We start from the raw sequence: 70,458 nt of genomic DNA on the forward strand, positions 1-70,458 counted from the left end.
TACAACAGACCGGACGAGAGCTTTGCGGCGTGCATTATATTCATTCGAGTACTCTGCTCCGCATGAGCTGTCACCGAAGGGACACACGACGACACGCGGGGCGTCCCAAAATACGATTTACGGCGGAGCGAATCAACGGCAGATTACTGGTAGGGATTTTATTCGAAACTCCACCAAACGGGTCACCGCAAAACTCAGCGCCACACAGAGCGCGAACAATTAGGATACGGTCCTCGATTTAAAGTTGGGAGTTTGGGAAAAAAGATACGTCCCCCAAAAAAAAAAGGAGTTCTAATTCCTTCGAATTCAGCAACAAAAACAGCGGGTGACCGCCTCACACCGAAAGACTCATCCGATGGGTAACCATCATATATCTCTTCGGTAGAAAGTTAGTTAATAAAGTTCAAAATTAATAACCCTTTGCCCGGCGTGCGGTTGCCCGGGCCCCTGCGGAAGCTAGGCATGGAGCAGTGGAGCTCCCCCAGCGCCCCAAAGGTTTATTTAATTTCTCCGAGGCCCGCCTGTGGTTAAAATGAAATTCTGTCCGCCCAAAGCATAAAAAACGTAGTACGAAACTCACAGAGGACGGGTGTGGCGTCACAAGAAACCACAAAAATCGGAAAGACGGCGTGACGGGGACGGTGTTAGACGCTAAGCTCCGCACCGCCAAAAGTAACCTTGGCAGCGGCAGCAACCGGAGCGTAGCGAAACATCGTATGCCGCCCCGCAAAAATGGGCGGTTGGTGGTTTTTCGGGTGAACAGAAAGTTTGCTTTCCAACATCTTCACGGCGCGCGGTATGGCGACGACCGTAGAACGGGCAGTAGACAGCCAGCCAGACATAAGTTTAGAATTTTTGCGGACCACACAACGAAAATAAAAGACTGGGGCGTAAAACAAAGTGGAAAACTGGGAAGGATAGCACCCGCTAGCCTCAGCCTGGGTGGGTCCACCAGCCACAGGAGAAAGTTTTCATACTTTCCTTTTGGGGTGAACGAAATAAAAAAGCAAACCCACCCGGGAGGAGATCTTTCGGCGAAAGCTCTCCACGTTTCAACTCTCTCTCTCTCTCTCTGTCTTCCTCTTTTTATCATGTCTCCAGTGTGCGTATGTGTGCGAAAGTAGAATAAAATTCGAGTTCTGGCTCCGAACTCCAGCCCAGGCCACCGGTGGGGCGGGCCTAAATCCTTACGAGAAGCAACCGCAATTCCCACGAATCACTCACCCACAGCTGTCAGCCACCGCCAATTGAGAACTAGGAAGTGTCCATAAGTTTCCCCGTGCCCTTTCGCTATGACGAGGCCTCGGCAAAAAAGTTCAGCATTTGCCACCGAAACCGATTGACCCTTTTTGCGCCGACGGACCACGACCGGGACCGGGTGGTCGCTGGGCGTCGAATGACATTTTCCGGCTAAACCTGTTCGCCTTCGACGAAGGAGGTTAAGGTTCAGCTTAACCAAGCCATAAGGTCAAACGCTGACCTTCATTGCCACAGTAAGTAGTGCCCTGCATTTGCATTGCCGTTTTTCCTTCCTTTTTTTTGCTTCGAGGTCCTTTTTCCGCTAGAAAGCAATCCATGCGGAAAATGTAGGTTCCCTTTGCCGATAACAGCCGGGATAATGCGGTCAAATGGTTTTTGGTTTGTGTGTCTTTTGCTTTGGGGAAAATGCGTTCCAGGAACGGCACCCCAGCCAAGGATGACTGATGACAAGCGATAATCCGTAAGCGACCAATTAAAAGCAACCTTTTAACACTTAACGCCAAACACACACTCTCGGAATTCGTGTGGATGTGGCGGAATGAAGTTTCTTGAAAGAAGGCGCAACTGGCTCGCCCTGTCACTTATCGTTCTCCATCCGGGACATGGGCACAGTTTCATAACGAGACCTGCCGCGCCATTAGAGGGCGAGCGTTTTGGTGTGTACATAAGCAAAGCGGCGAGAGCTTCTCGGCGTTTATTAAGAGGGCTCTTCTTCGCCGAAACCCACTTGCGGTCGTCTTTCGGCCGAAAGCACAACAAAAAGTTTATCTGTTATTTTTTGGTCCATTTCCTTTTTTTGGGCTGTGCACTACCACACATTTAGCGGCCACGGCAAACACGCAAGGACACGTTGCTGGTGTCTCCAAAGATCCACCACCGACTGTTGCTGTACGCCATCCAACTCTGCGTGCCGTCGTGCCCGAGGAAGCGAACGGAACTAATTTCCGGTTCGCATAGTGCCGGTTTCGTTAAATCCTTCACCGGAACCAACAGCCCGGGCTACTGATGGTGTGCTGTGCTACCTCACCCATGCCGCTTTTGGTGTTCTTTCAATAAGTCACCCTACGAAGAGGGGAAAAAATACTGCAACACTGTGTGGATACAATACTCCAACAATGCACCAGGACAGCGACAAAAGATTGAAGGCCAAACATCCAAACACGCGGATGGGGCACCCCGTGGCGGCTTTCGGTCCGGAGTTTCGATTGTTTCACCCGTGCCCAGCGGCGCCCGATTTTGTGATATAACATCCGTTCTATCGTGGTGACTTTGAATCCTTTTTGGGGAAAACCTCAAATCAATAAAACATTTATGGTAACCAGCGAAAAAGAGATTTGTTAGTAACAATAGTAAACGAGTACCAATTCTTTGAGTGATAGACGAACGAGAACCCAAAACTAGGGGGCCTCGTAACAGCTGTCCAACGTTAAGCCAGGCTCTGGCATAAAGAACCGCAAAGTCGATTTGAAGCGCGCCCAAATTATCACATTAACTCTGAAGGGTCTATGCTTCGAAAAGTGTTGAACGGGCCAAGAAGGCCGACGGACACGATATGTGGGTCCCAAATAAGGACACTAAATCCTTGCGCTATAGTACGTTATCGGCATGAGTTCTTATTTTCAGCTTTACGATCTTTCTCTCTCTCTCTTTCTCTCTCTCACTGTTTTCCGCGCTCTCTCTCATACGCACACACAGGCACGCATGCACATGGTTCGATTTTGACAGGTCACACGGCACCACACCCCAACCACACACCACACGAGGGGAACCAGAGCGCAGAGTAGAGCAGAGCACGCGAGGCGCTGCTGCAGAGAGGCTGCAGCAAAAACGGCCGCGAAAATTCGCCTTCTTCGTCCTTTCGTTTTCGTGTGCCTTCACCCACAAACACACTAACAAGTCACGCTCTCACGTTCTCTTCCTTTCTCGCTCTCTGTCTCGGTCTCTTTCCGTTTCCCCGTGCCCGGACACACGCGTGAACACCCGTTTTCCCGGGACCGTGCGTAACTCGTGCGGAATTCCCGGACCAAACACTACGCACCGACCGAACGGACCGAACCGAGGCGCCAGCAGTCCTTCTCACGGCATATCGGGCACTAGGGGGCACTTGCTGGTTCCCGAAACTGCGGCACATCCCATACACAGCCCATCTGGGGGGGCCACTTTGATTGTTTTTCCGCAGCCAAGCAGCGGAACGGTGGCGGCTTTTGGGGAACGTTTTGACAGCACTCGCCACTGTGGGAAGATGACCAAAGCTGAGTTTGAGGCGAGAAGCCAAAAACGCCACCGTGGTAGACACACAAACTCACACCACTACGCAGATTGTCACGTACCAGCACGCGGTTTGAAATGGAAATCACATTTTCACCTACCGCCGCCGCGATGGAGAATTGGAGTGGGCTTTGGGCCGCGTGAGCTGGAAGATACCGACGGGAAGCGCAATGTGGGACCAAGGAAGAAGATGACGGATATCGGTGGTGCAGGCTGCTGGCTTGGGACCTGTATTCTTCGTCTGGCTGACTGGCTGACTGACTGAGGATCCACGGTATTGACAACTGCCCCGAGACTGTGTCGCTGAGAGACTGACTGCCTGAAGCTTTTTCTGGACTTCACGCGACCGCACGCACCGCACACATACGCTCTGAGCAGCGTTGCGAACACACTGTTATTGGTGAGCGAGCTGTGAGTGTGTTTGTAAGTGAGTGAGTTAGCCCTGTGTAAGCTTCAAATCCTTTTCACCCCGAGAGCAAGAGAGCGAGAAAGTGAAATCCACGCAACACACCGGGAAAGGATATATGAGAACCGATGCGATGCTTAGTTACAGCACCGGCCACCGTTCGGCAGCACCGGCGATATTCTCTCGATTGCCTCGCTGAGCGAAGGAGAGCTCTGCGCAGTAGCAGGAGTATAGAGTTAATTGAAAGCTTTTCTAGCTCTCCCAAAAGCAACTCGATCGCTTACTCTCTCGCTCCATTTCGCTCTCTCGCTCTGACACCCTGCCAACTTTGACAACACAGCTGTCCACACAGCGCAAACCACGGTGTGCCGCTTGCCAACTGTCACTTTGGAGCGTAACTGCAAACTACGTCACATGCCTTGGCTGGTGGTGTTAGTGTAAATGGGCACCCCCGACGGGTGCACCACTGCGACAACACAGAGCTACCATCGAAATGTATGATCTCACACAGCGGGAGCTTCCGAATGACAGCACACGACTAATGCCGATGCCAAGGAGCGCCCACCCAAACGCAGGGTAAGCTTTACACTTTACGCACGATGACAATGAGGCTCAAGTGGTTGATTTCCGGGACCAACCGTGGGCACACTGCGAGCAACCTTTAAAAGAGCTTTATTTTAACGAGTGAAACTCAGAGAAAACCAAATAATAAAATAGGAAACAATTTTAACGATAGTGAAATAATGGAAGCATATAATAATTTAAAAAAATGGTAACAAAACAATTGTTGAAAGATAGAAGACAGTGAAATAATTAGAGTAAAGATATAGTAGCGTCATAATAGGACAAGGGCATGGCTGAACCCACACATAAACAACAGTAATTCTTCGAACATTTGTTTTGAATTGTAAGAAAGATAAAGGAGAAAATATTACTGTTTTTTTATGAAACTATTAGCAAGTTTGTACAGATTTTGCTTGAGCACAGACAAACAGACTACTAAAGTACATACTTTAGCACAGACTTTACTGAAGCTTTATGTAAAAAGAAGTCACTTAACAAACATTTGCTCGCGACAGGAGTCATTACAACCAACGAACCGTTACAAGTTGATACAATTCCGAGATACATTGTTTCACACTGTCAAGTGCCGCCAGGCCCCGCTACACATTCCACAAGGGACGATGTAATGACGAAGGGTGGAGCAAAAAAAGAAGCACATTTAATTTATTACCTCAAGTTTTGTGCCATCAAAATTACCATCTCTCAACGAGCCACCACCAGCCACTCATCGCCCTTGGAAGGTAGGAAGACGGGCACATTTAATGATCATTATATTTTTGTGAACAGCGCCAAGAATGTGTGTCATGCTCTTAAGCTCGTAATTTGTGTGGAATGTGGACCACATATGTGCCGGCGGCATGTGCATCAAGAACCTTGAGACAGACACGCACGGCACGCCTGCCTGCTGGCAATAAATCAAACAATCGTGCGCCGTGTCTTCGTTGCTCCGGTCGGAAGAAACGAGCTCGTCTTCTTCGCTAAACCACAGACCATATTTTACCCCTCCCGAGTCGGCCTGCGGTTTACTCCCAAGGGTAGACTTATAATCTGATTTAAATGAACCGAGACGCACATCGTTTGTCTCCGTCTGGTTGCTGGCTCGACTCCCGTAGTGATACAACTGCATACATAGTGGAAGCCCCACCAGGACCCCACCATAATAGAGACTCGATCACATTTTCTCACGTGCATTGGCGCTCCTGCACCGAGAATTATCGTTAAAGTAAACTAAATCCAGATACTGTGAACGAAATAGAGTCCAGCGTAAGCCGGCTCCCGAAGGATTCGGAAAGCACGGATCAGCAGCGCTAAACAAACCGCAATAAAAGTTTCCTCTTTTTTTTGGCACAAGAACCAAGGACGGCGACGACTCTGGTCGCTTCACAGGGCAGACGCCCGGGGAAAAGGCGGTTCGATAATTGTTCTGTCAATACCTTTGAGATCCAATCAAATATCGCACGCCGTTCGATTCCGCATCGCGTCTAAAGTCTCGGAACCGACTTGGCGTTCCTTCTTTATCCCCCTGGTTTGACGTTGAATCTCAATCTGGAGCTAAGAAAGAGAGAGATGGCGACCGCTGGCCGTGGTCAAAATCTGGCGTAACATTTAGACGTTTTGGCTCACCGTAACGGAGTCGGAGTGCGCCAAGTTTTTTAATCAAATGGCTTTATAGCAAAACTTTCGCTGCCATCGGCGCCGCTACTCCGGTTGAACCTCGGCGCAGTGGCCAGAGCAATTGTTTCAATCGCCAAAAATCCCCGGACGCACTTGGAGCAGGCCCGGGGAATGCTACACAATTTTTGGGCTAGAATCGGGGCTTTCGTTGTTCCGTCTTCTGTTTTTCCTTTCTTGGCTGCAACTTGTTATCTTGAAAGGAAAGAATGTAACTGTCATGAACCTTCTCCGACGCCGCCGCTGCCGCCGTGGACAAAGCCAAACAGGGAAGCACTTGGAAAAGTGCCGGACAAACTATTTTACCCATCCAGCGATTTGCGTCCCCGCACAACTGCCAGTTGAACTTTTAATTTCTCGCTTCCGTTGCTTTCTTGCTGTGTTCCCGATTTTTCGCAACTATGCTGCAGAGGATTGCACGCAGGACCGAGGGAAACGTCCACTTCCGCTCCCCAGATGAAATTGTTTGCAAGGACGACGGACAGTTTGCGAGTTTCAACTGTCTCAACGTTTCGTGCACGCACAGGTACTAACCAGAAGTTACCCGACAGAGTCAGAGTTGCCGCCCTCCGGCTAAAGAGAGCGAATGACATTATTCACGTGCCGGAAAGAAAGTAATCTTTCTGTCCCTCATCCTTCCCGCCGGTGCCACGGATGTCACCCACTTGCAAAACATTAATCTTAATTTGCTACAATTAGTCAAATTATGCAGCAGTTGCATTCGAGCAACATTTGACGAAGAAGTTAACAGTCTGTCCCACTAAAGCACAACTAATAAATAGACGTTCAACGAGAACCCATACAAAGAGAGAGAGAGAGAGAGAGTAAGAGACAGCAGAATGATCACAGTACGTGCAGGAACTCTTCCTGTAGAATTCTTCCGAACGTTGGAAACCAAAATTATTAACTTTCATTTCACGTCAACTACCAGGCGCCTCCATCGGACAAAGAAAATTCCACCAGCTACTAGGCGCCTCCATTGAAACGCTTGGTCGGTTGCGGACCATTTGTTAAATCTCATTTGCAGCCATTGTAACGCGCAGCGGGAGGTCCGGCATAATGAAGCTTGAAAGTGGCCCTTTTACGGCGGCGAAGATACTTACAAACTAGCGCGCTACTGGATAATAAGGTGATACCGAGCGTACGATTTAATCATTCGTAACCTGTAGCCTGTGCACTTACCTGTAACGAAAGCATAGAAAAAAGAAAGAGACAAGCATTAGCACTGATGGAGCTGTAACGAACCAAGGTAAGCTTTGTTTCATTTATCTGACCGGAGGAGGGCCATAAAGTTCGAAGCCCGAATGACGATATAATTTCATTGGTTCGCCTGTGAATCATTCTTCTGGCGCCTTCGCGGAAAACTCGTAAAATCACACGAACGTTATCTTCAACAATAAAACGGATTCTTATTTTATGAGCCAGATTACGCTGTGAAGTTTTGATAAGATATTGTTGTGCGTTTCATCAAACACAACGTTCCATTTGTATCACCCATCTTTTCAACAACTTGGGTTGATTGAATTAGATAAAAGGCCCGAAATAAGTAAATATTTCTTTTTGTCATCCAAAAAAGTATGTCAAACATAAATGGATGCCTAATTTCAGCTACTGGTCGGTTGTGTCCTCCAACTTGACCATACTCACATCGTACAAACCCTCCACAGTCAAGTCCGGCTCGCATTAAAAGGCACAGCCATCAAATCAAAGCTAAACCCCTGTTTCGCAAAGGTGTTACGCCACTGAAAGAAGCAAATCCACCTGCGAACTCACACGCGGTAGAAGTTCATAAAAATATCCATATTTTGCGTGGGCCAGAAACCCGCTACTTCGCAACACCAACACCAAAATCGCACCGGACAGATTATGTCATGTATTCCGATCATAAATTACCGTTTATGGCGCGTACGTGGTCATTTCAGGTTGTCGACTGTCTCTCGAACCGAATGGAACCACGCGCCGGATCGAAAAGCCCAAAGTAAAGGAACCCTTGCCCATGCCTATCGGCCGCGTGCGTAAGGTCGAATATCTCAAAGGCCCCCTTTCGATGGTAATGCTGATGATGATGACGGTCGGTTACGGTTGCCTTAACCTGTGGCGAAAAAAGCCACCGGCCGGTGGGGATGGCTAGCGTCTACGTCCTTGAACGGACAAATGTAAATCGAACGAAGGACACGCCACCACCTCACCACCGCACGGGAACGCAAATTCTACTCCTAAAAGGCGCTCAATTCGCAAAGCATGACGAAGTCACGCCGAGGGCGTGCGCACGTTGAAATTAAGGAATTTGACTTTCAACTCTCTTTCTCGGTCCCGGGGTCCCGGCATTGCAGTGGGCAACCAACGGCGGACACGGAATGGGCTTCCTGCTGTGAAACACGAAAAAATGTATATAATCGAAAGGCCGCCGACCGCGGCCACGGAAGGAAGTCCGGTTGTTCAATAAATTCTTCCTCGGCACTCGGCACTTAGCTCTACGTTTTGTGGAAAGCCGACCACCCGCGGGGCTTGGTTCCGTTGGCCATAAGAAATGTTGAAGACAACATTAGTGAGCATCCAGGTCGCCCACCACAGGATCAGTGGGATCGGTCGGGCAGTTTGCTGTCGCTTTTTGGCACGTTCGTTCGGCTCACCGTCTCGTGTCGTGCGACAAACTATTTAACACGCCACCGACATCCTCTCAGAGTGTTGACTTGATTTTTGGTGCATCACGTACACGCTGATGGAATCCAGCCAGCCGAAGGGTTGTCCAAATAGTGAGTGCCACTAAAACGAGCCATCATCATCGCGGGTTGCACCTCTACACAGCTCGACTAACGACTCTCGATGAAAGCGAAGAAAAGCGAAACTAAGCTCCTCCCGTGCTCGACGTGGTCCTAGAGGTGCGCCAGAGAAAAAACAACGAAGCAGAGAGGCGGCCGTAGAAAAATCAAAGGACCCAAGGAACGTGTGGCATGACGATAAGCACTTTGGTTTGGACTCACGCAACGGGACACACCCACGGTCGTTGTTAAAAGAGGAACGAGATTTACGTTTTATGTTGATTAGAACGGACGAACAAATAACAGGTAATTAGCGTGGATTTCTGTAGAATGAATAACGATGCCCAAAATGAAGAAATCATCTCCATCAGTCCAGTTAGTAAGTTTCCATTTAAGATAAAATGTAGAACCCTCTTGAAGTAAATCTAATCCATGTTAAGTTTATCATGGATGGACCGAAATCCCCAAAAGCTTAAAATAACTAACGGAAGCTTCCTTTTCTATTATCACCGTACCAATTTATCGCCTCGCTAAACTGTCCCGTAGAGAAAAACTTGCAAAGCCGAAGGCGAATTAAGCGTAAAACAGCATTAATTCACTTGTGATACATCAACCGGCGGCCGGGGCCTAAATAATTCCCCATTTTCATCGGCAACCTGCGCAACGGACAACGGCGCGCGTTTCACTGCGGCGGGCACCCATCGAGACTTCCGGCGGCAACCGGCGGCCACCATAAAGTGAAGCAAAGGCAAAGGAGAAACTGGAGAAAAATCGAAGAAAAAATCTCCATAAGCCTTCCGCAGCGGCAGCGCGGCTGTGGAAGCGGAAATTCAAACACGCTCACGAATACTAATATTTGTGCGGAAAATTAAGTCCCTAGCGAGGCCCCCCTCCGACCGACCCGACCGACGACGGCGTCTAGGGTCGACCTCTTTCTTCCTGCACGGTGGCGCTGTTGCCACACAGTTGCAGTAGGAGCCGCGCCGACGGCCGGGTTGACTCGGGACTCGGGCAACCGGAGCTCGGAAAATGCAGCACACACAGGAAAAAGCCGGGGACGGTAAAATGATAAATTTATTTTCCTTATGCCTTGCGGGACACTGCACTGCAAAGGAAGGCCCTGGCAGATAAGCGACCCTGAAGCGGAGAACCTGCGGCAAAGGATGACTTTCTGGATCTCCCGTTTTTTGCCCTTTTTTCCCCCAACACGCGCGGTGCTGCGCAGAGATATCTCTCGCTGGCCGCTGGCTATCCGTTTCCGTTAAAGCAAATAAATAAATCGAAGAATGGGTTTTCCGACCGAGGCCGAGGTGAAAATCCGGTGCCTTTCACGCGAGAGCGTTTTTGCTGGCTGCAGCTTAAATTGAAAAAAAACGAACCAAATACAGCGAAGCCATCTCTAAAGAAAGGGATTCATTGGTGCCCAACAAAACAGAGCCCAACCCGGGAGGAGCCCCAATCATATTCGATCGAGTGCAATATTTTCCAACAATTTGTGTCTGTGCTTCCATTTTTGATTTCGCATTTCCGGCTGCCTCTGCTGCTGCTGCTGCTGCTGCTGCTGTTCCTGCGTTGTCGGTTCCCGGAAACGGGAACACTTTACAACGCCCACGGGATCGCTGGTGGCCACCTGTCCACTGCCACTGGTTCTGGTCGGGCAATTTGGGAGAGGCAAGTGATTCATTTTTATTTTCCCATTTTCACTTCGGAAAAATATTCGTGCAAAGTGTTTGCTGCTGCCATGTTTCACAAAACGATTTCCCACCAGTCGCGGGGATTGGGGAGGGTATTTTCCCGTAGCTTTCCCTCGATCGCATGGCTTCGTTTGTTTGCCCGTGCCAAGCTTCGAACGCTCGGCCACATCTGCTACGTCTGTTCCCACCGTAACTCTCTCGCATCTGGAAGCGAGCGACGATTCCGGGCCGCTTTTGTTTTTTTTGTTCCACTTTACACTCTGCTTACCGGTTGTGGGAAAGTTGAAAATCTCTGAAAATCCCTGCCGGGAAAGGCAATCATGGGATGGCAGCAGGACACCTAACAAAGGAACCGCATCCGCAGGAGAGATGCTATCGGAGGGGGAAACCGATCCCAAAAGCGAGGGTCAACACAAGAACAGAGTGGAGAGCGGAACCTAAAATTTTGACCGACCGGATGTGTAGCATTTGCGTTTCCGGTGCAATCGACGTTGACCTTGTGGGCTTCCGGTCTCGGGAACGGCAAAAAAAACCTAGGCCAATACGAAAAGCCCGTTTTAGCTTTCCGTGGCCGCATATTTGGCAAATCGAACGGGTCGGTCGATCGACGTTCGTTTTGGGTGCATTATTGTTGTTTTTGGCCAAACAATTCGAAGTGAGAACTATAGCATCAGCCCCTGAGGATATTTCTCTACGTGTCACCGCTTACCGAGGAGCACGCTCCAGAACAAATAGACGGCGGGCTCCTTTCGTACACCACAAGCGACAGGGTGCAAACGGCCAACTTTTGAAGCTGAGGGACGTCGGTGCGAAAAGTACTCTGAATCCGGCAGGATAAGCAACAGAGACCCTGGAACTGTTGTCACCCTTCGAAGTCAAGGGAAGAAAATGATTGCGAAAAACCTGCATACCCTCCGGGCGTGCACAACTTTCGAAACATTATTCGTACTATTCGTGCTCGAATCCCAATGGATTACGGATTGTTTCACAATATTATTTTTTTCTATCTGCTTCCCGGTGGATCTGCCATTCATAGATGCCGAAAAGGCCTGTAACTATTCTCCCACGAGAAGAACCTGTGATAAGTCTGTCTCTCTACCTCGTTATTCTACAAGTTAATTTTATTATTATATACCGTTGTTATGCATTGTATACTGTACTTGTTATGTTAAAAACAGGAAGTATTAATTACTTTAAGTACTGATAAATTTGCAAATAACTCTGCAAGCAAATGGATATGGATAATAGAACCGATAAGAACCATTCAACCGGTTCACGTTCCCAGACAGCCTTAGCCAGAAAATTTAAGTAAGTTACGGTTAGAACTTTACCGTGAGCTCAGGAGAAAAAATGAAAATGAGTAAGAACACTCATCCCACGGTGGATGAATATAATTTGGTTAAACTTCATCAAATAAGTTGACTTTCCGCGCATATTTTTGGCCAGAAACCTCCCAACAAATTCATGGATACCACCGGAAATTCAAATTCACGGACCCAGAAATTCACTCATTCATGAAATTTTATTTTGTAAAACAGAAAATGCAGAACGAAAAAGGCAATCATCGGTGAGTCACACACAAAAACATGTAACATGGCAATGCCTGTAACATGGCTAGCCAGGAACCGCAAGAATGAAAAAATGAAACAAAAGGTGAAGAAAAAACCGAGTTCTGCTCGATGTTATCTCGCCTCGACTCGAAGAAAACCCCTCCGTTGGATCCGCAGTGACCGGAACCGAGGAACTCCTTCGTCCGCACAGCCCGACTCGCACCCGAAAATGGACAGCATCCCCCTTAAGCCGGAACGCTGTTCGGACGTCACGAAAACGAAACGAACCAAGAAATTACCAAATGAATTATTTATTTACTTAAGTCCGAAAAGGAACCGTCGAGAAGCCGCACACAGCTACTGTAGCTGATGGGAATGGCGGGAAGTGTTCGACACCAGTCCGGGTGTCCGAGACTTCGAGACTCCCGGAGTCCAGGAGCGTCCGGCGAAAATTACAGGACGGTTCTTTTGCTAGGGCAGCTCTGCTACCGACTGCCATTGTTTTTATCGATTCAAGCATCGAAAAATTGGAGTAATCACTTGCTGTCGGAGTGCTATTGCCGGCAGGCAGGCTCCGATTCTCATGGATGGACGAAAGCTCTTGTGGACAGCCCAACCGGCCGACAGGCCGTGTTGCGCTAGCAATCATCACATAGCAAACACACCAGGCTGGAGCCGGATTGCCCCACGAGAGGGTAAACCAAGGATACAAGGATAAAAGAAGAGAGAGAGAGAGAGAGAGAGACATTTGAATTCAATCTAAGGCATCAGAATTCAGTTTACCGGCTATCGTCGCTTCATTGGGGCATACACGCGCCACAGCTGCCCCGGCTATCTTTTCTTGTAGGTCTGTCTCAACAACTTCCCGGTTCCCAGAGGCCAGGGTATCCGTGGAGAGAGAGACCGTGGCGCGGCTCTTCATCAGCATGCACATGTAAACCGGGGGCAACGGTAAGATAAGCGAAATGAAGGCATCCAATATTTATCAGCCGTAGTCGGTCGAGCTGCCCACCCTTCCTTCCGCGGCAAAGGCAGATTCCTGTTCCCACCCTTTATCGACGAGCACCAACCGGCCGCAGCAGGGCTGGGCCTCCCCCGGTCTCTATTTTAGTATGGGTGCCTTCCAGAAAACAGCTTTCGTTCCCCGACAATTTTCCAACGGATTAGGTGACGACGACAGTGACGATGTCGGAGAGGCTCACCCAAGTGGAGTGTATCCTTGTGTGTGTATTATTGAGCTATTTTTCTTCCTTCTTCTCCTTCAAAAGTCTCGAACTCGGACTCGAAGATGGTGCCCCGCCGGTCGTAGCGGCATCTATCTCCGTGTCCGATTCGCGGAAGGAGGTAGTGACTCTTGTCGAACGAGCTAATACGGTGCAAGGCAATCGAATAGAAAATGCCATGTTTCCGCAATGAGCAAACCCAAGACGGCAGCTGAGAAGCGCCTGCTGCTGCTGCCACCGAGACGGACACCCCCCAGGGGGATGGTTGGCACTTTCGATCGAACCCTGGTGATGGTGACGACGCCGATGATGGTGATGATGATGATGATGAGATGATAATGTAAAGCAAACTATTCTTCCGGCCGGAGAATGGTAGCAGGTAATCGGTGCACACAGGTGCGTTCGATAGTTGCCGGTTGGCGCTGATCGAACGAATCCCGATGAATTCACCCCAGTGCCAGGGCACACAATATGGCAAAGGATGACGGCAGCAGAATTTTATGCTGCCGCCAGCGGAGGGCCGGTCTGTTCAATCACAGTGTGTCACGTTAGAGAAAATGTATTACTATTATTCATCGCCTTCGGCAGCAGCCAACGCTAACCTGAGGCGGTTCCCGGAACGATTCGTAAGTAGTAAGATTATCAAGAAATTCCATTCGGATCCCGAGTGCAATGCAATGCTGTCTACTTTCTTGGAAGCGAAGATACATTTATTGGGAGCTCCAGGAAGAAGCGAAAGGTCCCGCATTTTAATTGGAAAATGAACCTTGAATAAGATACCGACGCCAGGCTATATTTACCTGTCAAATTGGGGCAGGATTCCCGGCGACCTGGCATTAAGTTGCAGCTGCCAACTGAACCGCTCAGTTTGTGCGCTTATCGCGCGCTTAACAACGCTACAACTTTCCACCACCTCTCCGGGCTGGCTTGCAGCTGATGAATTTATCTCCCTTTTTGGTCCGGCCCGCGTTCCCAGTAGCGATCCCCTGCTGTAGTGTTTCGAAAGAGCAACAGTTAAACAGTCCCAAAGGGCGGCGTTCGTGCCTCTGTCGCTTTCATTCAACTTATTCCTCGAGGAAGAAATTTGAATACCACACCGATCTGCTGCTGAAATGCGAAACTTTTCTCGCAACCGAAATGCAGCCCTCGCCAGTCCGCCGTTCGGCACAACAGCAGTGGCAGCCATAATGATAATGGCGCAAAAGCAGTGCCCGCGACTGTCAGTAATTGGTTTAGAAGTATTAACTATTCGCTTACAAACTAATGAATGATTCCAGCTTCCATTCCATCCATTCCAGCTTGTGATTTGATTTAAACCTACGAAGCCAGGGATCGAATTAATTTTAGTTCCTTCGGCATCCCATTGCGAAGCAATTGACCGCCACTGTGTTGCCTGTGCGCAACCAATCCGCTCTAATCCGTTTGCCACCATATCTTGGGGGTCCCGTTTCAGGTGAATGAATCGAGTTAGTGCTTTTCCTCGCCTCGCCGTTTTTGGGGTTCGGAATCGAGAGAAGGAAAACTTTCCACGACTCGGAGACAGTGTAAGAACACCTTGGCATTGATTGTAACCACCCTGGCGGGAAATGTTAACCAGCCAATCAGCTCGAGATATTCGCAAATATCGGATGATCGGCGATGAGTGTTCCTAGGAGCGGCGACTAATGATAGAAAAGGTTGGTTTAATCATTTCCTACCCTGACTCGGTTACTCGGAGACGACCAGAAACCCGTTCCATGATAAGACTTCCCCGAGAAAAATAGAACAAAAATCAAAGTGTAAGCAAACTGCACTCGGCCAAGCCAAAGAAAACGATGCACTTTGTGTTGATTTGTGTTTGCCAAATATTGAAGGTTACACGCTGACCACACGCTGCAGCGTAGTTTTGTGATTTCCGCAACCGCATCCAAAAGAACCGACATTTACATCGTCGTCATGTGGCTGGCCACGTTTTCGTGTCTTTCCCCTTTTTTGAGCGGAAGACCTCATGCTTCCTGCCGCCTGGACGGTGAAACACGTGCCAGCGAAAGCCAACAACAGGCTATCAGCACTGCTGCCTGCTGCCTGGCAAGCAGTGGTTGCGGTTGCACCAGTGAACGTCCCGCTGAAAGTTTAAGCACTTTGAAGCACATCGTCAAGAACGGTAAACGAGGCAAGACATTCGAGTCCTCTCCCCCGCGCAAGGTTCCAAAAACTTCCTGGACATCCACCGATCCTTACTGCCTTACTTTCCACCACCCTCTTTCAACGCCAGCATACGACGCGCGGTCTAGATGCGAATTTGGATATCGCGGCGATAATAACGACGGTGTGGCGAAGTTTACTACTTCCTACGTTACCACCGACGCTGCCGGTCCAGTGTCGGTCTAAGTGTCCTTCCTCCTCCCGACCGAAAGTTGCCTGTTTTGTAAGCGCACCTGCTGGGATGCTGCACACGTGCGCCAACCACAAGAATGGCGATGCAGTAAAGTTCAGTTGTAGGGACGCACAGAACCCGACGATGGGTAATAGCCGGAACCGGCGCTAAAGCCGCTGCCCAAAAAACCACTATCTTCATGGGGTGTCATTAGAGATTTGGGTCGTTAACGTCGTATGGTGAGACTGCGGACCATTGGTCGTGGGCTCCGATACAGGCAGCACGGTACAGTCAATGCGTCTATCCTTCGGTCTGGAACCGTTTGTACGGCATGTAGTCCAGGATAGCCCACCCTATAAGTTCGTAAAACATCGTTAACGTTAGGCTTAAATTAAATCGGCCTAATAAAATCGGAATGGGTATTGATATTTACGATATGGTAATTGATACTTTCGAATTTGAATTTGAATTTGAATTTGAATCTTACCAAAAAAAACATAAAAATAATATTATGTAACACTTCCCCGTGGGCTAAAAAGCACTTTCTTTAAAGAGGAAACCACAACTCAATTGATAAACTGATGCCGCTTCAAACTGAATTGTTATTCTCCAAGCACCGTCGCAACCAGCGTTGCCAAGAAGTGTCACGACATTCGGGAAGCTTGTCTATCGTGACGACTCGTGGGTCGTGATAAGCGAGACAGAGAGTGAGGGGAAAATAAAGTTCAGCTCCCAGTGCAAATGTTACACACCGCAACATTTCGGATCGAAGCGGAAATTCGGTCTACTGTTCAATTCGTCTTCGGGTTCGGGTTGGCTTTTACCCAAACCGAAACTGTCCGCTCAAAGAAGAAAATAAAAGCCAGACATCGGTGAGTGGGTTTGTACACCGGTGGGAAATTATGTAACATCGCATGGCACATGGCACCGATACACCGTTCCTAGGGACCCCACACTCCCACCAACTATCCGCTATCGGCGAAGAACATCTCTTCATCATCACCTCCCACAATGCAATGCGATCCACGGCCACGGCGACTGCAGGTGTGTGCGGGCGCGGGTTTGGAGACATTTGCATACAGAGTGAATTTTTACAGTTCGATGCCGGGATTGGGCCGTGAAGCAAGGCAGCACCTCGAATGCCAAGAACCGACCAGAACCAGAAACGGGGGCACGTCTCGGGAGAAATGTCGTTGTCGCAATGGCAGGTGGGAAAGCGCTCACACAATCCGCCACTGCTGCTGCTGTCGCTGACAGTTCGATGACAGCCTCGAAGAGAGCAAACCGACGACGGCCAACTCCCAGCTGGCCACCAGGTCTCGTAAGACGATTCTCGGCCAACTATGTGCGCGCCCCCGTCGTCCGACCAGCGACAGGACCGAGAACATTTACAATATTAGCTTTGTGGATTTTATCGAAAAGCTTCACCTCGTTTTTGGCTTCTTTTTGGGGGCCGTTCGACGCCATCGAGGCACGCTGCACCACGCCATCGGGCTGGGAATGCATTCCACAGGACTCGGGAAAAGTGGGGGTTCGACATCGTTGCCAAGTTCGAGAGTGTTCGGGGACCTGTAAGACACTGCCGAGAATTCGTAAGAATGTCCCGCAAATGATGTGGAAACTTTGCTAGGCCAGCGTAAGCCCTGCCGATGGTATTAAGGGCGCCGGTAGTCGTTTAAATACCGCCATATTAGCCACAAGAGTCGGTCGGTTAGGTCGGCTGCCAACGCTCTTCACAATTCTGATCGGCTTCCGTTGCGCGGTGCCTTTGTTTCGCTTTAACTAACTTAAATAAAAGTAACCTTCCTAGCGTTGCAACACCAACCAGAACGGTTTATTGGTTGTAACTATCTACCCTTTTTCTGTTTGTCGTTCAAAATTAATGATTTCATCACCACTGTGGAGGGGGCTTTGCTTTTTCCATGAAAAATGCACGTGAACGATCTCGCATTCGGTTCACGTCCTGTCAGCTTTTCTTTTTTTGGCCTTTCCCATAATGTTCCTTCCTTGCCATTAAACACAACTCTGCTGGCGCGGGCATACGTCAACCTTTGCCACCACCAGCGCCTCGACGACGACGACGATGCCCATCATAATGACGTCATTAAACGTCGGTGCGCAATAAAGAGGTGCAGCAGCAGCAGGCAGAGGCCGCCAGGGTCCCGCCCGCGCGAATATGGTTTTCCCACTTGCAAGAAAATCTTCCATCCGAACATAATGATGGCGCTTGGCAAAGTTTGGCGTTTATTTTTATATACTCCACCCGGCGGAAGGTGTCGTTCGTGAAAAAAACCAAACGTTTCGCGTGTTTGAAGTGGTAAAAATGGAACGCGACGAACCGATGTATGCATTAGGCGGAAGGAAAACTGTCCTCAATGCCCGGATAAAACACTATGGCCGGCAACAGCTGCAGGCGGACACGAATGAATCGAATCCATCCAAAACGGGATACTTCACAACCTTATGAAAAATTTCAACTCAAATTGCGAAAATGTCGCTTAACTTAATGCAGTAAGGCATTTATAGTGAATGCCGGTTATATTGAATTTCGTCAAAAGCAGTGAAAAATAAATTAATAAGAGAAAACAATTGGTCGGAACGAAGGTAAAATCCACGGAAAATAAATTTTCATAAAAACTGAAAACTACGCAAAAGAAACCCACCAAACAGTAGCTCCCCGGTTGAGCAATAATAAATCCACCGGCGCCGTCCGGTTTGTGCTATGACATAAGACACAAAATGCTTTGCCAAAGCACCAGAATGATCGGGCGAATGCCACACAAAAACGGTAGGCTTCCGTTGTGGTTGCGCGATCCGCGAACCGCAGGAGAATAATCCGGAAGATAAAATCCTTAAATTATCATCCAAATGGAAAAGAAATCAACAGCTCAACATCCACCGGAAAGCGTGGCTCCCACGAAGCCGGCTGAGTGTGGTTTTTGCGTATCGTCACGACGCCGGACATGGACCCAGTGAAACGAAAGACGGCAAAAAAATTGTGGAATAATTGTGCCATAATCCGTCGTCTGTGGCAACGATTTTTTAAGCAATTCTCGTCACTCTTTCGAAACCAACGACAGCACGGTCGGTTTCATAACTGTACCTCGATAAGTCCACGATCAACTGGCTCCTATTTTCTAATCCATAACCTTTTGTACAAACTCTGCAAGCCTATTTATATTTGTAGAAAGGTTTTTATGCTTTGTATTTTGACACAATTTGTTTAAATAACAACTCATCTGTCCGCTGTTAATTGGCCCTCTCTCTCTCTCTCTCGGCGTTTTACCTTCGGCTTGGCCATCCATCGCCAAACGCTGCTCCGATTGCTTCTGGCCACCATTTTTCCTCCACATTTAAGGTTTGATTTAATTTTATCACATTGCACAAACTGGTCTACGCGTCGGGCCTTATCTAGCTTACTGACACTGATTATTATCACAAATCTTAAACAGGCTAAAGCACACCACAATGAGTATCACTAGAAAGCTTTCCGAAGCGACTATAATTTGTGGTCACTCTATACGCCAACAATTGACACGACCCGTTGTCATATCGACAAGGAACTGCACCGCCGTCAACAACCCGTTCTGCGTTTAACACACCCCAACGCTAATTCCTTCTTCCGCACGCGGTCGAATGCACCGTGTGCTGCACTCCGCAGTGGCCAGTTGTGTCTGAGAAGGCACGGCCACACGTAATCTAACGCATCTCGTAACCTTCGGGGCCGGCTCATCCTCTCCAGTGTTACGAGAAACCTAAATCCGGGTCAGCTTATCGGGTAAAGGCGAATATTTCTTTAACCCACATCGTACCTGACCGGCTGGCTATGGCGACGGTATCGTGAGTTGAAAAGTTAACAGACACCACCGGGTCTTATCAACGGAACCTGGGCCTCGCCAAAACGTGATAAACAGTGTGTTTCTTATCATGGGCGGCCGCCGGAAGAGGAAGCGACCAGATTGAGAGCAGATTTGCCATCGCATACTCGCAACGGACTAGGAGCAAATAAATTATTGGATTTGAGCAGAAAAGAGTCCCCGGACGTGATCGTGTGTAGGTACGGTAAAAACTGAATTGAAATGTTGGGATCATAAAACAAAACTAATAAGGATATTGGTTTACGTGCTCATCTGGCTGCAAAAACTTAGCTACCTCTGAAAAAGTCAGCCCCCGGAGCACCGATCGTTTATGAATTTTGCAAATGTCAACAAAAGCCACCTCGACAAAAGGACAACACTAATCTGGCGAAGCCACGCTTTTTTAAGGGACGAAACAGAAACGATGACTAACGATCGTTTCCCGGGACCTGCGCGGGACGACACAAACCTGCCCAGGACTAGGAAAAAGACGAGGGCACATCTAATCCTCCCCGGAGGTGGACACACCGGATGCCCGGGTGCTCTAGCCGGACGTCGATGTTTTAATGAGTGCCACACGAACCATGGGGAAGCGCGAACGCAACACGAACCCTCCCCGTGCGATGGCGCGGCACTTAATTTGCGTAACCCAAGCACCGGATCCCACCGGGCGGTACCGTTAAGAGTTCCACCGTTTTAGGTTATAATCATGTTGTTATGGCGCTTCATCCGGTGCCCGGGTGACACAGGGAAGGGAGAACGAAAGCTTAAAATTATTTTCCACCCACTAGAGGCCACGCGGTGTGCGGTGGCCGGACCCGAAAACCATCCCTCAAGCTCAGCCAGCTCAGGTTCCGCGGGTCAACGTGGCGACCCTAAACCAAACGGTTCGGTTGGCTCGGACCTAGAAAACCGGATGTGTCTTCCGCTTCCGCTCTCTCTCTCGCTCGTGCGTCCATTGTCATCTTTTTTGTTTCGCCCGCATTATAAATGCTTCCACCATCAGTCTTCCTATGGCTGGTCGTTGGGCCCGTGTACCGTCCCCCACGGATTAGCTCCAGTTTCGCAAACGGTCCACGTGGAAAAATATGTAAATTGGATCATATTCCAGAGCGGGGCGAAGCCACTTTTTTATGCCATTTTTGCCCAGCCCTTTGGCTGCTGCTACTCACGCCGGATCACGTCGCCCGGTGAGTTCGTTGTGCAACTGAAAAAAACAACAGACCATAATAGCACGAGCGCTGGTGTTTAAAAAATGCATTCCCCACCGTAACCGTGGGTCTTCTTCATGACGGCGCAACCCGGGCCCCAAAACACTCTGCACCATCCAGCATGATGGTGTCCACCCGAAAGGACACGGAAAATATGTGCATCCCGGATGAGAAAAAAAGCAGCGCTAAAAAAGGATCAACACGATTATGAATGTGTGACTTCGGAGCGAGTCCCCAGAGAAAGGCGGGCGAAAAGTGGACCAAGAGGACCTACATATGTATGTACGCGAGCATGTCGCACAAGCATTGTCGTTGCCCTCGCGCCACTACCAGACACCGAAAAAGATACCGCCCGAAAAGTGGCCATTTCTGTACGCGAAACATAATCGGAACGGAGCGAACGAAATAAAAAAAGGGGGGCATTGAAAACGCTGCGAACGGACGGCGGAAAGAAAGATATCCTTAGAGTTCCGGTGGGGGTCCCGTCGGATGTTTTCGTTGCCCAATGAAGGCTTGCCTATGGGTCGTTTGTTCCGCGGGTAAGCATGTCCATGTTTAATGTTCTCAAGACCATTTGACTACTAAGCCCGCGCGCTCTCTCCCTCTCTCTCTTTTTCCTGTCACCTGGCACACTTTGGCACAGCGATGGTCCCTGGTCTATCTTACCGTATCGTCATACACATTTATTCATGGCCTATGCATGGTGCCCCTGCACGACCTGTCCACCATTCACAACCCAGCGGAACAACAATGGCGTGGCGGCGTGTATCGTGCGAACATCCTCGTCGTTCGGGTCGTCGTCGGATGCTTTTCCTCGCAAATAAACGAGCAATTTTCCAGTTCGTTTTCCTTTTTGTTTTCAGGCCATTGTTTCGGCGCTGGCGGGGCTCCCCTTGCCACCTTCGTCACCGCCACAGAGTAAAAGGACACCGAGATTGCGACGACGGCGACGGAGAGCCGGTTGAAATGGAGCCAGTTTTCAGTTCTGTTTTTAAACACCCGCGCCGAGCAGCGCATTTGTCGTGCATTTTGGGCCAGTGTTGTGTAAGCGATTTTTGATTGTTGTGCAATACACTGCACCAACCTGTACACACAGGCACATGAACCAGGCCGCACAGTGTAGGACAGTTTATTAGCACAACTACGTTCTCACGACTCGAGCCGCTTAATATAGAAGTATTTTTTGAGAAATAAAGTAAATTAACACAGTTTGAAATGTTGTTTGGAAGAGAATTGATTTGAAAAAACCTGAATTAATAAAATTGTAGCATGGATTAAGCTTAAGAAAATCATAATATTCAAACCGCGAAACGAAGAATAAAACAAGGGCTGACTTCAAAAACTATAGGAAATAATTGTGCACCATTCCGCGATTCGTAACAATCAACCAGTTTGGTAGAAACAGTATGAAAACGTGCATATAACCCTAATAACCAGAAGTGCACTCACCATGAATGACCAGTTCCGAGTCACGGTTCACTTCGTACAGGCGGATTGCTTCGTCGAGCTCGATGTCCGACTGGATGGTGCACGGGTCGTTCTCCTCGTCCACCCATTTCATCGTGAACACCTGCAACGTTAGGGGGGTCCGATTAAAATACGGTCGAAACATTAGAATCAAATCATAAACGCATTTCACGAAATTGCACCTTATTGCTCCCGGTCATTCTATTCTACGGAGGGCCTTCCAATTCCCTTTGCGTCCATACGACCGACCGTGGGAGCACGATGGGAAGGTACCGGCAACTACAGGCATTTCCACCGGAACCGGGTGAAAATTAATAAAGCAGTGGGTTGCCGAGCTAGCTTTATTAGCCCGTGGCATTATTATGAGCTCTCGAAATTAATTTTTCGAGAATGATTTTTGGTTTGCTGTCCGTGAGCTATTGCATCTTTTTTTCATTTGGCCCTTACAACCCTCTTTTTGGTCAACCCAACACACCTCCGGCTTGACGACTTACCTGATCGGGGGAGAAGCGACAAATTTCGCGTATCTCGCGGCAAAGTCCCTCGTACGAGATGCCCTCGTCGATGTAGGTGATCATTACCTCGCCACTGTACGCGATTTTCACCTTAATCTCGTGGCCTCCACCGCCACTGTTGTTGGTCTCGTTAGCGATCTGAATCGGCATCGTGATGGTTTGGACACTGCTGTCCACACGTTTCACTAGTGCACCGGTTTACACACTCCACCAGGACTTTGCGTAACTTCTCGAGGGACGTACTAATTGAACCGAAGTGATATGCACTGCAACCCGGTACCGGTGCACGTGAGAGAAAGGCGGCTGATGGACACTGAATCCGCTTCCCTCGATAAACGTGTCGGTTCGAATACACTCTTTCTGCCGGTCGTGATGCGTGCCGTCGGATGATGACTTAAAACTGCATTCAGTTACGTTACAGGAACCGCGTAGATTACGTAACAGGGTTCCGCTTTTCGTGTTAAGGCTTCGACGGGAAGAAAAGTAAAAGAGATGCGGTGTTAATATGGCGTTAAACACAACCAATATACTTTCGACGCACCACGAGCCACTCAACACTTAAATGATAATTATTTGACCATGGTTTACTTTGTTGCCAAAGAGTCGCCGGGGGCTTGCTTTACATGCAAGACGAGTAAGCTTTTCTAGGAGGGCTACTTCGTTTTAAGAAAGAAGATAAGCAAAAATGGCCTTAAGATTTCCTTAATGGCTATCCGTTTGTAATGTAGTTGTCATATAAAAAATTATTAGAAAATCGACAGAGAAAAGTTGGCAACTCCCAGATTGTATTCCCCGTTTAGGCACCCCCACTTTTCGGATGTTTTGCAAGCATCAAACTGCAACCCACACTGCACCAACCAGCTGAGTCTTCGCCGGCCTATGTCTACATACGTTCCGTACGGTGATGAAGTGTAAAAAAGCTTTCCAAACTATCCGACACTGTGACACATTTGTGGCGCAACAAACTAACGAATCCCCCAGAAGGGTGTGCCCGGTCCGGTGCGTTTAGAAATGGCAGTAAAAATGGAAAAGCAAAACGAAAATGGGACATAAACACTTTCACAGACCACGGTATTTTACATTCGTGCGGTGCAGACGAAATGCAGATGTGTAGCAATGGATTTTTATGGTACGGAGACGACGACGCGACCAGCGTCTGCTCGTTGGCCGATAAGCGCAAAGCAGACGTCTCCGCGGCGTGACGCGACGACACAAAAATTAGTTGAGAAATGAAACAAACAGATGACGACGGAATATGAATACTGCTTCGCACCCATTTTAGAGGGTGGCATTGAAAAGCAAACAGTCACACGAAAAATAATTAGCAACTTCAACGTCTATCTTGAAGAATGTGTTGAAGGAAAAGTCACCAATTAAACTAACGTTTTGCACAATAGTGGAATCACAGATAATTAAAATTTCTCTAACGAAGAGTTTATTAGCGAGATCATCTGTATTAATTCTTATCACGAATATCTTTCTTTTTCTTGGAAAGATGGACAATTTAGGCTTCACGCTTCGTAGTGTTCAGGTAATCGAGACCAAGTCAGTCACTCCATGATAGAGCCATTATGTAACGGAAAGACAAATTGGATCTAATACGTCATAGAACAGTCATAGAACATACATTCATAATCGACGAATATTGAATAAATTACAATGCGCATCATTTTTAATTTGTGAGCATATGAATTTGCACATATTTCTCTCATTGGCCCGTTGTGTTTATGTTATTAAACCATATGTTGTGCATCTTAAAGTACGGCTACAGCAGTAAAAGAATGTTTGCTTTTTGATTTACTTTCCTCTCTACCTTCTATAAGCCATCTTACTAACGAACGGTCAAACTAACAAACCCGAGAACTAATTACGAGCATTTGCCACCTTCTCATGTTCGATTCTCGCCAAAGGCCTCAGCGAGAACTGCCAAACGAAGTAAAAGCAGAGAGCGGGCGGAACGAACCAGAAAAGAACCCATCATTTCTGCCAGCGTTGCGTCGGGCAGCGGTACTTTGGTTTGGTTCGCGTAGTTGGCTTCTGGTACTTTTTCACGCAACCACCGTCCGTAGGTTGGCTTGGATCGTCCGGGGCGGCCATCATCAATACGGTACACAGCAGCGCTGAGAGTGCAAGAAGAATAAATTACATTGCTTGGCCGTCGCCCACGGTGGCCCGCCGGAAAACGAGGAACGCGGGGCGTCGGCGGGAAGGGTGTTGACCACATAACCCGTCACCAAGCACGCCATTGATTTTCTAGCCGGATGGGCCAGCTGCCATCAAATTGTGTAAAAACTTTTATTATATTCATGTTGTAAATTTTAGCGACACAACGAGATGCCAGCGAACTGATCATTATCAGCGTCGTCGGACCGTGCTCAGAATGAGTCATCGGTGGCGATCGACAGAATTGCGATAGCGGGGAGCTGGTATGCACAGCAAGATTGAAACAAAGATCTATGAAACGATCGCTGCAACGCACTAAGAATGGTTGGTTCATTTTTCCACTTTAGCCTGCCCAACCCAGCATTACTTACCACTTTCAGTTCTGACGGCACGAAACTAAGCTCTCTCGTAGTGGGCCGATCGATCGTCGTCCTACAGGTGGTTTGAATTGCGATCGCTGTGATCACTGAGATCGACTCGAATCGTATTGAGGCCAGGTCTCCAGCCAAGCTGCAGTTGTTTTATTTGCTGTTTTCACTCGACCAAATAGGCACGTAAGGTTGACCATCCGCTTGGCAGTGTGCGGAGAGCCAGCGATCGCGGAACGAAAACAACGGCACGGGTCCACGGGATCGCCAACAGTATCAAGCGGCTCATCCAGCACTCGGAAACCGAAATTTTCACACAATTTAACACCGCAACACCACTTTTGGCCACCTCTGCTCGGGTCACCTCGCGACGGACGCCGATGTAAACAAAAGGTTTCACCGGAACACCGAACGTCACCTCTTCCGATGCAAGCGCACCACACGATCAACAACCGTCGGCGTCGTCCGGGCAACGTAGCGGGCCCCAACCAAAAACGAAATCTAGCAACGCAATAAAAACCGGAAGCTACGCCGACAGGCCGGAACTGTAAATGGACACCACTGCTGCTGCTCCGTAGGCTGGTTCCGAGCACCGTTCCGCGGGTTCGCTTCACGGATCGAGCGCGCACCCGTACGCAAAACAATCGCGGTGAAAGCCCAAACAAAAACAGGACACTACGAAAAAGCGTAAAAAAAGCCGAATGTTCGCAAATGAAAAAACCAAAAAGACCGAAAAACAGCACCAACTCTCGCTCTCTCGCTCGCCAAAAATCACTAGAAATTCGTCGTCGTTCGTTGTTGCTGCCTTTGCGAAGACGGTCGAGAACGAGAATTTGACAGCTGCGTTCCGGAACGGCGGTTCTGCGGCGGAATTCGGGACGGAACGGAACACACCCGAAAGGGGATATTTTCAGCTGTCAAACGACCGGAGCAAAATATCCCTCACAGAGCGTATCGAGTTGGCTGTGTTTGGGAGCCGTGCGTGCCGGTTGATAAAGAAAATCATACTTCTTTCGTCCTTTTAAAATAGTTTTGTTTGTAAATGCGATAATTAACCGACATCTAGAAAGGCGGCTTTAGTGCGTTCGTCTTGGAACTGTTGTACTTGAGCAATTATGGAGGTAGTCTTTACGTAACTCGGATCGCCAAAACAGAACTATGTGAGTGCATTTAAATTTACGGTCATTGGCTTCTACTATTAACAAAGGCGACAGAAGTTTGTAGGATAAATTCAAGAACATTTATCAAGTTTAAATGAGATTGGCGAAAGATGGCTCACAAAACATGGTTGATGTGCTGCTACAAAAATAACCCAAAACAAAGCGACCACAGGGTGACCAGCATCGGTCGCGGCCTCACCCCTTGCTGCACTGTTTTTCTGAATGATAATCTCTTTTCTGCCGGTTTATCTCGTTTTCAGCACTCGGTCCGTCATGACTTCTATGACATTCGGGCAGAAAAAATTCATACCCACCGCACCGGAGAAGGGCAGCTTTCCGCTCGATCACGGCGGCCAGTGCCGTAAGCTGATGCTGTTCTACATGCGCTGTTTGCGCGAAAACGGGGACGATAATTCTGCCTGCCGCCAGGAGTCGAAGGCATATTTGCAGTGCCGCATGGATAACGAACTGATGGCACGGGAAGATTTTACCAAGCTTGGATACAGCGACGCTGCGCCGAAGAAAAACCCCGACAGTTCCTAAATATGTGTGCAGTATTTGAACCCATAGTTGATTGATGAACTAGAACACCCCGTTAACGCAGAGAGAACTGAAGAACGTTATGAAGGCGAAGCGAAATGTCTTGATCGGCTGTACGGGCAGTGTGGCCACGATCAAGCTGCCGGTGTTGGTGGAAAAGCTTTACCAACTGAGTGATATCGACGTCGATATACAGATTGTGGCCACGGAACATGCGCAACACTTTTTCACCCGGAGCGAGCTACCGGAAACGGTCCTGCTACACACGGATCGCGACGAATGGAGTGCCTGGCAACGGCGTGGTGACCCGGTGCTTCATATCGAACTCGGCAAGTGGGCCGATTTGCTCGTCATTGCACCGCTAGATGCCAATAGTCTCGCGAAGATGGCCGGCGGATTGTGTGATAATCTGTTGCTGTGCACAACGCGCGCCTGGGACCCTCAAAAACCGTTACTGTTCTGCCCGGCCATGAACACCCGTATGTGGGAACATCCGATCACGGCGTCACAGATTGAAACACTGAAATCGTGGGGTCACCGGGAGGTTCCTTGCATCGCAAAAACACTCATGTGCGGCGATACAGGGCTCGGGGCGATGGCCGAAGTCGACACGATCGTTGCCACCGTACGCGAAACTCTGCTGGCTCAGAAACGATGATTTGGTTATCCCATAAACCTTTTTTGTGAATAAAAAGATCTAAATGTAGCAAACTGTTTCTTTCGCCCTACTTTCAACATAAAACGTTAATCGCCTTGATTTACATACCGCTGCTGGGTGAACCGGATCATAGATCGTCCCCGACAGGTTTTCTTTCATATTTGCTCTCCAAACATTTACATACATTTTGTTATATACAAACACATTCCAATACTTCAAATAATGATTAAAATAATAGTAATCATACAAGAGCAACAATAGCAATAGATAATTCAATAGAAAGAAACTGATCCTGCTGCTGACGACAATTGTCTGTCTTTTCCAACACCTACTGGAGCCGTGCAACACAAGCACGTCATTTTAACATTCTTTCAATAAAACACTTCCCCCCAGAGTTCTGAACATGTTCGACGAACAAAGGGGGGGCGATTGGAACATGCTTGTCTCAAAATACAGCAGATGTTTGCGAATGAAAAGCTAGAAGAGAAAACACGTCTCAAACCCAGTGTGCCCAAAAAAAGTCTCACTCACGGACCTTATCAAATAACATCGTCTGTTTTACCTTGAACACACTGTTATGAGCCTTAATTTCTTTGTTAACATATTTCTTTATGAATGCTCCTTGGTTTCTGTCTCTCGCTCGCAATTCCCGCCTGTGTCACGGTTTCAGCTACGTTTCAACTTCAGTTCGCGGCGTTTGTATTTTCATTTGCCATATTTATTATCCATTTCATTCTTACAGTTCCATTCCATTTCATTCCATTCCATTGCTTTTTGTCTGTGCACTATGTGAGAGAGTTGCTGTTATTGGATTTGCGATGTTTGCGCATAGTTCTATCACACTTACATCGTACAGTGTGTGATTTTTTCATACTTGCTTTTAATTCAACGTTTTGATCTGGCTTCCGATGCTTTCTTGCAACTTTTTGCAATCAGTACCCCACTCTTAACTTTCATACTTTAAATACTTTAGTCTATCCGCACACTGTGTCTGTAACCATCTTATTTCGTTTACTTGTCTTATATTCGCTCTCTCTCCCACATATTCCAACTGTCGTTATTCCCCCACGAATCTCCTTGATTCTGCTCACACTCGCACTCTTTCTAACTTTCTCTCTCTCTCTCTCTCTAATGATGAATTATGAAAATTTACAGCTGTTAATGAATAATTTACAATTGGAAACACAATTTTCCTACTATTTTACACGGCGAAAAACGACTAACCAGATGAGAACGTAAAAGGGGGGCCCCTATCGAAATCGATTGACTCATCAATCTCCAACAATATATCAATACATTCTGCTGCGGGCTGCGCATCGTAACAAACAATAAATAGTCGACAATTACAAGCACTAATTCGGGTTCGGATTCAATAGACGACTTTGGAAACTGAAAACAGGGGATATCGCTTCTGGGAATGTTGATTATTAGGACTGCTGATGGAAGAGCGTGTCTCTCCTACTCATCATCTAGCGTTGACCACCCCCGTTTATCTTGTCTTACCACTCCGTTTATCGTGATGCACTCTACACTCCTCCCGTCGTGAGTTACAGTTTAAAAAGTGCCACAACTCGCAAGTGGCGCACGATTGCGAGTTTCTGCTGCGGAACACTTCAACAGTGTACGAGGGAAGGAAGATGGCGAGGAGTAAAATAGCACCACCATTATCGACTCCCGTTGCCCTGTACTAAATGTAAACACATACCCGCCACATTGAACCCAATCCCACTCTCGCTTGCGCTCTACATTCGATACCGAACCCGGTCCGGTACACACTTTGGAGTTTTCTACTTTGCCTACCTTCTCGCGATCGTCGGAGGCGACAAATACTTCAGTAAGAAATAAAGCGTCCAATGTCAAACAAAGATAGGTAAGCCTTCGAAAGACGAATTAAAAAAAGTACAATAAATAAACAACAAGGAACTTCCACACGGAGCGTATAATAGGCGTGCGCGATAGGAAGCGGTTAAGAACGAAATTGCCCCTTCTCGCTCGAAATAAGTCCAAAAGTACATCCCGATTCTATCGTATCACGCACGATACGCACAGCTTCGATCCAGTGATGCAGTCGTCGCGACAGAAGGCACCACACTGCTGACATGCTACCATCGAGTTGAGCGAGCAGGAACAATCGATTCCGTTGCTAACATTACTGCAGTCACCACTGTCCCCGGAACACGGGGGAGCGGCTCGCACCGTCTCACAAGCTTTCTGATCTTCACCGCTTCCGCCGGGTTCGTTTTCGTGACAAACCTGCGCAGTGCCTAGATCATTTTCCATTATAATCAGTTGCTGCTGGGGTTGTGGCTGCTGCTGGGGCTGCGACGGCTGCTGCGGCTGCTGCAGCTGCTGGTAATGAAGAGTGGTTCCACCAGCATTAAGACTGCCGACCACGATGTTGATTCCAGCGAGATTTATGCTGTGGCCACTGGTACTGTCACCGCCGTTTAGCTGGTGGTTCAGTTGTTGGGAATGTTGTTGCAAGAAAGCGGGCACTACCGTTTGACCCGATTGAAACTGTCGCTGCGGTGAAATGATGGCGGTCGAAGGGGAGACCAGATTGACCAAGTTCGTTTGGGGCAGAAGCCCGCTGCTGCCTGGGTTGCCAGAAGATGCACCACCATTCGATACAACCACGGTAGGGTTGCTCGTTGCTCCCCGGGAACGATCTAACAGTGTTTGATGATTGTACTGATAGGACGCGGCAGTTCCACCAATGATAACGACATTGCCCCGCGTAGCATTTGCACCACCCGTACCACTGATAAGTGCATTCGGCGAACTACTGGCTCCGTTGCCGCCAATCCCTCCACTTGGTGCCATCGGTTCAAGGGAAGCGGTAGGCAGATTCTGACCGTAGGAGATCACTGTGCGGGATTAAAGGAACACCGGTCCAGATATGGTAGGATCAACGGGAAACACGGTACACGACGGCCGGAGAGCACTGGCGTTGTTCCCTGTCCTGCCTCTATCACGCACCACATACATACTCACACGCGCGCCATGCATACATACACCACCAGCCCCCGGCGCTCACCGCTCACCGTAGTACACCCCCCGGCGGGAAATACTCACCGTGGGTGGACGGTATTCGGCGGGTGATGGTCGCCTGCATGCTGGGCGCTAGCTGTTGCGGTTGGCCCTGCTGTTGCTGTTGCTGATGCAACTGCTGTTGTTGCTGTATATGGTGCTGAACCTGCTGCTGAGTCAGTTGTTGCTGCTGGTGTGTGGTGATTTGTTGTTGGATTTGCTGCTGCTGCGTTTGCGGTGGTGCAGGCACGTGATGGATGTGTATCTACAACGATAAAAAACAGAATTTTGGTCACCACCGAGGAACAATCACTGTCTTCCTCACTCAATCGTTACCTGATTGTGTGTGGGTGGTGCACTGGCCGCCCTCGGCGTTACGATTTCACCGATGTGTGCCGCACGCTGCACCAGCACGTACTTTCCGCCGAAGTTGCCAACGTTCGAAGCGGTCCCAGAAACGGCAGCACCTATGGGGTTGCCGTTATTGTTGCTGGCAGTTTGCACGATCGTCGGTGCGGCGGTTACGCTGATAATCTGTGCGTGCTGTTGAAGCTGTTCACCGAGGGTATGAATTTGCTGTTGCTGGTGCTGTTGCTGCACTGAATGCGGCTGTTGAGTGGACTGCGCAATAATGCTGATCGGATTTGATTGAACACCCGTCGTCCCGCCCGTGTACACCTGGCGCACGACGATCGACGGAGGGTTACGGCCACCGGACGTCGCTACAACACGCTTCGGGTTTAGCAACCTCGGTCCAGCGACCTATAACACGGTAAACAAACGTTAATGATGGTTCGCAATCATAAAACATCTCAGCATCGTCGATCAAACTAGATCGCTCACCTTATTCGTTCCGATTCCCAGGGCCGCACCGAACGTAGTGGCAGTGCTCCCTCCCACCGCCGCACCACCCGTATCCTCTTTGGTATTGCCAATAATACTGCTTGCCGAGACGCCGCTGCTGCTGCTACTGCTACTGTTGCTGCCGGTACTACCGATGCTGCTGATGCTGCTGTTCGAGTTCGAGTTCGAGGCCGCCAGAAAAGCTTGCGGCGATTTCAGCTGTGCCCGCAGCTGGTGCCGATTAGGACTGTTCTGTATGACCGCCTGGCAGATCTGGTAGCTGCGTTCGAGATTGACCGCACCGGGCGGTAATCGAGAGCTGCTAGTACGCCCACCACCACGCCTGTTCATCCCGCCGCCCGCTGTCACTTGACTGACGATGGAACATCCACCAATTGTGGCGACACTAGTCACAGGTGCACCCCCGCTCTGCTCCGTGGGCCGCTTTCTCTGTGTCGAACCAACAACCACATTCGCTCCGACCACCGTCACCGGTGGTGGCTGTGCTTGTTGCTGTTGCTGCTGCGGTACGAACTGACCGCTGTTCATGAGAATGGCAGCGTTCTGGCCACGGATCAGCTGGTTGGAGACATACTTTTGCTGAAAACGCTGCTGCGACTGTGTCGGCGTTATCACTTGAGCTTGTTGTTGTTGCTGAGGCTGAACCAACTTCGCGGTGGCCTGCGTCGTGATCGCCTGTGTCTGCGGCGTGTGTTGAGCTTGCATGGCGAACTGCGCCCGCTGCAGGGGAAGTCGTGGTCGCTGCTGTTGGGCTGTCGACATGATGATCTTCTGTAGCTGAATCGGTTTTTGGATCGTTGCTACGGTCGCTTGGTTGGACAACGGTTGCTGCTGCGACTGTGGTTGTGGTGGCTGTGTCTGATGGATTTGTTGGTCTTGCGCATGGATAAACTGCTGACCACCGGTGTGCAACTGCGTGGTGGTACCTGTCGTCTGCTGCACGGCCAGTGGAATCTTCGTGCCGGTGACGGCGTTTACCACGCTGGTCATCGGTCGCGAGGTGATAATGAACTTTGGTTGATGCTGCTGCTGTGTGATCAAGGTAGGCTGTTGCTGTGCTTGCTGAGATTGCGTCGCTTGCTGTAGCAACGCGTGATGATGGTTTGTCGGGTCTATCTCGAAGCGAATCTGCTGTCCGGTAGCCGTCTGAACGTGCTGAATGAGCTGCGGTTGTTGTTGTTGTTGCTGCTGAGACTGTTGAGCCACCTGTTGTGCCACCGACGCAGACATCCCTGCCGCCGACCCGTAGTTGCCGGCCACACTTTCGATCACGCGTGTTAAATTATCCTGGTTTTGGTTGGAAGATCCTCCAAGTGCTATCAATGGTGCGGCTGAGGACGTCACAACGTTCACCTTGGGAAGCTGAGCCTGAAAAGTCTGCTGCTGCTGCGCGGAGTGTTGCTGCAATTGACCATCGTCACCCTCCAGCTTGATGCGCGTCACTATCTGCTGGTTGCCTTGCCGGATAGTCGTATAGCTTACGCCAGGCTCAGGCTTTATCAAATTGTTGCGGATACCGTCTTTAATCTGCGTGTGTGTCGAAGGAAAGGGAAAAACATTGTACATTAACCGATCGGTACTTGAGCGGCCATTCGATGGGACGCTGGGATAAATGGTAAAGTAAAAATGATTGTCAGACTCGCCTCTGACGTTAGCTGGATCGTGCCGCCACCGCTCAACGCTACCGGATGAGACGTGACTACGCCTCCCAGCATCGTTTGAGTGGTATGATGAGGTTGTTGAGTCGTCTGATGTTGCTGCTGCTGCTGAGGCTGGGTATGAATCTGAAAAATGTTCATTCCTTGCGGATGAGACTGTTGCTGCGCTGCTTGCACCGCTGCCATGGTCTGCACTGTCGCTTGCTGTTGCGGGTGGTGCGCTAAAAAACTGATCCCTGTGGCCGTGTTTTGATGGAGCTGTGCCGGCTGTTGTTGCTGATGATTGGTTGCAATTTGCTGTACAATAGTTGCCGTTGCAACCGGAATCGTCGTCGGTGATGGTTGCATCGTGTGTTGGTGCTGTTGCGTTGCTGCGGCGTTCGTTAAATGCGGGTGAAGGTTGGTTTGAGTTAGGTGAAGCTGCTGTTGGTGCTGCTGATGTTGCACTTGCTGAGTAGCTCCGGCAAGAAGCGTCGGAGAGGAAGCCATGGTTGGGGTCACCGTCGCACCGAGTGGGGATAGGATAATACTGTTACTGCCGTCGACCAGCTGATGATGATCGACTACGAGCATCTTCGTCGTATCCATCATCTTCATCTTGAACTGTGGCCAATCTGTGAAAATAAGCGAACAACAATTTTTTTGGCAATTGAATGTAGGATTGAAGGTTCTTAATAATTAACATCGATGGTGGCAGTATCGCAGTCTGACCAACTTATTTTCAGTTTGCAACGCAGATTTCCACCAATTGGAAGACATTCTCATTTCTTTTGTCACTGTTATAAACAACAAAAATTGATTTCAGAAACCCTCTTCCCAAAAAAGCATATCCATGCTGGACTACTTTTGGCAAAAAGCAAAAATAAAAGAAACAAAAACGTATGGCGAAGCACAACAACAAGCGTCAAGAACATCCTATAACGAGGTAAGGCAACTCATAAGTCTTAAAGCATGGTAAATACAATAGACGGCCAAACAGAGAGAATAAAATTGGCAACAAAATTCTCGGCTGCAATCCATATTTTTCTAATCCCTTCCTAAAGGTAATCCGCATCCACAAGACATAAACATACGGCAAGACCCTTGAGAACGAAAGTACGCAGGCACAACGGAACAACGGGAGAAACGAATGCAGAGAACAACATTTCCAGCAACACAGCCAACTTACCACCACAGCCGAGTGCATCTTCAGCGACTGCGTCCACCCCGTCCGATTCGGAAAAGGAAGATGGGTCAGTAAACATGAGATTACTTCCCGTTTCGAGCGAACCAATGCAACCCTCAGAAACAATTCGCAGTGGCAGCGGCTCGACGGAGTGGCGCACGGTGGTACCATCGTTTTGGCATTCAATCGATTGCTTCAGCACGGCTTTCGCCTTCCGGTGCTGGTGGTGATGATGCTGCTGCTGCATCGCATGTGTCCCATTGATCGATCTCGCTTCAATGAGCCCCATTTGCTGATCTTCCACGACCAAAATCGTTGTCCGCCTTGTTGTTGCTGACAGCGTCGCCGGTGGCTGCGCTTCGTTCACTTCCTGTAACCGCGGGATTCGCCGGTTAAAAGATCCTTCCCCATCCACCAGAACACCCTTGCGATGGTCCGACTCGGACACTGCATCCGCTTCATTGATCACATGATTACCAACAGCATCCAGCAGGGGTGCTTGACCACCGTAGGAGCGTCGTTCTCCGCGGAATGGGTGTTGATGTTCCGCAATGATCCGACCACCGTTTACCGAGCTTTGCTCGCCATTCGCCACCATGCACGCAGCATCGTCGACAACCGTTTCCTCACTGACAACCGTTTCAACCGGGCGTTCTCCCGGTCCAGAATGTACGATCGGTTCCAACATTATCGCCATATCTTGGTCGTGATTGTGTTCGACGACTGTACGATGTTGTGTAGTGATTGATCGTTGAACAAAGACGTTGCAATGAAATTCGAGAAAGGGTGCAATTAGCCGCAACAGTGTGGATGGTTCACAAGATTGACGGAACAATAATAACGGTATTCCGAGAGAAAGAGGAGAAAGAGAAAGTTACAATAAGCAGACAATTTTTAAGAGGTAAAGGTACCATTAAACATCTCTCGAACACCTTCTAACGAGCGACTTTCTTGCGACGATCGCAAATAATGGATTCAAACCCCAAGGAGATCAAAATACCCCCGAAGACGATCGGCAAACACCACCTCTAGTACTTACTTTCTGTGCTGATCATCTCCCCGCCGGTCGTCTCCAGGACGGTGTACCCGCCGGCGCTGCTACTACCACCGTCCACCTCTTCGATGTACTTTTCCATCAGCTGATGAGCATCGGGCTGTTGATAGTGCTGTGGCAACAGCGTCGTCGTGCCGCGTCCGTCTTCCGATTCCAGCGATTCGTCCGGCTCGTCCTCCTCGTCTTCCTCCACTTCCTCATCATCGTTCTGCTCTTCGTGTTGGTGCTGCATGTGGTTTTCCTCGTGACCCGCTTGCTGCTGGTCCATTTCACCACACTCACCGTTGACCAGACCATCGGTTAACACGTCACCGGCACAGTTGGACGCATCGGGCATTCTTGCATCGCGTAGCAGTACGTGTGCAGCTGATTCTCCTGGCACACCAGAAGTCGCTCCTGGTATCAATGTGGTCGCCACCGGGGATACGGCTGCAGCAGTGACTACTGAATGTAGTTGTTGCTCGTGGTGCAGAACTCCTTGACCGTGGCTTAGCTGTTGATACTGTCGCTGCAGTTGCTGTATCTGCTGTTGATCGAGAATAAAGCTCGTCCCACCGTTACCGTCCTCCTCAACAACTGCGCCAACGCTCCCATCGCTCTGATGTTGATGATGCACATTGTTGTGATGGTAATCGTTCAACGATTTTGCATCTTCCAACTGCTCCGCCCCATAGTGCTGACCGAGGTTATGCAGCCCTTCAACAGTGTTGACGTTGGTCGTTGTCAGCAGCATATGATCTTCATCGCGCTGCTGCTCAGCACCACCGTCATCGACTTCCTCTTCCGGATCGTCATCCGCGGCGGAAGCATTATCACAGTAGTTACTCCCCCCGTCCACGCTATTCGAGGACGGTTCCTCTTCCTCCTCTTCCTCCTCATCTTCCTCCTCATCTCCCTCCTTATCGTCTTCTTCTAGCCCACCTTCAGCACTAACCGTCGTCGTCGTCGATGGGATCATCAACACCATTGACCCTTCCTGACCGGAGCACAATTTGATCGGTGCAATGCTCCGCGATTGTTGTTGCTGATGTTGCTGATGAAGGTGCACGTGATCGTGGTGGAATGCGGTTAGGTTCATGTTTACCACCCCCGTGGATAGTTGCGGGCGGAGATGCGGGTGGTTGTTGAAATGTGTGTGGCGGTGCGCTCGGTGTTGATGTCGGTTTAGAGGGTTATGATGATTGATCACTCCTCCAACTGCCACCCCATTGAAGATCCCATCGTTACCCGGGTGGTGGTGGTGTATCACATGACGAACGTTTCCCTCTTGCCCGAACTCTCCTTCGGCGGTCTCCTCTTCCTCCACCCCTTCATCCATCTCGTGCTCTTCTTCTTCCTCCTCTTCGTCGGCAGTGTTGGTGGCCGTCGTCGTGTGTACTCCACCGTCATCATCATCGTCATCGTCATCGTCTTCGTCTTCATCGTCATCTTCCTCTTCCGGCAGCATCTCATCATCCGGCTGTTCGTCAGCTTCCGGCACATCCTCGGCATCATTGTCTGCTTCCTTCATCGCAGCACCTTCGCCGATCTCATCGTCATCAACAGGATCATCACAGGCAGTGGGGCGCGGTTGATGGTGTACGATCACCAGATCGTTGCCAACCTCACTACCGCCTTGTAGTACGTTCGCGAACGTACTTATAGGGTGTGGGTTGCCACCATTGCCTCCCGTGCCAGCGCCAGCTTCGAGATGATTGTCACTCGCGGCCATCATCGCGGTGGTCGATACGCTACTGCTGTTGCTGCTATCATTTGAAATCGACAGTAACTGCTGTTGCTGATGTTGCTGCTGCTGTTGTGGTAAAGCTGTAACCGTTAGTGAAGCTGGTAGCGATCGGAGACCCAGGGCGGCGACCGCTGCTGCATTGGAAACGTTCGAGGTAGTGGAAGTCGATGAGCGCGACGGGACACAAACGATGCTGAACATCTGGCCCGAGTTGTGATCGTAGATCATCTGCGTATCGCTGGTGACAGTGCCACCGACAATCGAAGTAGGCGGTAACACCACCGGTTGCCGACCGTTGGCACTGGCTACCTTTCCACTGCCGCCCATTGCCATCGCAAACATGCGCGGTTGCTGCTGCTGCTGCTGCTGTTGCGACTGTGGTTGTTGTTGCTGGTGATTAACATCTTCGTACTTTACGATCAGCGAACCCGCCGTGGCCGGCAAAACTCGGCCCCTCGGGGCAGCCTTTTCCTCTCCGCGCAGTTCCGATTTCAGTTTTCCGTTCCCACACCATTGTTGCTGCTGGTGGTCGCCACTACCCGCCGAACCACAATCGACGACATCGCCACAGTCGATTGCTTCCTCGAGTATGATGTCGGACGATGGTACGAGCGTCGAGGACGAGGATCGCTCATCCTGCGAATCCATGCTCCCCCCGTTGAGTATCGTCTCGTCGTCGATGATCGTAGCCGAATCGGCATCATCGTCAACGATGATAGTTGCTGCGCCAAGCACTGCGTTACTTCTATTGCTAATGGTTCTACTACTGTTGTTGTCCTGCTCCTGTCGACGCACTCTCCTCCGTGACTGCATCGCCATACCCTTTACGGGCTGCCTTGCTGCTACTGCTTCCCCTAGCGTTGCTGCACGTCGTCGTCTATCGGCCAATAATGCAGACCCACCACTGGTCGTGCGAATCGTCAAAGTATCACATTCCGCGGCGACGACGTTGGTGTTGTTGGTGGTTAATTTGCTCTCGCTGCTAATGGTGCTACTACTGCTAAGATTTAATCTACTACTATTGCTATTGCCGCCATTATTGGTACTGCTGTCGCTGTTGCTGTTGCTACTGTCGGTGGAGGAAACGGACGTGGAAATTACGGCGTTGTTGGTGGCGATAAGGCGATTATTGATGCTACTGCTACTGCTTCTATACACGATGCTGCTACTGCTGCCACCAGTGCCCGGAACCGTGGTGGTCACAATCGTCAGCACTCGTCGCGGACTACCAGTTCCGCCAGTAGCGTCTTCGGTTCTTCGCTTCGATATTTTACAATTACTGCCCAGCGTGTCTGGTGTCACCGAACGGTTACTGTGTGTGCGTTTCAAGCTACTAACAGCGCCCGCAATGGGAAAACTATTCGGGGCCGTTTCGACCATCTTCACAACTAAAGGCGACGGCCGGGGATGGGCAACGGCAACCGGATTAACTGTTGAACTTGGAGCCGCAAATGTCGTCGTTATCGAAAGGGCAGCGTTACTCAGCGGATGATGCTGCACCAGTGGGTGATGCTGATGTGGATGATGCTGCTGGTTTCCTGTCCCTGCCAGAGCGGACCTCGTGACAGCCCCTACCGTACGAAGCCGCTTCGGAGACATCGGTTGGGACCCGCTACTCCTAATACTTGTAATCATTCCTCCTGCGGCGACGGGAAAATGACCGGAACTACAACTACTGGTTGTGGTGTGGCCGCTATTGCTAACACCCATGACTGTCGGTAGCACACGTTTCGAACTTCCTACATTCGGACTCGTCGCCGGCCCAGGCACAGTTCGCGCCGTAATGGTGGCTACGATCGGGTTCAGCGTGACGCTCTGGTCGCGGACCGGATGGCCAAATGGTTTGTGGCCACCAGCAGCACCACCGAGAACATTCGCCGTCGTACTAGTAGCGATCGCAGTCGTCGGTCGCAGCTTAATCGTTGTTTTTAGCGCTGGTCTAGCAATGCTGGCGGAGCAGCTACTCGTGCTACTGGCCGCAACGATGCTGATGGGGACAACTGAAACACTGCCTCCTGAGGCTCCACCAAGTGAGGAATGTCCTGCTGCCCGTTGGAAAGCGCTGGTCATACCACTATTAGCGACCGTTATCGTCGTTCTCGGGGGAAGTACAAACGCACCACTAGACGAAGCGGGAAGAATGCTCGGTTTGGGAGGTGGTTTCGTCACAACTGTTGTCGTGCTGCTGACTACGGATGATGGTTGTGGCTTCGTGAGAGTTCGAGGCGGTACGATAGTACTCTCCGTTCCGATAACACGTCCTCCGGTTAAGGCAGTAGTAGAGATGGGTTGCTTCTGCGGCTGCATTATTCTCGGTAGAGCAGCCACTGACGGTGTAGGAGGAGATGTCACCATAACCGTACCGACGACGGACATGGATAACACCGGCGACAGCAACCCGGTAGATGCTGAAGCCTTGGTTACCGATGCCGATGGTAGTGCTGGGGGTGGTACCGGAGGTGCCGGATTGGCCATCGTACCGGCCGCCCCAATGAACGCTCCGTCGGCATACTTTCGGTCACCCCACATCGGTTCGAAGTGCTTTAACTTCCACGGGTCCACCTTGCTCCGTTCGCGATCCGCTTCCGCTCGAAGTTTGAGCTGCGCCTCGGGCGTAAACTCACCCTCCGACAACCGGTCGCGCCATTCCTGCGAAGCACGCGCAAAGAACTCGTTGTTCAAGCTGGACGGATTTAACCGAATTCCGTTCCGCTCGCACTCGGACGCATCAAGCACGGAGGGCCGATCCACAGGTGGCAATAGTTGCACCAGCTTGTACTGATATAACGGCGGCAGCAGTTGGAACGTTTCGCGATTCAGCAGTGCCCGTAGGTTGCAGTGCACTAAGATAGAATCGGGCGTCTCAAGATCCACGCAACCTTCACGCGTTTGCTCGAGCTGCGCCGCCGTCGACAGCTTCTTATTCGTCCGTCGACGCGGTTTTATGCTGAAGCCCGGAATCGAAGCAAGCACTTCGCGCATCGTCGACGCACCCTCCGACTGCCGGTGACGCTTGTCCAACGCATCCGACGATCCGGCGGCCGATCCACGACGTTGCCGAAGCCCTTGCTGTCGTGTTCCCCCGGTGCTGCTGCTTGCCATCCTAGGAACGTTTCTCCGAAGATGATGATTGTGCTTCGGAGCGCTGACCGTTGGTACAGCAGCGACTGAAACGGGGGCCGCCGCCACTGTTCCCGGTCCAGCAGTTCGTTGTTGTAGTTGCTGCTGAGAGGTCACAAAATGTGGAGTACTGCACTGCAACGAAGGGAGCCTCTCGAGCGAATCACTGATGGAAATGGTTAGAGGATCGTCTTCCTTTCCCGCCGCGGGAAGCGACGAATCGCAGTCATCCGATAGCAGCACGCAAGTCGTCTCCGAGGTGCATGATAGTAGCTGCTCCGGGTAACTAACATCGTCCGCAGTGCTCTGATCACTAATTTCAATCACGGTCGTCACCGGTTCCGGGTGCATCGATCTTCCCGCTCTCGCTGTTCTGTCCTCCTCGATGCCAAAACTCTTGTTGTTATTGACCATACTAATATTGCTGTGGATACTTCGTCGTACGATTGTTTCACAACCGACACCCATCGAGGGCGGTGTAACCATGGACAGTGCCAGGGCGGAAGTGCAGGATGCGGGATCATCATCGGACGGCGTCGATGACGTCGCTGCCATCGCCCCCGAGGTGGTGGTGCTGGTTTCCACCGTACCCGTACTGCTGCTGATGCTGGTGGAGGACGTGCCACTGGCGCTATTTCCATTGTTGCTCCCACTGTGGTGTGCGGCTTTGGCTACGACCGTAGGCGATTGCTGCTGTTTCGTCGTCATACGGTTCGTCTGCACCGGTGGGGCCGGAGACACGTCGCATTCCATTTTCCAACGATTTTTTCTGCAAAACAAAAACAAATTTTTGATGAGAAACAGAAAAATGGTACTTTTTTTGATTGGCTTTTCGGCAAATCTACGCGTAAAATGTTACTCAGAAAAGGATTGCTGCGATTGGGGCTACTCCTTTTTCGATCCGGAAATGTGCAGCTTTTGCCATAGCGTAGACCGTGGGTTTCGGCCAAGGTGATATTTCACAGCATATTGCACATACAGTCAACGCCACGTCCTAGTTTGGCCTCGTCCCTTGCACCTCGAATTAGGGCCCGATTAGGGAAAAACGGAGACACCGCGATACACCAATCCTTTCAGCAACTTTTCTCACCATCACCGCACTTCCGTGCACTACGGGTTTGCCGAGTATTTTCCACTAAAATAGCCCTTTCCTATGCCCGCGTGTCTATGTGTGTGAGCGGTGCGGCGCGGCTATCGCAGTGACTTTTTTAAATGAAAATAACTTCTCCGTACCGAAAAATCCGCACACACAGCCGCGCGTCGTGGTAAATGCGTGAAAACACACGAAATTCGTTCACGATGGCCGCGCTCACGCAAACTTTTACTCCTTCTCTTGAACCGTGCATTGGGTTAGCTCTCGCGCAAGCACTCTCGCTCTCTTTACCGCTCACTTGGCCAACATTTACGCGAACTGTCAGTTTTCGTCCTCCCGGCACAAGACGCGACACGACGAACGACGATGTTGCCGGTTGTGCTCCGGGTTGACCGCCGTCGGTTGGTTGAGTAATGTCAAGAAATAAATGGCTATTCAGTACGCACCGGGAATCGGCTGGCTGACAACGAGAAGCCACAGCAAACCACGACCCAGAAGGAGCATAAAATCGAGCATAGAACGCAGCAACGCGGTTGTCCCGCGGTGAGACTTCAATTGCAGCATGCGTTGCACAGAATGCAGTGAAAGAACACACCGTGAACGAGTGAGCACACACAGCCGGCACAAGAAAATGCGAACGGAGCGCATAATTGCTGTTTTCTTTATTTTTGCTCTTCGCTTCAGTGGAGTGCGCTCTTCAAACAAATTATTACATTTTTTCGCATGCAGCTGCCGCCCTGGCGATGATGATAACGTGGTGCAGAGGGTCGAAAAAATGAAACAAAAGTGTTCTACATTGTCAGGGGCCAACAGCAAATGAAAAGATAATTATGCATTTGATGTCATTATGTGTTCCGTTTTATCATTCACAGATCTGTGTTGGAATTCTCCCTGTGTACCCCACATACATTGATAAACCACGCAGATAATGTGGAAAAAGTGGTAGAAAACATGAAAATTGTTTCGAAATAATGCCCGTAACATCCTGAAACTGATTCCGTTGGTGTCTTTTGCGATGCCAAGATTTTCACCGTTCTCGCTCACATCGCACACCAATTTTCTTACGCCCCGCCAATCTTTCTTTTCCATTTCTCTTCAAACAAGGCCCGCGTTGCGTTTGGCTTTTGTTGTTTCGTTTTCTTGCGCCCTACGCACACCACGGCACGCAGTGCATCCTTCCACCGGTGGCAGGCGCACTTTTCAGTCTCATCATCAGTCAGACATGCATACCCGAAAACCCTCTAACCAGTACCGGAGAAGACGAGCGCGCGGCACACGCAAACACCTGCACAACCCGCGGTAGGTACGGCCGAGTTCGGTGTACGGATTGACTTTACCAATCGGCACCAACACACCAAGGGCCCCCACCGGGACAACATAATTTACATCCCCCCGCGCGCGTGTTGCTGCGTAATGCTCGTTCACTCGTTCGTTCTCCACTTTTGATCCCTCTCGCTCTAGCTGCCGGTGGAACCGCGCTCATTATTAGATCAACCGCGCGTCTTGGCCCTATCGTTCCCTTCGTACGGCTCGGCGTCTTCTGAATTCTCAAACTCGCGACCAAGAAAAGAGTCGTAAAGACGGGCCTCCACTCTTCCCTACGCGGTTCTCGCGCTTTCGAGAGTGCGGTGTCTTTTCTAATGGACTCGGAGGCGCGCTCGCGCTCCTTAATTGCATTTGTGTTGCAACACAGAGCCGTTGTCCGTCGTCTTCGTCCGACGGTTGAAGGGGAACGACCACTTTTCTATGCCTAGCATCTCGGTTCTCGTTAACGAATCTAATTTGTTGTCCGGTTCGAGCGGCATAATAATGCTGGCGGTCGATTTCTTTTCATCCGTCAATCATACCGTCCACAAACTCCACATAATGTGGCTGATTTTACAAAATGGCATAATGTTGGAGCCACTGGCTCGGTATTAAAAATTATCGCCCTCACTGTGGACGTTACCAAATGGAGAGTCGAAGAGAAGTGGCACTTTCAGTTCCACAATCTCCCTGCTGCAACATTTAACTGAAACAAAAAAACCGAGCGCACGCGCGCCCCTTTTTTGTGCTACTCCATTTAAGAAATTGCATTCCTAATCGGATGCACCAGTGAAAAATCGCTTCCGAATGCCAGCTAGACACAATCCCATTTACACTCCCCTTTGACGACTTCTATCCCGTTATTAAGTCTCAATGGAGTACAACAACTGGCCAACGAGAGAGAGAGAGAGAGAACGCGAGGATAGAGATCTTGGAAGGAAGTGTAATACGATGACTTTGGATGGCAAGACTCCGGTGCTTCCTCTCGGTGGGCGAATTCCAATCGGAGAGCGCATAAATCACCGATCACGGAGACCGACGTTCGGGATCGGGAAAAAACGGGGAATGCACACGTCGTGGTAGTGGAAGCAAATAAATTTACACATTCCAATAAAAGTCAGGCAGCGGGTCGCTGCCACCAGACTTTCTCCCGGTTGCGGCCGAGCCACAGAAAACAGGTTTGCCTCGGCTAAGCGCCCACAGGAAACTCTTTTAAAAGCCACCGCCAGATGATATGCATTTCCATGCACCGTTGGCCATCGATACCCTTTGGCTAAACGACGCGAAGAATAGCGATGTATAGTCAGATGAGCGTTATCCGATGCACGCTGTAGAATCGACCCGACACTCAGCTGGAAAGAAGGAGGTTCACTTTTAAAAGTCATCAACCGCACACGACTCCTGTTGAGACAAAAAAAAACAGCATTAAGATCGACTCTCTTCTCTCACGTTCTCCTCCCTCTCTCTCGCTCTCTCGTTTTGTAATGATTTAGGCAATCTCTCGATGAACTGATAGGGCCCATCGTGGACGAATGAAAGACGTTTGAATAATGCAAACCCGAAATGCACGAGGGACGGCACCTGCTGGTGAGGACGCGCGCAAAGAAAGCGCATGGACACAGCGCAGGCACACAACACGTGAGCCGGAGATCCTTTTTTGTGATGTGATGCCGGGAACCGAGACTCCGGTACGCGGAAGAAATTCTCCTACGCTCTGCGTGTGGCAGCGCGCAGCGGGGCAGGAAGACCGAACGCCCCGCAGGAGAATGTGTCTAGTAGGAGCAGGCAGGGCACACTTCAAGGAATGTTCCCCCTGTGCGGCACATCGAAGGCTGTTTTTTAAATTAGCATAATGTAGAAAATGGTTACGGTTACACAAGACCGGGTAATTTCGCTGCAGACTGAAGCAAGTTAATGGTGTTCTTTTCTTTTCGGCTCCGAAAGTCCTTGGGAAAAAAGACCACGGAAAAAGGGCGTTTTTCGGAGTTCACCCGTGTGCCTCACGTACGACGTCCGGGTTCGTTTCAGGCCCTCAGGATCACGTGGACGTGTGGATAAATGTGTATCATTTTTTTCAAATTGTTGTTTTTGTCATGCTCAATCCTTTTTTGATATTAAAATCCATTGCTGGTTTTGCATTTTAATTAATTCCCGTACAAAAAAACGCATGCGACTAATTTGATCGTAACCCGTACACGTGTTCGCAAGCGGCATTGGGGAACAGAATAAAATGACTCATTCTCTGGCACGCGATTCCAGCGTGAATCACCGCGGCGCGGCCGTACCGTGTTTTTACGCATTTTGAACCATTTTTTGGAACGACGATTTCAAATTCGGCGTAAAATAAAATCACGCAAACAGTAAATTTGGTGCGCAATTCGTGGGGGTCACTGTGCCCTGTGTGCAGCCGTCAAAGAACCCGCCCCCCCCCTCGTCGATAAAAACAAACCGGAAGGGCATAAACAAAACGAACAGAAAATGTTGGAAATTGGTCTTTTTCGGTGGCTGGTGGCCATTTCACTCTCTCAGGTGGTGGGAACAATTGAACGCTTTCATTAGAGGGCGGCGGATTACACGGGAAATGGCAACGGCAACAAAGTTTCACTTACCAGCGTCGTAGTGGTGGTAGTGGCGCACTGTCGACGACCGCAGCACATTTGCCCTGAGCTACTCTCCCGGAGCTGACGGACAGACGGAATAAAGAAAATCTTGCTACCGGACCGCGAGGACAAAGGACGGTTTGCCGCCGCCGCGCCGAGCTCTCCGGCGGTGGCGGAAAGGTAGCTGGCTAGCCAGCCAGCCAGCCAACGCTTCCGCAGCACGCGCTTTCCGTGCGCGCCACACGAAAACCGAATCGCCGACGTTACGTTATGTTGCCATTCAGAAAGGCTGCTGCTGTTGAGGCGACGCTGTTGGAACCTTCCGCCACGCACTCTCGCATATGCAATAGTTCTTCTCACTTTTCACTCCGCGCCAGCCGTTTCCAAGTAGTTAGAAAATTTCACGCTCCTGCAAACAAGTTGGTACAAGTCGTGCTCGTCATCTTCATTTTCTTCGCTTCGTTTACGCAGCAGTCCAGCAAACAGGCCAAAGGATACTCTTTTCCAGTGGAACACTTTCTTCATTCTCTAGCGCGCGCCTTCCGGCTGATGCTTTCTTTTCGCGTTGTGGCTCTCCTTCCCTACGCACGCTTGGCCATCGGAGGCACCGAACAAGAACACAACAAACAATAAAACGATTCGTTCACTTGCGCAGCAAGCACTGGCTGTCTCTTTCTGGCGCATTTTCTACTCCATCGATGCCTTTCGCTTTGGGCACACTATGATCGGGCGATTGGCTCAAAATATGTTAAACTTTACTCTGCCCAACTTTCGCCATCACGGCTAACGAATGTTTTGTTTAGTGGGCAAAACGATTCACAACCCGTGCCGCGGACCCCCCTGTGCCCTCTGGCCCCCAGCCAGCCAGCCAGCCAGAGAGTTGCCTCGGTTGCCTCGTCGAATCACACACTCTCATCGATCCAAATTTACTGCCCTTCGTCCCCCGCGCTTCAGGGACCTTCTTGGCCAGCACTAAAGACGAATCCACCGCGGATCACATCTGGCCTCGGCGGTCACCCCAACGCTCGAGTGTAGCGTAATTTACCTCGCGTCGGACACATTTTTCTCGGAACTCAACAAAGACGGTGGGACGAAACGGCGGTGGCCAGCGAAAAGGTCACCAAACAAAACGCGTTCCGATCCGCACGGCAATTTTTGTACACTGGTCGAACGCGACTTTTGTCGAGCACGGTGTTAGCCTCAGGGCAAAAACAGCTTGCGTACGTGCACTATTCGAACTGCCACCGACATATTAACATTATTACTGGCTCGCGAACGACAAATTCTTTTCGGATTGGCACGCACGCACGTAGTTACGCTTTTGTGTCGCAAGCGGACCACGGAGTGCACGAAAGAAAAAAAAATGAGAGAAATGAGCACCTTCGCCATTCGAGCAGAAGCGTCGTTGCGCATTCGCGTTCTGTGAGTTGGAAACTGAAGTTGAGTTGGAGCACGCACTGCGCTTGTCATTCTGCCGTAAACAATCGATTGAGCGTTTCATTCCATCCTTTGCGAAAATTTTTATTAATTTAACATTAAGTACTGTTAGAATTTGCGTCCAACGAACTCGTGGTTCCGGTTCGCTAGAGCGTCGCATCCAATTACCGGCGGTTTTATGATTTCCCCAAAGGCACGTACTCTGTGAGCGAACTCCTGCTTGCGTAGTTTGACAACCGTCGGTCTCACTTTTGGCATTAGCACAAGCGCAGATGTGCGGGTTCAGTGCTTGACCCCGTGGCGCTGATGTCCCTTTGCCGTGCTTTCGCACGCCGGGATAGTGGCTGAAACTCTTCAGGCCTTACCCCAAACGCTGCGTGCGGACATACGGCACCGTCGTTGCTGGCGTGCGTGGATTCACAAGATTTGACGTGGTTTTCGGCCGAATCGGTCATCACTTTTTACTTTTTCACCCGTTCTCGGAATATCGCAAGAGCGGCCGCCAGATCGCTTGCAAATTGTTTCCAAACGAATCGCCCACGTTCTGGTGTGGTTGATTTTTCGTGCGCTACGCGAGGCACGTGATCGCGCCCGATCCTGTCGCAACCGGTTCCGGGGTGTTTGTGGAATCCGAAACGGGGCCTGTCCGAGGGCGAAAAAGAACCCGTCCGCCCGTGCGCTATGTAACAATTGGTTGCCGCGGATGAGGTGTTGGTACACGGGCTCGCCTGGGTACCGCGGACTGCCGTTGCTGCTGGTCATTTAATAAGTTTCGAGTCGAATGATTCATCACCTTTTAGGTTCTTCTTGGTTCTTCTCCGACGGATTCACGCCATCATTTCGCTTTTGCTTCACGCCAACCAGTAAGTGGGGCTTCTGTCTCTGATTGTATTTATTTGCATTTCACGCCGTAAACAGTAAGTGCAAAGTGTAAACCATCGAATGGAGCCAGCGCGACACACATTTTCTCATCCATACCTACCCGCTTCTATTGCAGACCACAGCGGTACTTATCAAGACGCATCTCCCCCACCACAAACGGCCGTCACGGAGCGTAATTGAATTATTTGAGGCCAACTAGCGAGCTTCTCCCGCCAACGCACCACTGCGCGTTTGGAGGGTCACAAAGAGAAACGCTGGCCGCGTACAGAGCTTAGTCGACACAATCGTCACCGTTTAGCAACGCTCGAAGCGGCACGGCGCGTGTTGTTTTTCGCCATTCGAGGACACCTGTTGTGGTGTAATCGAAGGAGGCGCCGAGGCCGTTTAGCGTAGATAGAAGTGTTCAAAGCCCTACACTAAATCATGATGAACGAGGAGTCTTCGTCGCCGGCCAGTCGAAACGTGGTAGCCCAATTCTTCAAACGGCTAGGACAGGTAAAAATGGCTCCTAATGACAGTTTAATTGCAAGCCTGGGTGCCCTAAGCCAAACTCGTTACCCGTAGCTCTACCAGCTGCAGCTGGACAAATGGACGCCCCACACGAAAGTGCGGTGGGTGGCCGCCATCGGGCTGATCGGTCTGTTCCTGCTGCGTGTATTCACCAAACAGGGCTGGTACATCGTTACGTACGCCCTGGGCATCTATCATCTGAATCTGTTCATTGCTTTTCTAACGCCAAAAATCGATCCGGCGCTCGATCTCGACGGTAAGCTTGCGGAAGATACCCCCCGGCAGAGCGCTTCTCTGACTCTCCGCTCGATTCTACCTCACACAGATGATCACGGACCAGAGCTGCCGACGAAAGCGAACGAAGAATTTCGGCCATTCATTCGACGGCTACCGGAGTTTAAGTTTTGGTACGCCATTAGCAAAAGCACGGTGATCGGTATCATTTGCACCTTCTTCGAGGTGTTCAACGTGCCCGTGTTCTGGCCAATCTTGGTGCTGTATTTCATCACGCTGTTCTGCATCACGATGAAGCGACAGATTAAGGTTGGTTCTCTACGCGTTGACCCCAATCGATCATATTTAACCTGCTTTTTCTGTATCTACCTTTCTTTCAGCACATGATTAAGTTCCGGTACCTCCCGTTCACCCACAGTAAGCCCCGCTATCAGCCGGTGGCGTCGGAAAAGTGACAATTAAAAGCACAAACTTTGCCAACTTCATCAGCGTCGTCCTCATCGTCCTCGTTGGCGTCTGCGCCCGCCGCAGGCAGCGGCACTGTCAGCATTTCGTCAACGATAGCGGCAGTTCACCCGTCCGCGGTGCCGTCGTCGTCGGCGGTGGTGGCTTCGTCGTCCTCGTTGCCTTCTACCAGCTCAGCCACGGTGACGATCTCAACTGTCTAGAAAGGGAAACGAACGGCTACGCCGGGGAAGGGAGACGGGGGAAAGGGACGACCGGCCATCCACCGTCGGATTTTAGCTTCACATTTTCCTGTTCTTTAATGTTCCGCTGGTTTAAAGTAGACATTTTCGTTAATTACCGCTAAAATATTTGCCGTTTTACAATCTGTTTCGATTCCCCACGGTATTGCGTGTGTCGCGGCCGGTCCGGCTCTGGTGCTCCGATACTTTCTTCCCTTGTGTTTGTCCAACTAGTTTTTCTACCCCCCGCAGTTGAGTGTGACGATATTAGTTGATGTCTTTGGTATTGATTTGTGCTTACGTCGTAGAGAAATGTGTTACGTTTAGGTTACGTTTCGATTTTGACCCGTTCCGTTTGGTTTTCTTTTAAGTTTGCTCTTTTCGTTCCCTTTCGTGTCGCGGTTTTTCTGTGAGTTGTCCTAAAACACACTGGGCCATTAAGCGTTAAAAACTTTCTTCAAAATAGGCACATCATGCCTTAGTTATCGTTTTAGACTCCAAAACGCAACGACAATGTTCTTTAGGTTTATTCGTATGCAGCAGTTCCGAACCGACTGTCGAATCCAATGCCACATGGCGCAGAACATACCCCGCAGAACGTGAAAAAGTGCACCACCTGTTAGGCCACAGGGGTCCGGGAAGACAAACGGACAACCAAACAAACGGCAAATCACTGTTTAAATAGTAATACGTTCACCCTATAGTTTAAAGGATGTTTAATTATTGCCCCATGTAATACGGTTAAGTTGATGGACTCTTCTTTCTTCATTACTTTATTTTGCCAAATGAAACGAACGAATTACAAAGGTTACAGGACCTTGTGGTTAAGACCCAGTTTACAAGCCCCCTTACATGCATTCAATCTCTTTCACATGGGTTCCATTTTATTTTAATTCTCTTTTACATGCCCAATCTGCGATTTTCAGTTTCATATTTTGATTCATATTAGCATTTCATTCGGAACATAGTTTCCACAACGAGAAAAGTGCAGGATATACCTGTTAGTACCCGTTAGTCTTTATGTTGCGATGGTTGTATTTCGGCTGAGAGAGAAGTAGGACGCGAGGCGCAAATAGCCGTTGGTAAGATTAGATAAGGCGGATGCGGCGTTGTCACGTACAGATAAAGGAACCGTATGCGTGCGTGACTCGACAAAACGTTAGACAAAATCGCTAATCACTCGTCATCTTCTACGAATCAGCCAGTTTTCGTTTGACCTCAGGCTGAAATTGATTGAAAACTTATTCCTATTTTATAATTACTTCTGTTTACGAATACGTTCATTCTGATGGATCTCCAGCCTCCGTCACCGTCACGGGCGTGCCCTGCGCAATGTGCAATGATCGCAATCTGGCTCCGGAGTATGGGCCAGCAGGAAAACGAGGGTTTTAAGGCATGTAAAATCTACAACCCCCTCTATAACCAAATAATAAATAAACTAATCGAACAACTGTACAAAAATGGACAAAAGGACGCCGTGGGCTCTTCGTTCTGATTCTACTCTCCATTTATTGTTCGTTTTCGGAATTCTGTTCAAAAAAGTGGCGCACCTTCGCCACAACGCCTTCGAGCGCCGTTACAGTGGGACTCGTGGGAAACTCGCTGATAAAATCCTTGCCCTCATCGCAGCACTTCGTTAATCGGGGATCGAGTGGTAGCTGTCCAAGGTACGGCACTTCCATCTCCAGGCACATCTGTTCCGTGCCACCGACCCCGTCGGCGTTCGTACGCGCTGGGAATATCATCGATTGTCCCGTACACTTGGGGCACACGAAACCTGCCATATTCTCGATCACGCCGACGATCGGAATGGTGAGCTTTTTGCAGAAGGAAATTTCCTTCCGCACGTCCAGTAGGGCCACTTCCTGTGGGGTGGTGACCAGCAGCGCTCCCCAGCGACCTTCCGTCCCCCGGAGAAAGGTGGTCGCCGACAGGTGCTCGTCGGACGTTCCGGGCGGCGTATCAAGCAGCAAGTAATCGAGCTGGCCCCAGTCGACCTCGGTAAGGAACTGTCGGATCATGCCGTTCTTCTTCGGTCCACGCCAAATTATCGCATCGTCCGGGCTGCCAAGCAGAAAGCCAATCGACATCAGGCTCAGATTGTCCTCGATGTACACCGGGGACCAGCCGGATCCGGACTGGTGTACCTGCTCGCCGAGCACACCGAGAACGCGTGGTTGCGACGGACCGCAGATATCGATGTCGAGCACTCCGAAGTTCTCGTCCGGACTGCGGTGCGCCATGGCGCGTGAAAGGAGGGCCGTAACGGTGCTCTTACCCACTCCACCCTTGCCGGACAGGATGAGCAGTTTGTTGCGCACGTCGGTTAACTTCTCGCGCACCAACGCTATCGCCGGATCGGGACCCTTTGGACCGCTGGCGCAAACCTGCTGATTTGGACATCCGGCACACGCCGAAGCTTTGCCGGCATCGGAACTCTCCGTTCCGGGACAGTGGGCCGGCGCGTCACTCGGAATCGTGGCCGAACTCATGGTGCGACGTTTTTACGATACTCTTTCGCCAGAAGAGAATCGAAGTGTATTTTGGCGAAGATAAACAAAAACATATGGCTGCCATTTGACAGAACAGAGCCTCTTTCTGCTCTGACATCTGAAACGTCAAATTGCATAGCCTTTTTCTCTTCCAGCTACAGCATTCGCGTCAACCCTTCAAGTTGTAAACCGTTTTGTACGAAGAATTTTGAATTCAAAATTAAAACACAAACATTTGAGTTTATAACACGAGATGAACAAAGTCGAATCAATAGTAAATGTTTTATGAAGGACAAGAATTTAAGAATGTAGCGTGCGGTGTATCGCTCAGCAGATCGGTGCATTTTCTCATCCCGGATGCTGCCTAATATTGATTTAAGCGTAGAACCCGATCTGATTGAGTTTTGATTGCCACCATCAAACTAATCCAGACATTCGTCTTCCGTGAAGCAATGCCCTGGGCGGCGCCATAAATCGTCGTTACGATCTCCCACTTGCAGTAACGGCGAGACGCAATGATCGATTTCTGGCACCCATTGTCGCTGGCCGCCGCTAGTGAACCGTGTAAACGGATATTGATGGAGAGCTAAAACTCTCCTTTACGAGCATTTATATCCCGACGATAGTAAATGTTTATTGGCCCATCAGGTCATGTTTATGGGTCGTAATTGTACAATGCTTTCGCTTTCCACTGCACCGAGAACATTTCCACACGAGGCGCACGATGACGAGAGTCCCAAGTTGTTGGAACGCCGAAGTCAAGCAGAACACCAGCTCGATCGGTTCTTTTAAAATGCTTATCAAAACCGTATCATCAATTCACATATAAAAAAGCTATTTGCTATCCCACGGCATGGTTTATTGTAGTTTTCATAAAGGGCCGCCATTTGATCTTCATCAAACAACAAATCGCCCCCTTCGAACGCTAACAGTACATTGTTTGGTTAAGGTTAAAACAAACCAATCTACAAATTTGTAGGTGACTAAAGCTAACGACGGTCAACGTTGTGAGAGGGATCGATAGGAAAGTAGTCTCTTTTTTTCCTGAATGTTTACTTTTCACAGTTTGTGGTGGGCGATAGGAGTCACACAGTCACAAGCCATGCGATATTTCCCCGGCCGCGAGAATTGTTGTTTTAAGAGGAAATAAAGAAAACACACCAAACAAAGGTAGCACTAATGGGCGTTCTGTTGTCCGAACGAGCCCAACCAACAGCCAGGGCAAAGAAGGACGTCGCGACAGGACGTCATCTTAACCCCGCAGTTGGTCGTGCAAAAATGGATGCGATCGACGTGACGCGGTCAAAAGGTCAAAACTGGACCAACCGGAAGGCCGATAACAAGATGCGCAGGACATCCCGGAAATCAGTGGGAAAATCGAAAAAAGACTGGTCAACCAAGTGGAACATCACAACACACAAAAAAACATAAACAACCGGGAATGGAACCAGTGGGTGCCTTCGCGCATTACGCACGGCACGCGTCCAACGCAAATATGAACGTTGAAGGGACCTTGGTTGAACTTGGTCTGTGAGGGGGAGTACTTTGGGTGGGTGGGAAAATATATTCAAGTTTTTTTACTATTTACCCAATCTATGTAGCAGCATGCTCAATTAACTTCCGATTCCGGTTGAGAGAATATGACCAGGAGTAGATTCGCAGCTTCTGAAACACGTTGGTCTACAATAACTTTGTTAAGCCATTTACACTCTTTTTCAGACTTTTAAATTAATCCTTACGGCTCACATCGTGGGTATCCTTGCTGGACCAACTAACCGTCAGTGTTGATGTAGCGAAAAGAGGAACGAACTTCGTCATGAGTTTCGGAGATAGGAAAAACAAAACAGCACTAACGACCATCAAACGGCGTGTCGTGTTGTGCCAGCAAACAACATGACCGCCGGATCCGAAGCCGGGCTAGATAGATCAGCGCCAGAATCGCTCACATGATTAGAACGTCAATGAAAGGGATCGTAATTTATGTCTCCGCACCAGCGGACTACCGGCGGCCTGAGATCGGTGGCCCGAATGGTTGCGATTCGCTGGGCGATGTCCTTCGAGCCAAAAGGACCTTCGTCAGCGCGTTGTCGTCGTGCCGTGTGCAGTGCTCGTGGACCGGAATTTATTGTTCCGCCAAGTCCACCGAGAACGTCGAGGCGTCTCAGAAGTAAAAAAATAGGAGCGGCGAGAACAGCCACCAAAGACTGTGTCCGGCTTGTTTCGTGTTTGTTGGTTGCTCGTGCTCGTGGCCGTAAGAGGGTTGGCGAGAGTTGCAATCACTTTTTCCGCTCTATTTGCTCAACACGTTCTAATGGTCATCCGTGTGTGTTTTGTACGGACATAAACGGACAGCAGCAGCAGCAGGATGAATAGCAGATAAATCCTGGCAGATGAAACGACGCAATCTGTGTGCTCCGGGATGTGGTTGGTGGAAAGCAACAATCGCCACCGACAAGAAGTCAACTTTGTCCCAATTTGGTCACAGTTTTTTTTTTGCTTTATATATTTTGTATAAATGTTGTATATAAAGCATATATTTTTGCCTAAAATCTCCCATCGGTTCCTAATTGTGAAGTGAGTCACAATAAATCACCATCCATAATAAGGGCTCGATGGCCCGACTTAACCCTCTTGTTGCCAATTGGTCCTAACTCCTAATATTGACCAATGTTTTATGTTGCGCCTTCGATCCCAACCCCACTGCCGGGTGAGGTCATCAACGTTACCAACCCTTGACAAGCCAAAAAAATGACCGCCACTGTAAGTGAATTGATTTCGGTTCCGTTCGTCCGAACGCCCTCGAAAGAAAAACGAGGGGGAGTGAACGAGGAGAGTTTTTTCTGCACACTTTTTTACTAATCGTGCGTGATTTGGCGGCGATCATTAAATAAATTATGCTCGCCGTTGACCCCTTTGCACCATCAGCACTATCAAAGGTCCGCTGTGTCTATGGCACATTTCATTATTTGCTTGATCCCAACGACTGGACCTCGACTCCGGACCATTGTTGTGCGCATTGTTGCCTCTGCACCGACGACTCCCTCTCCCTCGAAGATGGCCAGCAATTTGTTGTTTTTTATGTCGCCTCAAGCATCTTCGAGGACCGGCCAACCGGAAGGAAGGACCGGCCCGGCCCAGCCTGGCGAGCGATTGAAGCGGATGAATAATTTATGGTACATTTACTGCCGACTTGCAACGCATGAGCGATAATAAAATTGTGCCATCGATAGGCACACAATAGACACAATCCGTTTTCATAGCCATCCCAACCGGCTCCGGATTGGCCGGCCGACTTGGGTTTTCGTCTGTCGGCCGCGGTCCACTAGACACACTAGTCGGATTATGCTGCGGTGGACAGTTTTATTGTGTAGCGTGTACACCCAGCGCACAGCGCATGTGTAATTAAAGATCATGAAGTTGAGGATGCTAAGGTCCTTGAGGTCAGTGCGATGCGTTGGTGGTGAGTGAAGTTTGCACTAAAAATATCCTCTTCAGGATTTACGAAGGGCTTAGAGACCGATAAACTATGCAGATGTTTTGCATCTTCGATCGGTAGTCGCAAAAAATTAAAGAATATCGAAAAATTAAAAAAAAATGAAGTACGACAATTGAAATAGCCTATTATTTCAATACTCAAGTAAGTACTGTTGAGTCGAATAACTAATTTTTAAATTTTTTTAAGGATTAAATTTATATAAAGATGGGAAACGGAAAATTCAAAACACAACGGTGCCCTTCATGACATTAGCTTATCGTCTCACTTACATCGCAGTAACCCAATTAGGAGTTAAATACGGACATGAAAACAAAAACATGTATACAAAATAATTACCACAATATTGTCTTTTGAGTCAATTTACAGCATAATTGTGCTAAGATAGTTGAAAATTCAGTCGAAATAATCGAACGTAAGTTTTTTTATCCTTGCTGTAGAGTCCAGTAAGTAGGAAAAGTTACAGCACGTTGTTTGCCAAAATGAAAATTAAATTTCTTTTTCTTGGTGCTATCGATTTGCTGCCAGGATTGTGAACGTTCGAAGAAATTTACACTCTCCGCTTAATGTAGTGCCATATCGGGCCATGCTTAAAACCTGCTGAACCGAAGGACCATGCTTAAAACCTGGCGTGGCGGCGTCTTTCATCGATCGTGTACGGGTGGGACAGAGTGGAGCACCCGAAGACAACTCCCCGCAAAATGGCCGACTTCCTTCCGGTGCTCTGCGTCCTCTTCCATTCACCGACGGGCGTACGTGTAGTCGCCATTTTTTCTCCGACGTTCCTTTTGTGACCCTGTTCTTCGAGTCTCCTCCATCTTGTACCGCTCGAGTATCCTCGAGCGGTCGTTATTTCTTCCACAGTTCTTGCCCTGGCCGCGAAGTCCTTAACTTTCGACAGGAAGTCAGACAGCAGCAGCAGCGCGGAGCGAAGTGGAGAACGGAGTGAATTCCGCCGACCCTTGGCTCCGGCTGCCGTCGGCGACGGCCTGTGGGAGTGCCGTTCCCGCCATTCGTTCGGGGATTATTTATATATTCATTTTGTGGTTTGATGAAAATTCTCCTTCAGGCCTGGTGTTTCCTGACTTTCCTGGGATCCGATCGGAGCGGCAGCCAGCGGCGTGCGGGACGCAGGGATTTGTTACAAATTTAATAAAGTTGTTCTTGGGTGGGTCGGCCCTCCGGTCGGGGGCCCCTGCGGGGAACGCCATCCAGCGTAAATGACGGTGTGGGCCCCTCCTAGCTGACGACTCTCACAGGAATCCGGACGAGAAATCGTCCCGATGGTCGTCGGAAACAGTGATGGACTGCGAAACAGCCGGCAACACGTCGTATAAAGTTTGGAAGAGATTCTTACATTTTCAGCTAAGCTTAGAAAATTGTAACATTTTATTTTATTAAAGAAAACACCGTTTTTACGTTAATGTTTTCGAAATCCTTAAACTAAAATCATAAAAAAGAACCAGCGATTATTTGGTCCCTCACTGTCCCGTCGTAGCGGTCTTATTTGCACCGCACAGCCGAGGGAGAAATAACGAAGATGGAGCTGTTTAGCAAATTTTCGGCATTTGGGACATAGCCCAGCGCTGCTAGTCACGCTGCTCGGCTGGTGCCAATTAATTATCAACAAGCAGATCATTTACATGGCGTTTAACGCGTTAATTAAGTGATAAACTAGCGCAAGATAAATCAGGTCGTTCCTTGCTCAAGTAATGGCGAATGAAGAATACGGGGTTGTAATGTTAATTTACGTTTTCTTGGCTTTTATGTGAACCACATAATTCACGGTCCATGATGCATGATTCGGTGTGTTGGTGGAGCGCAATCATTTGTACGGCACAATAAACCCGCACCAGGGTCCGGTGACCGAGTAGTTAATCAGGATTATTTCACAAACCGCATATCATCTACAAATCAACGACAAGGCAGAGTACTGGACAGACAAGACAGAGTACAGAGTTCCCCTTTGACAATTTTGTAAAATATCGGACAGAATGACTAACTGCAAAGTTCATAAAATAATTACAATAAAACATGGACCACCAAAATTAAGTTCCCCTTTTAATGAACCTCCGACACGAAAACCTGACATTGTTCCATTGTCACTTAATGTACTACGTTTTGGTCATTTTACTTCGCAATTCGCCTCGGTCCAACGATCGGCCACAAACCTGAAGACCACCCGAAGTAAAGCGAAAGAAGAACAGCAGAAAAAACACTAAAGTAACGAGCTGTCGAAAACAATCAAATTGGAAAACCAAACTTGTAATAGGATCAATTTTCAGCTTAGCACCCCTATTTGTTTTTGCCCGGGACCCGCTCCGGCACCTCCGGAAGCGGTCCGCCTTCGATAATCACATTTTACTCGAAGCCGAACCCGAAACAGAAAGTTTCGGCCCAGAAACCGGTGCCGACAAGGACACGTTGCTGCCCACTGTTGCGTACGTCGAGCGGTTCCTTCGCAAACTTCTTCCTCCGCTGCAGACGCTCGTGGTGGTGGCTTTGACACGTGCAAAATGCGCCTCGGCCGTGTCCGAGAAATTCAATCCGATAATTGTCGGACAGTCTGCCGGTAACACCGCCGGTCGGTCTCTCCCGTCGGTCTTTGTGGGCATACCTTTTAAAAACCGCACACCGATTGAGGGCAATCGGTGCGAAGCGAGGTGATCCCGGGTCCTTCTGAGGGGTTCCTTCTAATAAAGGATCAGCGGCGTCTTAGCACCTTGGATTTTCCTCCCGAGCTGGGAACCCGAAACTGAGAGCGGTGGCACTGCCATGACATAAAGAGAATTATTTCGGTTTTATTGGTTGTTTTCCATTTATTTTTTGCCATCCCGAAATTACGGTGAGAAAATTCAATCGCATCGCCCAGCCCAAGCGGGCCACTGCGGAAGCAATAAAACGATTTGTGTTGTTCGCGTTACCGTTCGCTATTAGCTGAAGCTGTCATAATCGGCAATAATCGCCTTCGCCAAACAAATCTCGTCTCTCGCCGTCCTCGGTTGTGGTCCGAACCTGGAAGAAGGTGCTCATTTCCTTATCACCCCAGAAGAGAGCAGTTAGTCAAAAAGTCCCGAAAGCCCAGGGTATGGGAAGAAACGCTTCGCCAATAGGTGTTAATAATCCGCGAAGACCCATCACAAAGCATTAGTGTCACTTTCGGAATACACGCTTATTGAATTAAATTATAACTTGCTTTCTGATCGACTTTAGAAGCTCTTACTGTTTCCAATAAGACTCTCCAGCTCCGGAAACTTCGGTACTACACTTTGGGCGTAACTTCCCGTTCGCTAGGCGCTACAACATTCCCCGAAAATAGCCCATTCTCTGAACGGTGTTCGAAAAAGTTACTCCATTTCCGGGTCTCATCAGAAGGCAATCTTTTTCCGCCCCGGCTTAAAAGGCGATCTCCCGTCAGGCGAAACTGACAACACCACCAGAATGGGAAAGCCTGAAGCAAGCCGGAAGAAATCTAATAAAAATCAGTCTCCGATCGCAACGCATCGCATCAACGCCGAATCCTCAGCCGGCGATGGCGATGAAGTAAGGTCCGTAATTCCCAGGAACGATGATGTTTGATGTTGGGCTGGTTGGGAGCATGAAAACTTTAACGTATTCCGTTCGCGTTCGCTTGGGCCGGATCCTGATTGTGTTTTGGAACGTGAAAAGGAACTGAAGACCCAGCGTATGGTTCGTGAAATGAAAGAACAAAACTTAATTAAAAGTTACTCAACTAGAAACACGTTATCGAGGGGATAATCCGATCCATGTTGTCTACATTGCCATAATATAACATTGAATACTTCATTAGAACATGATTGAAGTTTTGATTTAATAATAGCGAACCAGATTTGGTCCTGTCCAATCGCTGTAGGAAGCATCATAAAAAAAGGATCACGGCCTGTGAAAAAAATGAATCTGATTATTAATTGATTCTGTTTCCGGATGCGAGATAAATAATTTATTATTCTTTATTTCCTGTTCCCATTGCGCTGATGCCGCAAACATTCACAGCTCGTTTCGGGTGTCCTTTTCTCCAAGACTAATCCTTAGGATACGACGGCACGCGACTACGGAATATTGAAGACAACATTACACCAATCAACACGTTGTTCTATTGAAGCCGCGGTTCCCTCAACATGATCCGTTCTAATGGCCTGCGACGGGTGGTGAAAAATTGGATCGAAATTAAAACTAACTTTCGATATCTATTACAGTGACCTTCGGAGGGGCGTTCGGCGTCGGTGCGGATTTCGTGGGCGTTGTTGTTAGTGGCAACCGTTTGCAACCGCAATCGTGACCAATCCGCCGGCGTACTTCCGCCCACCAAACTCGGAATTGCTGTGCGTGGGGGGAACAAATCGGTTCCAGGGCGACCGGGATGGGAAACATATTGTCCGTATGTGTCTGTGTTTGTTGCCTGTGGAGGGTGTAAATAGGAACCCACGGCCCGCGACACACGAACCGCCAGTCTTTTCACCCTTCGCAACGAGTCTTTAACGGCCACCCTCTCGGCGGTTCCCGAACCCGGGGCAGCCTCATTGGGATTCCGATTTTATGAGGTGCTATGTTGCTGTTTCACGGCTATTTAGCTGGCCCCGTTGCTGGCGGCACCCGTCCGAAACAAGCGGCTTACATGCGGCTTGTTGTTTTTGGGTACACTGTCAACGGCCACGCGAGTGGGAGGAATAATGTTGGAAGGCGTTTAATGGGGTCATTAAACGGTGTTATGAATTTTTGATCGACTTCGAAGCGCCGGCGCCGCTCAATCAACTGTTGCATGGGAAGACTCGGTTCCCTGGGACTCGGTTTAAGCCCGTTTGTGTCGCGTGGACCACAGGCCAGGCCAACGGAAATAAGTCCCACGGAATAAATTAGCATAACTTTTGTGATGGGCCGAACGCATTTTAATAAATTTATGCTTCTAAAATTTAATAAAAATGTTCCGTTTTCCCTTCTACAGATTGTTTATGATCGAATTTGTAACCGATTGATACATCGAGCACCACCAAACTGCCGGTTGCGCACAACGAAAGTACCTAACCCATTCAAACCAATCTTGACGAAAAGAAAACTTGTAATTACATTCCGTTAATATCCCGTTCGAGAAAAGAAAACAAACTTACGCCACCGGACGGCAAAGTTCCGACGGCAAAGGAAAATGGACACCGAAAAGAATACGAGAAAAAAGTGTAAATAAACAACTTTCAATTAACTCAACACAATGGAACATCGGCCACCTTCCGAGCAGTTGAGTTTCAGACTCGAAGTTTGTTTTTTTCACTTTTCTTCTCGGGGTGTCCAACAAAGTTTGTTTTCCCAGTTCGCCCCGGACCGAAATGTAGTAATAGAGAGTGACAACAAAGTGTGTTGCAGAAGGTTTCAAACAAACAAGTTCCTTCGGCTAAGAAGTGAACGAATGATCGACAATTCGGTGACAAGCCATTACGGGGCCCTTTAGGGATTCAAGATGGTGGGATGTTAGATTTAATCCGGTGGATTTGTTGAAGGCGTAAAGATGTTTTTTTGTAGTTTCATATGTTTTTCAGGCTAAAAAAATATCTTTGCCCATGTGAGAGTTGTGCGACGACAGAAGGAGATTAGGAAACAGTTTAATACTTACATCGAACGGACGCCTGTTTCCTTCTCAATTTAATCCTGATGAGTATGAGAATGTTTGGAGTCGTAGAGCTTCTGAATCTGTATGGCTTTTCGAGCACAAAATTCACCTAAAAGTATGCAAACGGTCGTTTAGTATCATGTTAGTTCTCTCGAATTATTGCTGATTTTTTTAAACTGAAACAACATCATTACGAAATCCCCTTACAATCAACTACGGCAGCAATAATTAAATGATTGCGTCAATAAATCCCTAATCGGAACAAATCAGAACACTTTTGGATAAAAAGAAAACAACGCTTCAAGTATAAAATTCCGGCTTCAGATTTCAATCTCGATTGAAACACTCGGTTCCGTGTTATTGATGCCACCAGCGCTCTATCAACCCTAGCACGCTTCCTTCTTCCCCTTGTCGGTCTGATCTTGACCACAGGACCTCCCCTTCGACGTCAGTCAAACTGTCAGCATCGGGGTGGTCCACCCCACCCGGCCGTGAATGGTTTGGATCACGCAATTACAAAGCCATTAAAACCGTACGGCAAACAGATGGACCGGGCGATAGAGCCCGGCCCCAGTTTCCGGAAAAGTGATGCCTTGCCTTCCACCGGCACGGCCTTAATTTTCACATCCGGAAATGGGACGGCCGACCAACGGCCGCTGCTGACACGAATCACAACAACGGCGGTGGCCGTGGAAAGATACTTCCGAACGATGTTCAAGTTGCAGTCAAGTTCGAAAGACGCCCTAACCAGGGGAGTCGAATCGTAGTACACACTGGCGTTCGGAGAGCAAATCCTTTGCCTTCCGTAGCCTTGACATTAAATGGCTGAACGGATGGACATCGGAAGACGAGGAATCAATCTCGTATTCAAATCGCTTCCGCACCGTCTTCGCAGGACCTTCGCGTTAAGCGAAAGCCATTCGATAGAAAGTAACTTACGCGGCGTACCGGGTGCCTCACTTTTTCCGGCCTGTCTTCGCTGGCTCCGGTTTCCCTTACTTTGGATTATCCACCCTAGGGCTACTTTCCTCAGGGAGGACACTTAATTTAAATATATTGCACGGCGTGCTGCTCCTCGGTTCGAAAGCCGAAAGGACATTGTAACGGCGGTTGACACGCAGGAAAAAATAGACACACACAAAGAACCGTGCCGAGTTGAGAACCATTTATCGCACCCCCCGAAGACGACATCATCCTTGCCCGAAAACGCGTCTTCATTTCGCGTGGCCTGCTGTGATTGGCCGTCGCCATCGCCGTCCTTGATGGCTGGTGATTATGTGATGCCTCCGAAAGCAACGAAAGTCGGGAACGAAAGAGATCCTTTTGGGCGAGCCTTTCGCTGGCGAAAGTGCTCCTGACGATGACGCAGTATAAGCCAGAAAAGGACACCAGGAGTGTGCTACGTTTCGGACCTGTGCAATCCGTATCCGTGGCTGGGGCCACAATTTCGGATTCGGCAGGCGGAATGAATGGATCAAGAACCGGAACCGGATATGAGCCAATCCTAGACCGGGAGCGAAAATAAAGTTATCATCATTATGCCCGACGGCGGGGGGGCGCAAGCGGGGGAAGCCGGCTTGACAGTGCCGTTCCTTCTTGCGTGGCACGAAAAAGGATGGCCAGGACGGCTGAACACAAATCCCCTCGAATGGACGTGCAGTACGTGCCGTCGAGTGACGTTTGAGTTTGTCGAAAGCCGTCGGTGCTGAAATGAGGATTCAGATTCCGTTCGACCACACGTTCGGGTGTGGGTTCCGGATCCGAATCACTTCGGATGTCCTGACAGGGCAGATGGCTTTTTGGTGCGTGTTAACATGATCGAGCGAGAAAGAGAGGTGGAACAGCGCAACGTGTTAACGAACGTGATTAGTGAAATAACTAATGATGAACAATAGATATCAATAGCGAAGCAGGAAGGTGTCAGGATCGCTGGAGGACCGCTCTACTCGATCCCGTCAACGGACGGTGGGTTCAGGCTTTATTTCAACAATAGATAAAAAATGGCCTATTCTTGTGTGTGTTTTACGTTTTAATGTTCTGAAATCATGATATTTGTTTAAAAGTTACACGTAACTCCATGTCCATAGTTTGAACAGTTACGAAAAACTTGCTTATATTTTTAGCTGATCAGGCTAAGAAAAGCCATATTTTATTTAAAGTTAAAATTTATGTTAACGAAGGTTCTGCATTTCCTTTACAATTTTTATGTTGTGTCGTCCAAACGTTACCTTTTTTACTTCAGTTAAACATTTAAGTTATTTATTTCATTTCAAAATAGCTTACAGTAAAATAATAAATTCAATTAATTGCTATAGCTCGAATTGTGAATTCAAGCATCGAATTAAAACAAAAATGCAACGATCTGAGCCGTTTTAATGAAATTTACTTTATTTATTTCTCGAGAACAGGCTGGCAATTCTGGCTGGTTGTTCATGTGAACCAAGTAATTGATGACGTAGTAAATTTCCCTGAATATTTTCAATTAAATACCACATACCAATAAACACTTTTAACGAAACTTAAAAGTTTATTATTTTACACCTTCAAAGGTCCTAAAATAGCTTTGCACCGTTAACGCTTCACATGCTCTCTTATCCTTCAATGGCATTACGAAGCCACTTCCGATAGAAAAAGAAGGACCGTCCGGTGAACCACCGGACACTTCCAATTAGCTATTTCAACGACCTTAAAACGGAGTAATCCAAACACCATTTATCTTTATTTCCATTTATCGTCACCGGCATTTTAAACAAAAATCGACATTTACCCTTAAGCGGCCATTGTCGTTGCTCGCTGAACCGTAATTGCTTTTTCAGGGTTGTTGCAAAAATATGCAAATTTCATCGGTAGCTCCGGATGTCCGGATGACGGCTCGAAAACCACCGCGATAAGACCCAAGGGGGCCAAAGCAAACTCATTACTTGCTCATCCGAGAACCGGCCACTGGCTGGGCAAACATCAAAACGGTGAAAGTGAAAAGTGTGACCAGAACACCAGAAGCTAGCGGATTAAGCTAATTTGATTTTTTCCTTTCTGTGCCCAGGATTTTCCTTTATGTCCTACAGCCCGACATGTGAGAAGATCGTTTACTTTTTTGAACCATTGTTGCCAAAATTCAAATTAATTGGTATCCAGCAAAGGAAAGTGGCCGACAAAGCGGAGTGAACGTTCACAAGAGGTGTGCGTTTTGATCACGACTGCCAATGAAAGTAGGAATGCTAAAGACGGACCTCCGGAAATCATGCAAAACGTGGTAGGAGCTTAATAATGGAATCCTCGAATGCGGATTGAATGCGAACATAGCTTAACTTTATCATCATTATCATTCGAACACTGGCTATGTGTCCTCGTTATGTGCTTCTCACCATCACGGGGTGGCCTCTTCAGAGAAGATGACTGATAGCTTCCGACTCGTTTCGACTTCGGCCGGAGATCAGATAAACTTTGGCAGCAAACTGTCTTCGACATGCAAACGATGGATTCGATGCGGTAATTTGCGTGAGTTTGGTCGGCCGGACACGTGGCCACGTGCCGCGAGGGTGACAGACAGACAGAGTTGATGCACTTCCCGTTACTTCCGCCCGGGAAACACGAGAGCGCACTTTCACAGGATAATGTGGCCTGTGACTGCAAGCTGATTGTTTTTTGGCTTCGTAACGATGACTCCGCGCTGATGTTCCGACGGCCTTTTAGGGTACATCAAGCCGTGTGGTTATAAACTGAATGTAAATTAGGGCACCGCACCCACGGGCGAGGTGCAATCAGGACGCCCTGTCTAATGGGCCACAAATGGAGAGAGCTCGCCGGTCGATGACTCAATGGATAAATTGACTAGAGTTCCGAGAAAACGGCCAGGAGCTAATGGTAGATTTGGCCGTCGATGAAGAGGTAATATTGGGCCTCAATTAGGAGGAATTTTATTCTTCAAACGTAGGAACTGACTGTTTGAGTGGTTTGATGCGCAGCAGGACTCGAAATAGGAAAACTCCAGGTGCGTCACGCAGTCCATCGCGCCTTTTAACGTGCTGAAGAGAACATGCCAAGAATTGCTGTCAGTTGGATTCGTCTGTTTTAGGACATAGAGAAAGAGCTCAACGTAATTTTTAAAATGATGATCTGTATATTCTTTTGTAGAATTGTTCAATTGGAAAAATATTTCAAGCTTTAGGCCTGTCCATGGTATTTCAAACGATATGGTTCTCAATTCTCTTTAATATTGTTTCTTGTTGCATTCATAGTTTTTTTTAAACATAGTTCCTTCTAACCATTTTTTCTTTGGGTAAAATAGCTAAAATGATTTGAAAGGCATCATAAAATATGTTCCACCCTTGGAAATTTCTCACCAAACAACTCGCTCCCTGGCTGTTCCCGAATTTCATTAACTTCCTTTCCCATGCCCTTTCTGGTAAATTATCTCACTTCCGAGGTGACATCGACGCCGTTCCGTCGCCATCCAACCCAGTTGCATCGCGCAGCAGGGTGAACAGCCTTCCAGCCCAGCCCAGGACACGGTTTTAATTACAACCACCAACCCCAACAAGGGGAAAACACAAAAATCACAGACCTCCGGATTCGGTCTGTCCGCATTGGAGCTTCCCCAGAGAGGCACGGAGCCACCTCCACGGGCCTCTATTAGGCAGCAATCTGTTTGCGTTCCGGGTGGCCACGTGCCACGCACCGTCCGCCCGTCCGTTCGGTGCGCGTGTGTACAATTGAAAAATCAACTTTAAAACTCAATTACCCATAGTTTATGGCCACCGTTTCGAGGGTGGCCCCTATCTCGGTATCGATACTCGCTTCACTCGCTGCCTTTTGCCATTCTTGCCTATAGTGCCCGCTTCTGCTTCCGGTGACCGGTGGCCTCTTTCGTTGCCACCGGCTCGGGGCAACAGTGCGTGAAGCCGATACGCAAACCCTTGGAGAGTCCTTGTAACGTGTGCCGACGAGCCAAAGTTTTATGGCCAAACTTCCGGCCATCCTTTCTGCGTCTCAGCAGAGGCCGAGGCAAGCAAGAACAGAAAACGGAATCGTCCAATCATCATGATTTCGGGTAATCCTTAGCCTCGTCCTTCTAGTGGCCAGCGGTCAACAGCGGAGCCGACATGATAACGGCCGATCCTGTGGATGTCTCACTCGACACACGATAGACTGCGGTGTCAATCGTTGAATATGCTCGGCCACTCGCATAAAAGGACACAAGCATAATGATCCACGTGACACAGCCCGGGAACCCCCGTAGGTCCAGCCGATAGCCGCCTTCACGCTCGGCGGCCCAGATAAGCGCCCTCTCTAAGGCGGCGAAGGCGAAAAATCGCACGCGAAAAAAGGACACCGCACCGCGATGGCGTAGCGATTTGTAAATCTCCCGGATCCCGGACACCGGACACACGGGCCACGGGCGAAGAAGGAAAAACATATTTTCCCGATCATTTTTCATTGTTACTGGCACCAGCCGGGGGTGGCAAGGGAACAACAAGCGGGAGACGGGCAGAAATAATAGCAATAATAATAGTAATGGCAGCACCAGGTCCCTAATGGAATGGAAGGTCATAAGTCATAAAAACCAACCGAAGCGTAGAGTGTGGAGATAGCACGAGACCGGGAGCCGGGCACATAACCTGGCACATCTCCGGGCGCGTCTGACGTCCTGCCCTGCCGTGGTGTGGCTTTGTTGTCCGTCCGACGGAAAACCGACGGACGCTCCTCCCGCCGCCCACGGAGCAGGTCCTTCGCGCGGAACCGCGAGGGGAGCACCCACCCATCGCATTGTCCTGTAAGCGTAATGTGAATTTATGCTCCAGGCGATGTGATGCCACGCGCGAAATGGCGAGGTCCTGGCAAAAGGATGGAAACGAGCAAACAAAAAAAAAACAAGGACACCCAAGAGCGATAGATTAGCGCTCGGTGTCCCTTGTCCGGGCCGGTGGTTTGAGTTTTGGGTGCTGCTGTCCTTTAGCTTTGGGACGTTAGAATTCGGCAACCAGAGAAGGCAGGATTTGGAGTGGTCCAAGTGGCTGACTCATAAGAATATTAGTGTGGCTGGCAGATAGAAAGTTTTCACTATATTCTCAAATAAAGTGGCCATATCCTTTGTTTAAAAGTCTAAAAGCTAGAAAATCAATGAAATGCGAAAATTGTCTCCGTTCTATCCACTCACTAGACACCGTGCCGATAAGAGGCCTGGCTTGGACAAAGAACTATGACTCGACACGTCCTGGCTCGAGTTCTACGCTTGACCACCGATTCCCGCAGAGCATTCAGGAAGTCCACTTGCTCTGAATGACCATTAAAGTCTGGGAAGATTTACGGACGGAGATGACGCTCCAGACGCTCATTCAACAATAACGCACCACTATTGAACTTATCGATCCGATCTTGTGATCTCCAGAAGAGGTGTTTGGTCACTGTCTAATCACTTTACTCAGGGATTTTCACACGAGTACCCTTGGAAGTTTGTTTTATTCGTCCTCGGGAGTTCACATGGCTCGGTCTTCTCGGTGGCAGTGACAGATCGATCGTTCGACTTCCGGTCGGCCCTTCGGTACCTGTACCGGAAACTGCACTTCAAAACGGGCTCAAGTGCACCACACGTCAGCGAATAAAGCTAATTTGGGACGCCCTTTGTGCCATGCACCGAAACGGCACATAACAACCCGCCCAAACCCCGGCCAAATGCGCAAAGTGCACCTTGGTAACCCGTCGTCGGCGGGTCTCTGAGACTCGAACTTACGAACTTACGACACCTTTGTTACACATTACCTGGTGCACGCTGTGAGGCACATTGTCCGTCAGGAGTCTCTTTCTAAGCCCATCGAATGTCACTTTTGAGGCCACGTTTTCTGGAGAGTTTCTCTTCCCGAGACGAGATGTCCCGACGAGATGTATCGGTTCGTCTGTCCTTCTCTCGCTGCCCCCGTTCCGAAATGACATCCGGTTTATCGACTTTCTGACTTATGGGCTCACCACCGGGCACTGAATAGGTGCGGCCCGATACACCCCGCGGGGCCGGGGTGCGGCCGGCCAGAGGACTCCTCAATATCGATGTCCTTCGCAGGACCGGACCCGACTGCGTGGGCCGCTCCTTCTTCTTCTTCGGTTTCGCTACGGTTGCGGTCCTTTCATCGTCGTCCACACCGTCTGACAGCGGTGGTTCCGTTTCCGGGCCGGTCCCGGCCTGTCATTGTTGCACACTTTTTTCTGCTCTTATTCTTCCACGGAGACAGATTGGATGGATGGTGCCTTTTCTCTTTTTTTATTGTGTTTTTTTCGGAAACGCTGTCCTGTGTCCTGGCGCGACCGGAAGTACTTTGTACAATTACCGCGCGGGCGGGCGGACGAGCGTTCACCGAGGAAATCCCCTTTTGATTTCCGGCTCAAACTTGAGATCCGCTCCGTGATTCCCGGCGGTGAGAATTTCTGAAGTTGCGGTCCGCTCAAAAGGACATCAAATGTTGGAATTATTCGGCTCCGAATTAGAAGGCAATCGAAACGGAACATATCGGACACAGGTGCCGGGACGTTTGAAACGTTAGGATTTAACAGGATCGAGCAGGATCAAAGAAATGGTTTGGAATGGCATTAATGCGTGTGCCTGTGTGTTGAGAAAAATTGATGGATTATTTTATTTCTCGTCTTTTCGCTGAACGATTCCACATAACATCGTCGTCGGGGATCGGGGACTATTTGTACATTGATTACACTCTGTACCGTGAACGTGTTTTAAATAGACTAAAGACTGTTTTCGCTCGATCAGCTATCCTTATGTGGTAACTCTATATCCTTAGGGCTATTCTCAGCGGGTCAGGGTTGTCCGCTTCAGAGATCGATCACGTCCGATACGTCGCATCCTGCGTGACATTACTCAACCTAGTCTATCTCCTAGGACTTATGGTAACGCGTATATTTACAGTTTGATGGTTGCCTCTGCTCGACACGACTTTAGGACCACCACCGACCGGCAGCTGCGGCCGCGTGATGCAGGAGACTCGCGTGCTGAAACCCGGGTGGCAGTTGCAGGTGGGCCGCCGAAGGGACACCCGTCAGTAGGTCGTGTGGTTGCTTTCCACCTCCACCCAGACACGGCTTACCGTCCCGCACCAGCACCGGCACCGCGACCCGCCTCGGCGACGGAAGTCCACCAGCACCACCAACTCCACCACCTCCGTGACCGCCGTGATCGAGCGCTCCCTTCTCGTGGGCGGCCCGTTTCGTCTTGTAGCGATGGTTCTGGAACCAGATCTTCACCTGCGTCGGCGTGAGCCGTATCAGCGATGCCAGATGTTCCCGCTCCGGAGCCGACAAGTAGCGCTGCTGACGGAACCGACGCTCCAGCTCGTACGTTTGGGCTTTCGAGAACAGCACGCGCCGTTTGCGCTTCTTGTGGCCACCGAGTGCCCCGGACGGATGATGCCCTCGCTCGCCACTTCCCGGATCGTCCGTATCTTCGATCATGTCGATCATGTCGTCATCACAGCCCTCCTCGATATCGACATCGTCCGAGTTTTCCGTGTGCCCATCGCCCCCATGATGGTGGTGGGCATCGTCCAGACCCCGCTCCGAGTCCGAAGGGCTGGGCGTGCGCATTCCAGAGCCTGCGCGCACCGGAACCAGATGCGTCGATCCGTTTCCCGTGCTTCCCCCGGTGGTCCCGACCGAGAGGCCACCGCTGCCAAGGTACGACCGTTCCGAGTGCACCGGTGAGGTACTGTCCGCAGGACTGACCTGCTGCGCGAACAACCGCTGGGCCTGTTGCTGATGGCATGCTGTGGGGGAGAGGCAGAAAGGAAACAGGCTCATTAGTGCCGTGGGCCGTGGTGTTACTTCCTTCCGGTTCCCGCTATTTGACCCTATCGGCCCACGCAGTCGGTCACCTTTTGTAATGCACCAACATTCTCCGAAGCTGTCGTGCTGTGCGCCTGCAAGGTGTGCAACGCGCACAGCACGACACCGACGGCGATCCGATGACCTCGAGCGCGCGGTTGAAGTGAGTGAAACTCTATAAGCCCACAACGGCTACAGAGGAAGAACAGAGCCAGAGGAAAGGGGGAAACAGATACTGCCGCGGCAAGGACCCGAGATCCGGAAATGGGAAAACTTCCTCAAGCCAGCGAGGTCGATAATTTATGATGGCACTTCCCCCGTTCCGTTTTAGGTTGATTCTGCCCCCTAGCACACTGAGCCGTTGTTTCGATGATAGGATTTTTATTCAAACACCCGGACCGAGGCCAACCTAGAGGAAGGTAAGCTCGCGCGCGTTACCACCAAAAGTAACCTCACCGGCGGTTCCGGCGAGGTTGATAAATGACATTCGAGTCGATTATTAATGTACCGCGAGCCCTCCGGGGATGGCGATGTTTGAAAAGCTTCTTTTCACTTTCATCGTTCGCTCCTCCGTTTTCGTCCTTCACCGAGTCCGGCACCATCCACAACTCTTTTCTTTTCTCTGCCACTTTGTGCGGATTAAATCGAAAGTATCCTTGTGCGACCCAAACGAGAGAAAAAAACGAATTGATTGCTTCCGGAAGCACTTTCTCATCGCGCGCTCTCTCTCTCTCAGTGCTCACAGTCCTTTTCTGGTACGAGTCCTATTTTTGGCGAGTGTGCGCGAAAAACCTGGAGGGTAGTCCTTGCGAACGACAATGTGTGCTGTTGTTGCTAATGCTGATGGTGTTTGCTGAGGACCTTTTTTGGTTCTATACAAAGCAATCCACGCGCAAATCACGCCTCCTTTTCTGCTCCGCCCTGCTGAGGGGATACGTGAGCACCTCCTCGTATCCTTGTGAGTGCCCCTGTGGCA

At 49.5% G+C, this 70,458-nt stretch overlaps 7 protein-coding genes across 8 annotated transcripts in view; 3 read left to right on the forward strand and 4 right to left on the reverse strand.

Moving 5' to 3' along the window:
- LOC131216328 (atypical protein kinase C) overlaps window positions 1-22,898 on the reverse strand; it is a 101,399-nt gene extending 78,501 nt beyond the window's left edge. The window contains exons 1-2 of the mRNA XM_058210783.1: window positions 22,784-22,898; window positions 22,272-22,392 (exon numbers count right to left, since the gene is read on the reverse strand). Coding sequence (XP_058066766.1) covers window positions 22,272-22,392; window positions 22,784-22,867 — 205 coding nt within the window. The 5' untranslated portion in view covers window positions 22,868-22,898. The remainder of the gene's footprint in view (window positions 1-22,271; window positions 22,393-22,783) is intronic.
- A 3,413-nt stretch (window positions 22,899-26,311) lies between these two features.
- LOC131211473 (cytochrome c oxidase assembly protein COX19) lies at window positions 26,312-27,038 on the forward strand. The gene is made up of 2 exons (XM_058204954.1): window positions 26,312-26,456; window positions 26,756-27,038. Exon 2 carries the CDS (start codon window positions 26,769-26,771, stop codon window positions 27,036-27,038), a length of 270 nt encoding a protein of 89 aa, XP_058060937.1. The 5' UTR covers window positions 26,312-26,456; window positions 26,756-26,768.
- Window positions 27,039-27,117: 79 nt separating this feature from the next.
- LOC131211469 (phosphopantothenoylcysteine decarboxylase) lies at window positions 27,118-27,724 on the forward strand. The gene has a single exon (XM_058204940.1). It carries the CDS (start codon window positions 27,118-27,120, stop codon window positions 27,691-27,693), a length of 576 nt encoding a protein of 191 aa, XP_058060923.1. The 3' UTR covers window positions 27,694-27,724.
- A 1,991-nt stretch (window positions 27,725-29,715) lies between these two features.
- LOC131215024 (uncharacterized) lies at window positions 29,716-41,063 on the reverse strand. The gene is made up of 10 exons (XM_058209399.1): window positions 37,608-41,063; window positions 36,945-37,556; window positions 35,450-36,896; window positions 34,414-35,133; window positions 33,231-33,859; window positions 31,567-33,114; window positions 31,060-31,485; window positions 30,769-30,988; window positions 30,368-30,560; window positions 29,716-29,857 (listed from the first exon to the last, which is right to left on the reverse strand). The coding sequence occupies exons 1-10, from the start codon at window positions 41,061-41,063 to the stop codon at window positions 29,716-29,718; spliced, it is 9,393 nt and encodes a 3,130-aa protein (XP_058065382.1).
- Window positions 41,064-47,190: 6,127 nt separating this feature from the next.
- LOC131205984 (protein RER1) lies at window positions 47,191-50,500 on the forward strand. Of its 2 annotated transcripts, none has more exons than XM_058198321.1 (5): window positions 47,191-47,662; window positions 47,743-48,122; window positions 48,192-48,393; window positions 48,463-48,680; window positions 48,752-50,500. In XM_058198321.1, exons 2-5 carry the CDS (start codon window positions 48,051-48,053, stop codon window positions 48,824-48,826), a joined length of 567 nt encoding a protein of 188 aa, XP_058054304.1. In that variant the 5' UTR covers window positions 47,191-47,662; window positions 47,743-48,050; the 3' UTR covers window positions 48,827-50,500. The 2 variants fall into 2 exon arrangements, with proteins under 2 accessions (XP_058054304.1, XP_058054312.1); XM_058198329.1 differs by having other exon boundaries at window positions 47,191-47,608.
- Window positions 50,501-50,552: 52 nt separating this feature from the next.
- Window positions 50,553-51,590, reverse strand: LOC131214959 (cytosolic Fe-S cluster assembly factor NUBP1 homolog). Its single transcript, XM_058209313.1, has one exon. It carries the CDS (start codon window positions 51,547-51,549, stop codon window positions 50,566-50,568), a length of 984 nt encoding a protein of 327 aa, XP_058065296.1. The 5' UTR covers window positions 51,550-51,590; the 3' UTR covers window positions 50,553-50,565.
- Window positions 51,591-68,600: 17,010 nt separating this feature from the next.
- The window catches only part of LOC131216763 (homeobox protein vnd-like), a 9,067-nt gene continuing 7,209 nt past the window's right edge, over window positions 68,601-70,458 (reverse strand). The window contains exon 3 of the mRNA XM_058211335.1: window positions 68,601-69,424. Coding sequence (XP_058067318.1) covers window positions 68,601-69,424 — 824 coding nt within the window. The remainder of the gene's footprint in view (window positions 69,425-70,458) is intronic.

The sequence above is a fragment of the Anopheles bellator genome, chromosome 1 (genome assembly GCF_943735745.2).
Source record: "Anopheles bellator chromosome 1, idAnoBellAS_SP24_06.2, whole genome shotgun sequence".
In the NCBI taxonomy this organism is placed as follows: domain Eukaryota; kingdom Metazoa; phylum Arthropoda; class Insecta; order Diptera; family Culicidae; genus Anopheles; species Anopheles bellator.

Excerpts from the sequence above, each read along its gene's own strand:
- LOC131211473 (XM_058204954.1), top strand. The coding sequence starts at position 26,769 with ATGACTTCTATGACATTCGGGCAGAAAAAATTCATACCCACCGCACCG.
- LOC131211469 (XM_058204940.1), top strand. The coding sequence starts at position 27,118 with ATGAAGGCGAAGCGAAATGTCTTGATCGGCTGTACGGGCAGTGTGGCC.
- LOC131215024 (XM_058209399.1), bottom strand. The coding sequence starts at position 41,063 with ATGGAATGCGACGTGTCTCCGGCCCCACCGGTGCAGACGAACCGTATG. Across the intron at positions 36,897-36,944 it reads CAGACAATGATGCCGAGGAT|GAAGATGACGATGAAGACGA; the intron begins GTGCCGGAAGCT and ends CTGCCGGAAGAG. Across the intron at positions 29,858-30,367 it reads CAGTACAATCATCAAACACT|TGGTGACTGCAGTAATGTTA; the intron begins GTTAGATCGTTC and ends TTCCGGGGACAG.
- LOC131205984 (XM_058198321.1), top strand. The coding sequence starts at position 48,051 with ATGATGAACGAGGAGTCTTCGTCGCCGGCCAGTCGAAACGTGGTAGCC. Across the intron at positions 48,394-48,462 it reads TCCGGCGCTCGATCTCGACG|ATGATCACGGACCAGAGCTG; the intron begins GTAAGCTTGCGG and ends TACCTCACACAG. Across the intron at positions 48,681-48,751 it reads CGATGAAGCGACAGATTAAG|CACATGATTAAGTTCCGGTA; the intron begins GTTGGTTCTCTA and ends CCTTTCTTTCAG.
- LOC131214959 (XM_058209313.1), bottom strand. The coding sequence starts at position 51,549 with ATGAGTTCGGCCACGATTCCGAGTGACGCGCCGGCCCACTGTCCCGGA.